Source organism: Bufo bufo, chromosome 3 (assembly GCF_905171765.1).
Source record: "Bufo bufo chromosome 3, aBufBuf1.1, whole genome shotgun sequence".
Taxonomy (NCBI): Eukaryota; Metazoa; Chordata; class Amphibia; order Anura; family Bufonidae; genus Bufo; species Bufo bufo.
The window spans coordinates 390664807-390726987 of record NC_053391.1 but is presented as its reverse complement, the minus strand read 5'-3'; the positions used below and the strand labels follow the sequence as shown (position 1 = coordinate 390726987).

General features: G+C 45.1%; 1 protein-coding gene across 1 annotated transcript; it reads right to left on the bottom strand.

Moving 5' to 3' along the window:
• Positions 1-5454: 5454 nt before the first annotated feature.
• Positions 5455-30921, bottom strand: VKORC1L1 (vitamin K epoxide reductase complex subunit 1 like 1). The gene is made up of 3 exons (XM_040424785.1): positions 30637-30921; positions 10340-10449; positions 5455-5904 (listed from the first exon to the last, which is right to left on the bottom strand). The coding sequence occupies exons 1-3, from the start codon at positions 30825-30827 to the stop codon at positions 5678-5680; spliced, it is 528 nt and encodes a 175-aa protein (XP_040280719.1). The 5' UTR covers positions 30828-30921; the 3' UTR covers positions 5455-5677.
• Positions 30922-62181: the final 31260 nt, after the last annotated feature.

The window sequence follows — 62181 nt, the reverse complement described above, 5'->3', positions numbered from 1 at the left end:
CCCGGAGCGGCATCGATCGTGTTTATCGGAGCACACAGCATCATAGGTTACAATGATGCTGTGCACATCAGGCCGCCCGCGGGACTATTGTCCTGCACTTATATGATCTTATGAGTGCGGGACAATAGTCCTGCGGGCGGCCCGACGTGCACAGCATCATTGTGATCTATGATGCGGTGTGCTCCTGTGCGCACAATCTGCCGCTCCGGGACATATGGAAGGGCATACGGTTGTGTGCAAGAGGACTAATGCTGGAGATATAGCCTCCTGGTTCAGCAGGTGAAGGGAAAACCCGCACCATGAAATACTGTATAATGAGAATGCAATGATTACACAATGGAATGTCATATAGCCCGGCCGCACAATATCAAGACAGTAGCTTGCTCATGTAAACAACCTCACAATAGTAAGTCTTCAACACGCTAGCCTATGATCAAGAACTTACCAAATTGGTACCTTGTATATTTAAATCACAGGTTTGCAGCAGTCCTATGGGAGGTGCAGCATTTGTTAGAACACTTCATAGCCGGGAGAGACAACCTTATAGGGGCTGACCAAGATTTTAATACTGATGGCCTATCCTCAGGATAGGTCATCAATATTTGATCAGTGGGGCTTTGACTCCAATCAGCGCCGTAGCCTCTTCCTAGGCCACTGATGTCATTTTATTGGTCACACGGCCTAGGCGCAACTCAGTTCCATTCAAGTGAAGAGCTAAAGAAAAGCTAAAGTGCAACTAACTTATTTCTTTAATACCTAAACGTTTTACAAAGTTTAGATTTTTTTTTTTCCTGGAATGACACAAACTTCAGTGCAATTAAGGAAAATTAAAACTGGAAAAAAAAAGGTTAAAAAGTGGAACATAAAAAGAAAAACTGAATAAAAACAAAAATGCAATGGCATTTTACAAATACATTGACGAAAAAAAAGTGGCAGCTCGTACGACAGTGTGCTTTAAGTCAACATAACATGTGCCCATAGAGAATTGCTACCCAATGGGGGCTTGTATGCCGTTAGGGGAAACAGAGATAAAAGTCTGGGCCATCATAAAGTCATTTCTCATCACTGATGGCAAGTTCTGGGCACAGGAAGCAGCTATGAAGACAACTTCAGAGAGAAAAACATGCAATGGATTGACTAGTATTATTATTGTACTTTGGGCATTTTTTTTTAATGAAATACAAGGAGAGACTGGGATAAATTCCATGGTAATTTGGTTGCTCACCAAGGAAATTAAATGCAGTTCTTATAAAATGCAAAAAGCAGAAGGCACTTTACCCTTCACTCTGACATCATTGGAAGTCTTGCAAAGCTTACGCCTTATGATTAACAAAAGACAAGTCCATGGTAGACATGCTGAAGAAACAACAAATCATGTACTTAGAGACCATGTTCATCCAGTCCTAGCACAAAGGTCCAGCCATTTACAGTTCACTGTAGGTACATACGTCAACCAAGAAGTGATGTTTGATCCTGGCACACTGTACATGTCCAAAGATTGTTGCTAATGGGGCACAACCAAAGAGGGGAAAAAATTGGATGTACATTACATCTTATCCAAGTCATAATCCATCCAGACTAACCTTACAAAAGACCTAGATGCAATTTATGGACACAGTCATTAAATCCCCCGAACTATTCCGTATGAGAAGAGGGTCTCCAGACACCAGCTATTCATGCTCAATGTCGATAGTGTCATACAAAGGAAATGCAAGTCCTTGCTCTCATATGTTCCACATTAGAAACCTCCATTCATGCAGGTGCAAAGCTCTGGTGTGGTTACATCTTCCAGCCACATCATGCATGATCATTTAGGACACCGATAACAGGTGGAGAACACTAAACTGCCACTTTGTGGTTCTCATCCGGGGCTCAGCAGCTTCCATATAAAATCACAACCCTTCTAATGGGAGGCAACCGGACTTGGCAGTGTTGAGCAGACTACTGTATAGCAGGAGTAGATTGGCTCTTGGCCCTTATTCTACAACTACAGATGAAGGGTGATCTCTAAATCATCTGTTTCGTAAACCAATTTGTGAGAATATTGTAGAAAACCATGCTTGGAAATTAGTAGCTTGAGTTTTTTATTTTTGAGGGGGACGTATAGGTCCCTTAGCTACTGATCAGAGCCACCCCATTTATTGTCTAGAGCAGGGATGCCAACCTGCAGCTCTCCAGCTTTTGCAAAACTACAACTCCCAGCATGCCCAGACTGTCTACAACTATCAGCCTACAGAAGGGCATGGTGGGAAATGTCGTTTTACAACAGCTGGAGAGCCGCAGGTTGGCCAGCCCTGGTCTAGAGGGACTGTACCCATTTCACAATGAGAACACATGGTAGCAGGTTCTCTTTTTAAAGCAAACCTCATACAGATCCCAATAGTTAAGGGGGAAACAGCGTAAGAAACTTAGATTCTGTTATATAATACTGAATATAGTGAATGTGGAATATAAACTGCATTGTTCTATATCATTATACTACACGGCAGCACCGGCTGCGTGACATAAGATCAGAAGTTTAAGCTGCTATATGGCAACCAATGATGACACCAGGTGGCTCAGAGCCAAAATTCCAAACCTGCTGAATCTCAGCACAACCACATCTATCAACATTTGGGATTTTAGCAGCACAACAGTGCATTCTTAAAGGGGCCGTCCAGCTTTCTGCCAGATCCCCACCACCATGCCAGACCTGAAGAGGGAAGCATACTTGCCTGCTCCCTGGATTTAAGCTCTATTAGGGCTCATGCACACAACCGTTGTTTTGCGGTCCGTTTTTCACGGATCCGTTGTTCCGTATCTGAGTTTTGTTTTTTTCTCCGATATAAGTCCTCTTCCGTTATTGCACAAAACATATCCGTATGCGATCCGTTTTTTGCGGATCAGAAACGGAAACCGTAACTTATCAACAAACACATGAGCAATATGGGCTGGGCATAGCATTTCTACAGTATGGATCCGCAAAATACAGATGACATACGGATGGGTTCCGTATTTTTTGCAGACCCATTGACTTGAATGGGGCCTCGGACCGTGATCTGCGGACAATAATAGGACATGCACTACTTTTTTGCAGAATGGAAATACGGAAACGGAATGCACACGGAGTACTTTCCGTTGTTTTTGTGGACCCATTGAAATGAATAGTTCCGTATACGGTCCGCAAAAAAAAAACGGAACGGAAGCGGAAAGAAAAAACGTTTGTGTGCATGAGCCCTTAGTCCCCTGCTGCCACTGGCAAGCTTCCTGACCCAGTGAGATGACACATGGGGGACACATCACCACTGCGGCTGTACACGACCTAAGCTGGAGCACGTCAATGGAAGTAGGAGACAGAACCCAGTGCCAGGGAGCTTGAACGTAAGATTCCCTTTGCAGGTCTTGCAGAAAGCCCCCTAAGGCAGGACAAGCCCTTTAATGTCACACTGGCGTTTTTTGGCTTTCCGTTTGCGAGATCCGTTCAGGGCTATCACAAGCGGTCCAAAACGGATCAGTTTTGCCCTAATGCATTCTGAATGCATCAGTTTGCCTCCGATCAGTCTCCATTCCGCTCTGGAGGCGGACACCAAACGCTGCCTGCAGTGTTTTGCTGTCCGCTTGACGAAACTGAGGCAAACGGATCCGTCCTGGCACAAAATGTAAGTCAATGGGGACGGATCAGTTTTATTTGACACAATCTGGCATAATAGAAAACGGATCCGTCTCCCATTGACTTTCAATGGAGTTCATGACGATCTGTCTTGGCTATGTTACAGATAATACAAACGGATCAGTTCATGACGGATGCATGCGGTTGTATTATTGTAATGAATCCGTTTTTGCAGATCCATGACGGATCCGCTCAAAACGCGAGCGTGAAAGTAGCCTAAGGCAACAGTCTTTTTGTACCTTTACTGATTTTTAACTGTTGAGTGACAGCTGCAGTTCACAGGATTGCATATAACTCAATGTATTCCTTTGGACTGCATCTTATGCTCAGACATCAGGCCACCACAAGATGACTAACATTTGATGAGTCATCTGTCAAGCCCAAGAAGCACATATTTCTTCTGCAGTAGATTAGGATACTGCGCTAAGGAACACGTCATTTATTCAAGGGGCAGGCGGAGCTCTGGTCGATGAATAACCTGAGCCCACGACTGTAAAAGTAACACCATCTAGACCAGTAGTCTGACACGTCGTGGTTCTCTAACTCCTCCAGCATGCCCTGACAACCTGTGGCAGAAGGCAATCACGGATCTATACAATTTCCCCCAAAGATAACCATATCTTTCCAGGTATCAAATCCCTGTATATTCCACTGCACCAAAATATAGCGATTCATTCTCTTAGTTAGACGACCAAGATCATAACCCTTCCAAGTCATGATGGAATGTTAAATGCTAAGCTCAACGTGAGATCCATTCTTACTACAAAAACGGTCTCATCAGGCACAATAACAAGATTTACGTATACCGGTTATGGTATTTGACAGGCAGCACTTAAACCAGGTGAAAAAAAAAATCCTCAGTGTATTACACTACACTGCAGTCAGAGGATACCCATGATGGGTGAAAGGTCCTATACAAAAGATCCACACGTATGACAGTATTCATGAGCTGCATAGTAATCTTATTGAGGGCAGGCAGTCCAAAGTCTTACCGCCGTGTGGTAAAATGGAGCAAGAAGACCAGACATGATCTGCATTTGGCAGGGGTGATTACGTGTCAGTAGTGCTGCAACCGTTTGGAGGTACCAGTAATGGAGAGCAGTCACATGGGACAGTATATTATGGAGGTGTCATAAGCAGCTTTATACTGGTGCATTGGAGAGATGCTGGATCAGTAGGAGGTCTACATGTAAGTGCCCAGCACAAGCACTTTTCTTGGTCCTGGATTCTGTGGAACAATACATGACTATTCAACACCCACCATGTACTCTCATCGGTAACACTAACTCTCAAAGCTATGAAGGTCGACCTACTCACACATTACCCAACCTCATGAAACCTTGCACTGTGCTTGCCGGACCAGAAGTCCACAGCCGTTTCTAAAGTCGTTCTTGACTGAAGCTAGTGCAAAATGCTGCTTTCAATGTCCCCTTTCAATTGGCTTTCGCACATAGCAAAATCCTTCAAGGTGCTGGTAGCAAGCAGGACGTGGTTTTAGTTCTACTCAATGTGCATAGAAATGCCTGGTCGTCGGATTTGGCTCCTAATATTGTTCTTTGAAAATGCATGAAATACCAGCGAAGAGCCACAGATGGCAACATAAAATACCAATGGTAGCAACAAAATACACATCGTAAACCAATCAGCCACAATAAAAAGAAATTACCCGCATTGAAGGATTGACACACATACATATACAAAGAGAGGGAGGCACAAAGGAGGGAAAAATATCGCCAAGAACAGAGAATGTGCCATTAAACGAAACACCTTGGTAAGTACAGTTAAAGCTTGCCACTTTTTTTTTTTCCTTTTTTTCTGTTTTATTCATTATCGCTCCTTCATCCAGCCATTTCAAATGGGAGGCTCCATTGCAAACATACAAATATCCAGGGCCCTTTCGGTCAAAAGTAAAAAAAACATTGGTTAAGATTGTTCTTGGAAACAGTCTGTCCCCCAACCAATTGTACTGCAAAATAAACTTTAAGGAAGCAGTGTCCTTCAGACGTGAGCCAAAGTTCGGGAGGCCTCTCATTCTTGTTTATCCTGCAGTTGCTGTTTCCAGGCCTCGTTCAAGTAAACTAATCGTTTGTAATTGATGATAAGGAGAATGAAGTTCAGCAAATAGGTGGTGACGCAGATAACACAGAAGTCCTTTAGTACAAAGTACAGTATGTATGCTAGGTAGAGGGAGCCTACTACCGACACTATAGACGAGCTCATTAACACTAGTGCTGCTACCGCACTCACTGTCATACCTGCAAAATAGAAAGGCAAAAGTCAGCTAGGCCAGAGGCACATAGGACTGCAACAAGGTTTTAGAGAACTTAAAGGGGTTCTCCGGGAATTAAGAAAATGAAAATACTTAAATATTACTTTATTATAAATATATTCCCAAATACCTTACATTAGTTATGGCTCGTTTTCTCTAGGGAGCAATGATTAAGAGAAACAAAATGGCCGCTGTCCTATTAGTACACACAAAGCCTGTCCTAATCACACAGCAGGACAAGTTACTTTACAACACTGTGGTAAAGAGCTACCTCATCCTCCTCTCCTTCTTGTCAGGGATTATGATCCTGAATACAGATGAGAAGATCTTCAGCTGAATCTCTGTAGGAATGGAGTTCATGAGGAGACATGAAGGACAGGACAGACTGTGGTAATGGAGACTGCATACAAGTGCTGCTGCTGCTCATTAGCCACATCTGCTCATGAACTCCATACCCACAGAGATTCAGCTGATGACCGTATTAAATTGTATTCAGGATCATAATCCCTGACAAGTAGAGCAGAGAGGAGGATGAGGCAGCTCTATACCACAGTGTTGTGAAGTAACTTGTCCTGCTGTGTGATTAGGACAGGTTTTGTGGGTACTAATAGGACAGCGGCCATTTTGTTTTTCCTAATGATTGCTCCCCAGACAAAACGAGGCATTATAACTAATGTAAGGTATTTGGGAATATATTTATAATGAAGTAATATTTAAATATTTTCATTTTCTTAATTCCCGGAGAACCCCTTTAAGGGCATTTCAGCAGATATGTACCTATGAAACTGACCTGTTACATTTGCACTTGGCAGCTGAAGACATCTGTGTGGATCTCATCTTCATATGTGCCCGCATTGCTGAGAAAAATGATGATTTAATATATGCAAATGACCTCTTGGAGCATTGGGGGTGCTGCAGTTACACCTAGAGGCTCCACTCTCTCTGCATCTGCCACACCCTCCGCACTTTGACAGGGCCAGGAAGTGTAAATGTCATCACACCTGGCCCTGTCAAAGTGCAGAGGGTGCGACAGGTGCAGGGAAAGTGGAGCCTCTAGGTGTAACAGTAACTCCCCCATTGCTCCTAGAGGCTCATTTGCATATATTAAAACTTGCGTTGTGGGCACATATGAACATGGGACCAGTTTCATAGGTACAAATCTGCTGACAGATGCCCTTTAAACATATTAGGAGATTCCCAAGGCTATATTGTAAAATGTATGTCCTGAAGCTGATAGCAAGCATGACTGACCAAGTGGTGGCAAGATAGACTAAAAGCTCAAGAATGCATAGAATACCTCTCTGCCGTCCAGTGCATAGTCCTTGGGAAAGGGACAGGAAACAATTTGCTTGCTTCATATGGCCTCATGACTCCACAACCTTTAAATCGAAGGTTACACTTACACGTGCCGCCCTGTTAGCCACATTTATGGGGACTGGAAGAGTCTGTAGTGGGTTTCTGGTTAGTGGGGGTTTCTTATGTTCAAGCGGATGGGAGGACCCCAGTGGTTATGGGATAACCCCTTTAACTCCCCCTCTTAGCGACTACACTATGCATATTCAGTCTTGAATGACTTCAGACCAGGCTGTGTGGATCTCAAACATACCGTGGAAGCTGGAAAGGAGAGTGGGAAAATCCCACAAGAATATAAAGACTTAGGTTCCATGGTGTCACCCCACGTTTCACTGTACAGAACCATATCCTCCAATGTGAAGCAAGCAGGACTGTGTCTAGACTTGTGCAGAGGCGGATCCTGTGGCAGAAATCCGAGGTGGAGACCCTGATTTCTGCCATCGTTTGGCTGGCGGATCCAAATGCACATTAGCTCTATTAAAAGGTTAATTCACCGATGCTAAACGGTGGCTTTTCCAAGCGGAATTTGTGACAACAATGAACACGCTTTGGATGTATTATTTTACACTCAGCATGTAATCAGGGTACAATAGATCACCTTCACTTGCTTTACTAGTAGCTCCTAAACGTGTGAACGTGGCCGAAGCATATTAAAGGATACACGTGAGAGCTTTGAATGTCTGCAGGAAGACAAGCAGCCCACAATGAGGGCCAGGCTGGACGTACAAGTCACAGGCAGAACACAATACACAGTGTTCACATGCTGCGTGATTCAGGGTGGACATTTGCCATGGCCATGAAAATATGGATTTTTGGAAACAATACTTGCTTTCTGAGATTAACAGGGAAACACAGTCATACAACACTAAGACTTGTCCAAATATGCTACGCCCTCCTTATACCAGTGTTAAAGAGAAACTCTCATCATCCCCTAGCCCACATTATACCAGTGTTCTTCTGTTTGATCATACACTTTAGCTAGTGGTCGGCCGATAGATATTCCTTCTGTCCTTCCATCTCGATGCATGCACTCTTAATTCGGAGAGGGGAGTACAACACTGCCAAAAGAAAATGGTGACTGCTTATCTCACAGAACACCTAATACAATGTGGATGTTTGGAGGGTTTGGGTAATCTACAGGGTAGGGCAGCAGGGTGGCTCAGTGGTTAGCACTGGGGCTGGGTTTGAATCCGACCAAAGACAACATCTGCATGGAGTTTGTGTGTTCTCCCCGTGTTTGCGTTGATTCCTCCAGATAATCTGGTTTCCCCCCCACACTCCAAAGACATACTGATAGGAAACTTACATTGTGAGCCCCATTGGGGGCAGTTGAACGCTAATGTCTGTAAAAGCGCTGCAGAATATAGTAGCACTAGATAATTGAGTATAATAGATAATAAATAAATCTATAGGGTGTATTAGACACCCGATCACACAGACAGACGATTGTCGGGAGGGAAGAGTTTCCTCCCGGCAATCGCCTGCTCGCTAGCGGAGGAGACCACTGCTATTACATGCAGAGATCTCCTCTGTAACATGGGGCCCCTATGCTCTACCTTGGTTTGTCGGCGGCAGATTGTAAATTAGACAATGGCAAATCCTGATCTTTCTTCTGGATTGCCTGATGAATGAGTGTTTGCTTGTTCATGACACAATCGGCAGCAGTATTAGACTGCCAGATGATCGCTAATGAGCGTTACTACGAATGCAGAAAATCTGCCCACTTGATATACCCTTAATGTGTATGCTTGCTTTTTGTCTGCCGGCAGTAAACCTGGTAACTACATGTACCATGATGCCTTGCCAGATCTATCAAACTATAGCTGTATGGAATACTCCTAAGGGCTCATGCACATGAACATATTTTCTTTGCGTGTCCGTTGCTTTCTTTTTTTGCGGACCATATACCAAACTATTCATTCCAATTGGTCCACACAAAAAATTAAAAAAACGGAAGTTACTCCATGTGCATTCCGTTTCCGTATGTCCTATTATTGTCCGTATTACGGACAAGGATAGGACTGTTCTGTCAGGCGCCAGCTGTTCCGTTCCACAAAATACGGAATGCACACAGACATCATCCATATTTTTTGAAGATCCGTTTTTTGCGGACCGCAAAATACATATGGTCCTGTGCATGAGCTCTACATGTAAGCACAGAACATGCGGCAGAAGGCAGGTGAAGTGCGGTGAACAAACGCCAGACCACAGCAGGGAGGGGCGGAGACGGCTGCCCGGGGGAGATTTCGCAGAATGCACAGGGTTATGCAGTTGTCACCCAAAGCATTTTTAGACGGTTGCTATGCAACTGCCCAGGGACATTCTGCCTTATATGACTTAGACGAAAGACTGTAGTGACATCAAGATGACCTTAGAGAAGGTACAAATTCCATGAGCTGAAGTCCAGTCCTTCTCAGAAGAGAGGATTTTGCTTTTGTTCTATTGCAATGGTTGTCCAGGATTATAAAAACACAGCTGCTTTTTTTTTTTCTTCAAAAAACCTCACCACGCCTGTCCATGGGTTAGTCTCTGGTCTTGCACCTGGGCACCGCTGAGCTGCAATACCTCACACAACCTGTGGACCGGTGCTGTTTTTGGAAGACAGCTGCCATCTTTATCTAAAACTGAACAACCTCTTCACACAAATTGCTGGTTCAATATGACTTAAAAAGGTGGCAGCGGGATCAGAATCTATTATTTCTATTTTACCCCATAGTCACATAAGACAGAGCAGTATTTCACCAAGTGAGTTATGTCTGGTAGGCTGCATTCACATCAGGTTTTTGTCAGGCGTTTAATGTGCACAATAAAAAAAACATACATTAACTGATGCCATCTGTCAACATAGGGATCCATGGTAAAAAAATCTACCGAACTCTGCAAGATAGAATAGCGTGGTTTTTTTGTATCCTCCCCCCCATGTATACATTAAACTGATGTCAAAAATGTGACGTGAACCCAGCCTTCTCTACCCCCCTGGGCAGGACCCCACGTAATTTTGTTGAGCAGTTCCTTGCCCCACCAGCTACCTCATGGTTAAGACAAGGTCTTATGATAAATGTACTCACCGAGCAGCATCTGTAGTAGATAAAATATAAGACCAAAGACACTGTTTGGTTGATTCATTACACTATCTTTTCCAAATATGGACCCAAAAAGTCCAAATCCTCGACCCCATCTGCAGGACAGAAAACAAAGATAAGATGAAAAGCCCTAATACCCTGTCACATAGCTGAAAGATACTTAGAGGGGTTGTCCTACTTCAGTAAATGACATGTATCATGTAGAAAAAGGTCATACAAGGCACTTGCAAATGTATTGCGATTGTCCGTATTGCTTCCTTTCCTGGCTGGATTCATTTTTCCATCCCATTATACACTGCTCGTATCCAGGGGTTATGACCACCCTGCAATCCATCATCGGTGGCTGTGCTTGTACACTATAGGAAAAAGCACTGGCATCTCTGGTGGCTGAGACTATGCATGGGCACATATGAGCAGCCGCAGCGGTCGTAACCCATGGATCCAAACAGTGTATAATGTGATGGAAAAACTAATCCAGCCAGCAAAGGAAGCAATATGGATAATAACAATACATTAATAAGTGGCTTGTATTAACTTTCTCTACATCAGAGATGCCCACCCTGCGGCCCTCCAGCTGTTGCAAAACTTTAACTCCCAGAGTGTCTACATGATAAATGCCATTTCCTGAAGTGAGACAACCCCTTTAATACAGCAAGGCTCCTGCCTGCTGCACCCCCCTAAACTCTTCTCACGTCACATTAAAATTGGTTTCTATTCCTATTTCCAGTGCTGGGGACCAGCAGCTATCTACCATCATAAGGGCAGGAGTTCAGCAGATAGGCAGAGGTAGCAATATTGCCTCCCACTTCCTGCACTAAAGTGATTAGTCAATCGTATTCACACACAGATAGCATGACAAATTATTAGGGAATTCCCTTAGAATTATAATTTGGCAGAGCTTAACCCTAAGGGCTCTTTCACATGAGCGGATGCCGTGCGGATGATCCGCTGCGTGAAAGAGTCCCAAGCCCTATTCCGGACAGCAGAAACACGGAGCCGTAACATGATTGATAACGCTCCGTGCCCCTCTGTGATCTTTTTACTACAAAATCACACAGAGATAAAGTTAGCACCGTGATTTTGTAGCAAAAAGGTCACAGAGAGGCACGGAGCGTTATCAATCATGTTACTGCTCCGTGTCTCTGCTGTCCGGAGCGGGGCTTGGGACTCTTTCACGCAGCGGATTACCCGCACGGCATCCACTCGTGTGAAAGAGCACTAAAGCTCCTTTTACACAGGCCGATTATCAGGCAAATTATAGGGGATGAAGGTTTGCATAAGCCGCCGAAAATAGCAGAGCACTGGCTCAGCTTTTTCCATCGAGCCCATAAAAGTGAATGGGAGCGGCGGCCGGTCATGCGCAGTGCACTCCCATTCACTTCTATGAGGAGAGCCCTTGGTGGTGGCCAGATCAGAGTCCTCCAGCCACCACTTTGCGGGGCGCCATTCCGGATATAGGTGTGGGTCGCAGCGGTGGGACCTGCACCTATTAGACAATGGGGGCACATCCTAGCAATAGGTCAGATGAGACAACCCCTTTAAGGGCAACTATCAGCAGATTTGTACCTATGAAACTGTCTGACCTGGTGCATATGCAAATGAGCCTCTAGGAGCAACAGGGGTGTTGCCGTTACTCCTAGCGGCACAGCTCTCTCTGCAACTGCCGCTCCCTCTTTGATTGACAGGACCAAGAAGGCACAATGACGTTTTCACTACTTGGCAAAGTGGAGAGGGCGCAGCAGTTGTAGAGAGAGCAGAGCCTCTAGGTGTAACAACAACGCCCCTATTGCTCTTAGAGGCTCATTTGCATATATTAAAACATCATTTTTCTCAGCAATGTGGACACATATGAACATGGGACCAACACAGATGCCTTCAGCTGCCAAGTGCACATGTAACAGGTCAGTTTCACAAATCTGCTGACAGATGTCCATTATGAGCGGGATTGCTCTTTATTCTAATAGAAACCCCCGGTGATGGCTAGAACATAAAAGATTGCCGCACCCAACCTTTTTGGTGACTGATGGGATGACAGAGCAATGATCCCCAACTACTGAAATCCTCCTATGTGTCTCACTGACTTGTCCAATGTTTTCTGGAAACAAGGTTAGTTACCTGTAGATACAAGCCGCAGGTTCTTCAGGTTTAATAGTCCCCAATTCCTATGCTTTCAGCTTGCAGAGTCACTTGTACAGCCCCACTTGTTTACATTTAGCGCGCACACCGGCAAAGCTCCCAAGTACACATTAAATGTGGCCATTGAGGGCCACTGTCCTTTTAGTTATGGAATTGCACAGTAGACTGCACTATTCCATCCTGCAGAGTCCAGTAAAAAATGTACACCTCAAATGTATTTATTTTTTCATTGGTGGCTTCTGGGTGATGAATGTCACCGGCCTCCAGGCATGTACCTCCCTGTGTAACTGTCCATACATCACTGATGGGCCCAGGTCATGCAGAGAGGACATGGGCCTGGAGCAGGTACAGCATCGAGCTCTAGTGGGCAGCACCTTCCAGAGATTACAGCTTCCTGCCTGTGAGGTCAATGCCCGCCAGACTGCCCTCTACATAGATTGACTTCACCGACTCTCTATTGATGCAAATAGAACCAACAGAACTACTACCCTTGTCCAGGTCACGGGCAGGCAAAGCCACAGCAAAAGCAGCAACATAGATCTCAGCCTCCTATTTACTGTCCATGTGAACTGAAACCATTACAAAAATCCCAGATTTGCAAATCTTGCGAAAACCAAAAATTAAACTGAGGCCAAAAGCACAGAACAATGAACTTAGACACAATAAGTCAAACCCTCCTCCATGTGAATATGACTCAGCAGAGGGAAGGGAGGCCTGAACAATTCCAGAACGGCGTCTAGCTCACACATTCACATAACACTTCCATAAGGGATGAAGAACAGCAGTGAAGCAAAGAACCATAATGTACTATTCCCTAGGAACATAATAAAAGAAAAAGGGACAGACATTAAAGGGGTTCTCTGGGCTTTTACTATTGATGACCTATCCTCAGGAGAGGTCATCAGTATCCGATCGGTGGGGGTCCGACATGTGCCACCTACCCTGATCAGCTGTATGAAGGGTAGGTGCGCAGTGTGCACGTGCAGTCTCGCTTCCTGCTGCTATGTGTATGAAAAACTTTAACCATTAACTATAATGGGGACTGGAAGAGATCCCACTGCAAGCCGGCAAATGTGCCGAGAATCGGCCGGACATATACCACAGTCAGCTTGACCACGTCATCACGCCACCAGAAACCAGGCGCAGGAGGTCGCAATAACATTCGCAATCTCCTGTAATATAATGCAGGCAACTGGGGCATCAGGCTGGAAGAGGCCAACATCACAGACAGCCGGAGGGAGGCGAGTATTTTGTTCTCACTACTGGGGGCACTAAATGTAAAGAGCGGGGGCCTAAGCGGGATTAATGATTGTGTTTTGTTCCGTGCGCGATTCATCTACCCTGCATGAAACGGTCCCTAGTATAAGGTTGGGAGTACGTGGTTCATGTGATCTAACTATGCCTACAAAGTACAGAATGTCAACTTGGATGTCACATACCTGGGCACAGAGGTCGCAATAACGCCTGTACAAGCGTCATTGACGCCTGTTCAGGCCATATGGTGCAGGTACTGGAACTTGGTACCAATACGCCTTAGACTTTTCCCCCACATTCATCAGCGCAGGGCACGCCGTGTTCACTGTACACAAAAACCGTTTATATTAACGGATGCTTCAGACAGATGCCATACTGTGGCATCCGCCACTACAGAGTTCCATTGAAAAAAAATATATATATACTTTTTTTTGGCAGAACTCTGCAGGATGGGAAAGCGTAATGTACCACGTTTTGTTTGCTGAACTTTGCAGGATGGAAAAACATGTAGGCCTAAGGCCTCATGCACACGACCGTTGTGTGCATCCGTGGCCGTTGTTCCGTGATTTTCTGCGGACCCATTGACTTTCAATGGGTCCGTTGAAAACTCAGAAAATGCACCGTTGTTCATCCACGGCCGTGATCCGTGTTCCCTGTCCGTCAAAAAAATATGACCGGTCCTATTTTTTTGACGGACAACGGTTCACAGACCCATTCAAGTCAATGGGTTCGTGAAAGAACACGGATGCACACAAGATTGGCATCCGCGTCCGTGATCCATGGCCGTAGGTTACTTTCATACAGACGGATCCGAAGATCCGTCTGCATAAAAGCTTTTTCAGAGCTGAGTTTTCACTTCGTGAAAACTCATATCCGACAGTATATTCTAACACAGAGGCGTTCCCATAGTGATGGGGACGCTTCTAGTTAGAATATACTACGAACTGTGTACATGACTGCCCCCTGCTGCCTGGCAGCACCCGATCTCTTACAGGGGGCTGTGATCCGCACAATTAACCCCTCAGGTGCTGCACCTAAAGGGTTAATTGTGCATATCATAGCCCCCTATAAGAGATCAGGGACTGCCAGGCAGCAGGGGGCAGACCCCCCTCCCTCCCCAGTTTTAATTTCATTGGTGACCAGTGCGGCCCCCCCTCCCTCCCTCTATTGTATTATTTTCATTTGTGGCACAGTGTGCGGCCCCCCCTCCCTCTATTGTATTATTTTCATTGGTGGCACAGTGTGCGCCCCCCCCCCCCCCTCCCTCTATTGCAGGGCTCGACAAATCCCAGGCGCCAGGTCGCCATGGCGACCAGGAATTTGGTCCTGGCGCTTGGGTATTTGTCAGCCCGTTTTCAAAGATGCGCTCTCGGCGCGCACCATGGTTTCCTGAGCCGGCACAGTGGAGAAGGAGGAGTCCCTCCCTCCCCACTGTGCGCGGCTGCCGCTGACCATCAATGAGAACAGAGGAGGAGGGGAGGGACTGTGGCCACTGCGCCACCAATGAATGTGCCGGCCATATCCTGGCCCCTATGACTGCACGCTGTGATCCGCGCGATTAACCCCTCAGTGGTTAATCGCGCGGATCACAGCGTCCTGTCAGAGGTCGAGTCTCGGGAATGTTTGTCTGCATTGGTGGCAGTGGGCACTTCCGATCGGAGTCCCAGCAGTGTAATGCTGGTATGTTAGTGAGCAGCATTATACTCATGTGCACCGTGGCCGCCGGGCGCTCCTTTTTCTGTCTGTGCGGCTCATTGCTAATGCTTATAACATTAGCAATGCGCCGCACAGACCTATGAGAAGAAGGAGCGCCCGGCGGCCACAGCGCACTCAAGTATAATGCTGCTCACTAACATACCATCGCAGCCAGGACTTCAGTAGCGTCCTGGCTGCCATGGTAACCGATCGGATGGCCACCAATGATGGGGGGGGGGGGGGGGGGGAGGGGGACCCTGTGGCCACTGCCACCAATGATTAATACTGGGGAGGGAGGGGGTGGGTTTGTTACCGGAGGGGCTGATAAGAGGGAAAAGCCTGGAGGGGCTGATAAGAGGGAAGAGGCTGGAGGGGCTGATAAGAGGGAAGAGGCTGGAGGGGCTGATAAGAGGGAAGAGGCTGGAGGGGCTGATAAGAGGGAAGAGGGAAGAGGCTGGAGGGGCTGATAAGAGGGAAGAGGCTGATAAGAGGGAAGAGGCTGGAGGGGCTGATAAGAGGGAAGAGGCTGGAGGGGCTGATAAGAGGGAAGAGGCTGGAGGGGCTGATAAGAGGGAAGAGGCTGGAGGGGCTGATAAGAGGGAAGAGGCTGGAGGGGCTGATAAGAGGGAAGAGGCTGGAGGGGCTGATAAGAGGGAAGAGGCTGGAGGGGCTGATAAGAGGGAAGAGGCTGGAGGGGCTGATAAGAGGGAAGAGGCTGGAGGGGCTGATAAGAGGGAAGAGGCTGGAGGGGCTGATAAGAGGGAGAGGCTGGAGGGGCTGATAAGAGGGAAGAGGCTGGAGGGGCTGATAAGAGGGAAGAGGCTGGAGGGGCTGATAAGAGGGAGAGGCTGGAGGGGCTGAAAGAGGGAGAGGCTGGAGGGGCTGATAAGAGGGAGAGGGGGGGCTGATCAGAGGCTGGGGGGCACAGGATAGGCTGGCTGCCATGGTCAGCTCCCTGATGTTGTGTGCACAAAGCACAGGGCAGCAGGGAGAGTGTAAAGTCCTATTCACCCTAATAGAGCTCTATTAGGGTGAATATGACAAGGGTTCTACCCCTTAAGGAGGCTAATAGTTATTAAATAAAAAGTAAAAAAAAAAAAAAAAAGTTTAACCCCTTAAGGACTCGGCCCTATTTCACCTTAAGGACTTGGCCATTTTTTGCAAATCTGACCAGTGTCACTTTAAGTGCTCATAACTTTAAAACGCATTGACATATCCAGGCCGTTCTGAGATTGTTTTTTCGTCACATATTGTACTTCATGACACTGCTAAAATTGGGTCAAAAAAGTTAATTTTTTTGCATAAAAAAATACCATATTTACCAAAAATTTAGAAAAATTAGCAAATTTCAAACTTTCAGTTTCTCTACTTCAGTAATACATAGTAATACCCCCAAAAATTGTGATTACTTTACATTCCCCATATGTCTACTTCATGTTTGTAGCATTTTGGGAATGATATTTTATTTTTTGGGGATGTTATAAGGCTTAGAAGTTTAGAAGCAAATCTTGAAATTTTTCAGAAATTTACAAAAACCCAATTTTTAGGGACCACTACAGGTCTGAAGTCACTTTGCGAGGCTTACATAATAGAAACCGCCCAAAAATGACCCCATTCTATAAACTACACCCCTCAAGGTATTCAAAACTGATTTTACAAACTTCGTTAACACTTTAGGTGTTGCACAAGAGTTATTGGCAAATGGGGATGAAATTTGCGAATTTCTTTTTTTTGCCTAATTTTCCATTTTAACCCATTTTTTCCACTAACAAAGCAAGGGTTAACAGCCAAACAAGACTGTATCTTTATTGCCCTGACTCTGCCGTTTACAGAAACACCCCATATGTGACCGTAAACTACTGTACGGGCACACAGCGGGGCGCAGAGTGAAAGGTGCGCCGTATGGTTTTTGGAAGCCAGATTTTGCTGGACTGTTTTTTTGACACCATGTCCCATTTGAAGCCCCCTGATGCACCCCTAGAGTAGAAACTCCATAAAAGTGACCCCATCTAAGAAACTACACCCCTCAAGGTATTCAAAACAGATTTTACAAACTTTGTTAACCCTTTAGGTGTTGCACAAGATTTAATGGAAAATAGAGATACAATTTCAAAATTTCACTTTTTTGGCAGATTTTCCATTTTAATATTTTTTTTCCAGTTACAAAGCAAGGGTTAACAGCCAAACAAAACTCATTATTTATGGCCCTGATTCTGTAGTTTACAGAAACACCCCATATGTGGTCGTAAACCGCTGTACGGGCACACGGCAGGGCGCAGAAGGAAAGGAATGCCATACGGTTTTTGGAAGGCAGATTTTGCTGGACTGGTTTTTTTGACACCATGTCCCATTTGAAGCCCCCCTGATGCACCCCTAGAGTAGAAACTCCAAAAAAGTGACCGCATTTTAGAAACTACGGGATAGGTTGGCAGTTTTGTTGGTACTAGTTTAGGGTACATATGATTTTTGGTTGCTCTATATTACACTTTTTTGTGCGGCACGGTAACAAGAAATAGATTTTTTGGCACGTTTTATTTTTTTGTTATTTACAACATTCATCTGACAGGTTAGATCATGTGGTAATTTTATAGAGCAGGTTGTCACGGACGCGGCGATACCTAATATGTATACAATTTTTTTTATTTATGTAAGTTTTACACAATGATTTCATTTTTAAAACAAAAAAAATGTTTTAGTGTCTCCATAGTCTAAGAGCCATAGTTTTTTTAGTTTTTGGGCGATTATCTTAAGTAGGGTCTCATTTTTTGCGGGATGAGATGACGGTTTGAGTGGCACTATTTTGGGGTGCATATGACTTTTTGATCACTTGCTATTACACTTTTTGTGACGTAAGATGACAAAAAATAGCTTTTTTTACACCGTTTTTATTTTTATTTTTTTACGGTGGTCACCTGAGGGGTTAGGTCATGTGATATTTTTATAGAGCCGGTCGATACGGACGCGGCAATACCTAATATGTATACTTTTTATTTATTTATTTATTTAAGTTTTACACAATGATTTCATTTTTGAAAGCAAAAGAATCATGTTTTAGTGTTTCCATAGTCTAAGAGCCATAGTTTTTTCAGTTTTTGGGCGATTATCTTGGGTAGGGTATGATTTTTGCGGGATGAGATGACGGTTTGATTGGTACTATTTTGGCGTACATGCGACTTTTTTGATCACTTTTATTACCTTTTTTGGGAAGTAAGGTGGGCAAAATTTCAATTTCCTAATAGTTTTTATTTTTTTATTTTTATGGCGTTCACCGTGCGGGGAAAGTAACATGACCGTTTTATAGATCAGGTCGTTACGGACGCGGCGATACCAAACATGTGTAGGGAATTTTATTTTTTTCATTTTTAATCAGTGATAAATGTGTTTTTGGATTTTTACTTTTTTTTCACTTTTTTTCACTTTTTTTTTGACCCAGACCCACTTGGTTCTTGAAGATCCAGTGGGTCTGATGTCTGTATAATACAGTACAGAACAATATATATTGTACAGTACTGTATTTTACTTACACTTTGTCTGAACAGATCTCTGCCTTTAGCACAGATCTGTTCAGCACCATGGACAGCAGGATGCCTGAGAGGCGTCCTGTTGCCATGGGAACCTTCCCCGTCTGCTCAGAACTTCGCAGACGGGGAAGGGTAAGGAGGGGATCTCTCGGGGGGCTGTCTGGGGGCTCTCTCCCTCTCCATCGGGGGGCTGCAAAGGCACAGCAGCCCCCCGATGGGAGAGGGAGGGAGCTCCCTCTTACTGTTAACTTTTTCCATACAGCGGTCTGTACGGACCGCTGTATGGAAAGGGTTAAACGGCTGACATCGCATCATCGATGTCAGCCGTTTATACCAGGGTGCCAGCAATGTGCTGGCACCCTGGTATACCCACTAGAGACCAACGATTATACAAGGGGAGGCGGGCGGGGGATCGCGATCCCGCCTGCCGCACCGCCCGCCTCCCGCACCGCCCCCACCGCCCACAACTCCCCCCCTGCACCACCCGCCGGCAAAAAATCATGCAGGGGTGCAGGGGGGGGTGTAAAATATATATTTTAGGGACACTAAAGCTTCTGATCCCCGCGGTCAGGGCCCGCGGGGATCAGAAACTGCACAAAGCGCAGCAAACCGCAGGTCTGAATTGACCTGCGGTTTTCTGCGATCGCCGATGCGGGGGGGGTCAAATGACCCCCCCCTGCATTGTTACGGGATGCCGGCTGAATGATTTCAGCCGAAATCCCGTTCCGATTAACCCCTCGGGCGCCGGAATACAGATTTCAAGTTATGACGTACCGGTACGTCATGGGTCCTTAAGGACTCGGGATCCATGCCGTACCGATACGTCCTAAGTCCTTAAGGGGTTAAACACCTCCCCCCTAAATATAGAAAACAATATATCGCACATGCTTAAAATTATATCGCAATATAGATTTTATGACGCGGCTCCGCCGGGCTCCTAACTTTTTTAGCTGGCTCCTAGATTCCAAGGAAATTTGTCAAGCCCTGCTCTATTGTATTATTTTCATTGGTGGCACAGGGTGCGGCCTCCCCTCTTCCCCCCCCCCCCCCCGATCATTGGTGGCAGCGGAGAGTTCTGATCGGAGTCCCAGTTTAATCGCTGGGGCTCCGATCGGTAACCATGGCAACCGGGACGCTACTGCAGTCCTGGTTGCCATGGTTACTTGGCAATATTAGAAGCATCATACTTACCTGCTGCGCTGTCTGTGACCGGCCGGGAGCTCCTCCTACTGGTAAGTTACAGATCATTAAGCAATGCGCCGCACAGACCTGTCACTTACCAGTAGGAGGAGCTCCCGGCCGGTCACAGACAGCGCAGCAGGTAAGTATGATGCTTCTAATATTGCCAAGTAACCATAGCAACCAGGACTGCAGTAGCGTCCTGGTTGCCATGGTTACCGATCGGAGCCCCAGCGATTAAAGGGATACTGTCACCAGGTTTCACCCCTGTCAGCTAAACATATGCTGATGTTCAGGGCCTCATCAGGATTCCTAATGTGGGCTTCTAAATGTGATCCGTAGCCTTATTTTGCTAAAAAACAGGTTTTACTAACCTGTCACTCAAAGAAATAAGGTGCCCAAGGGGATGTCAAGGGATGCAAGGTGCCGGCCGCACCCACCGCCGTTCGTGCCCAGCGCCGCCTTTCCAGACTTCTGCACCGCCTCCTAATCCTCTGTGCCGCCTCTCGCTCTCTCTCCCTCTCTCCCTCCCTCCCTCCCCCTCCTCCTGCTGCTGTAAGATATCGCGCGTGCGCACAGGGCTCCGAGAGGCTGGCGCCAGAGTGCAGGTCATACCTGGGTTGAGCAAGTGCCGGCGCATGCGCACTTCGCTTTAAGAAGCCAAATCGAAAAGTCTGCACGGGCGCATCAGGCAGAGCCCTGTGCGCACGCGCGAGATCTTACAGCAGGAGGAGGGGGAGAGAGACCGAGAGGCGGCACAGAGGATTAGGAGGCTTTGCAGAAGTCTGGAAAGGCGGCGCTGGGCACGAACGGCGGTGGATGCGGCCGGCACCTTGCATCCCTTGACATCCCCTTAGGCACCTTATTTCTTTGAGTGACAGGTTAGTAAAACCTGTTTCTTAGCAAAATAAGGCTATGGATCAGCCCCTGATCTCTTACAGGGGACTATGATACGCACAATTAACCCCCTCAGGTGCGGCACCTGAGGGGTTAATTGTGCGGATCACAACCCCCTGTAAGAGATCGGGTGCTGCCAGGCAGCAGGGGGCAGTCATGTACACAGTTCTTAGTATATTCTAACTTGAAGCGTCCCCATCACCATGGGAACGCCTCTGTGTTAGAATATACTGTCGGATCTGAGTTTCACGATCTAACTCATATCCGACAGTATATTCTAACATAGAGGCGTTCCCATGGTGATGGGGACGCTTCAAGTTAAAATATACCATCGGATTGGAGAAAACTCTGATCCGATGGTATAATAGGGACTCCTGACTTTACATTGAAAGTCAATGGAGGACGGATCCATTTGCAATTGCACAATATTGTGTCAACGTCAAACGGATCCGTCCACATTGACTTGCATTGTAAGTCAGGACTAGGGATCGACCGATATTGATTTTTTAGGGCAGATACCGATAATTTGTGAATTTTCAGGCCGATAGCCGATAATTTATACCGATATTCTGGGAATTTTCATTTTTGAGAAAATAAAAATTTCCTACACAAATCTGCTGAAAATTAATATGTTTATTGTTAACGTGTATTTATTTATTTTTTTGTAAATCTTTTTCATTTATACTTAATATTTTTGTGTGTTTTTTTTGTTTTACTAACTTTCAGCCTCCTTAGGGACTAGAACCCTTGTCCTATTCACCCTGATAGATCTCTATCAGGGTGAATAGGATCTCACACTGTCCCTGCTGCTCTGTGCTTTGTGCACACAGCAGCATGGAGCTGAACATGGCAGCCAGGGCTTCAATAGAGTCCTGGCTGCCATAGTAACCGATCGGAGCCCCAGGCTTACACTGCTGGGGCTCCGATCGGAGGAGCAGGGGAGAGGGGATCCTGTGGCCACTGCCACCAATGAGTAAAACTGGGTGGGGGGGCGCACCAATGTTTATACTATTGGGATGGGGGTGGGGGGCGCACTGCGCCACCAATGATTAATACTGGGGGGCTTGGGGGGGCGCACTGCGCCACCAATGAAGATAAGTCTCTCATTCATATACAGGAGGCGGGAGCTGGCTGCAGAATCACATAGCCGGCTCCCGACCTCTATGAGCGGTAGCTGTGATCCGCGGCACCTAAGGGGTTAACTACCGCAGATCACAGCTACCGTTCATAGAGGTCGGGAGCCGGCTATGTGATTCTGCAGCCAGCTCCCGCTTCCTGTATATGAATTAATGAAAGACTCATCTTCATTGGTGGCGCAGTGGCCACAGCCCCTCCCCTCCTCTTGTCTTCTCTCCTGTCATTGGCCGCAGCGGCAGCACAGGGGGAGGGAGACACTGCTTCCTTCTCCCCTGTGCTGCGGAGGGAACACAGAGAGCGCTCAGAGCAGCACGTTCTGTGTTCCCAATACATTATCGGTATATCGGCAAAATAGATGCCGATAACGTTCAAAATCCTGAATATCGGCCGATAATATTGGTAAAACCGATAATCGGTCGATCCCTAGTCAGGACGGATCCGTTTGGGTCCGCACGGCCAGGCGGACACTAAAACGACTTTTTTCATGTCCGTGGATCCTCCAAAAATTAAGGAAGACCCACGGACCCCGTTTTTGTGGACCTTAAAAAAAACGGTCGTGTGCATGAGGCCTAACTGACAGGGAAGAAGCTGAGCAGACTCCGCCGACTATGATGGGATCCGTTCAGTTTCCGTTCCGGATCTGTCTTTTTACCAGACAAAAAAGTCCTGCATATAATGCTTTTTTGTCCGGTCTTTCAACAGAATCTGCAACAGAGCCTCCAACCAACAGCAACTTTCATACTACTCCTCGGGTAAAAATACTCCTCAAAAATGGTCAGAGGAGTATTTTTACTCTTCTGGAAAAAACGTAGTGCGACTTCTGCCTGGGAAGGTTCAAGTCCTGGGTCTCACTGCACATGTGGTACATGCACATTAGCAGAGAGCACTTGAGCTGGCCCATGTACACGACACAAGAGTAAGGCCCCTATGGCCTCATGCACACGACAGTTGTTTTTTGCGTCCGCTAAAAAAAAACTTATGCGGCATCCATTTTTTTTTGGAGGATCCTTTTTTTCCCCACAGATCCCTTGTAATAAATGCCTATCCTTGTCCGCAAATGTGAAAAAAGTAGGACATGCACTATTTTTTTTGCTGAAGGGAAACACGGACAACAGACGCGGAACACAAACGGATGAACTATCAACATTATTTTTTTGCTGACCCATTGAAATGAATGGGTCCCCATCCTATCCGCAAAAAAAAACAGAATGGAGGCCGAGAAAAACAACTGTCGTGTGCATGAGGCCTTTCAGCAAGTGTCACACTCCGGACCTGCAGTGTCAGTAAGCGGCAGCTCCTGTCTTGAGCTGGGGTCGCATAGCATTATTTTGATTTATGATGCTATGTAAGGCTACTTTCACACTAGCGTTTTAGTTTTCCGGTATTGAGATCCGTCATAGGGTCTCAAAACTGGAAAAAAAAAAACGCTTCAGTTTTGTCCCCATTCATTGTCAATGGGGGACAAAACTGAACAGAACGTAATGCTCCAAAATGCATTTAGTTGCGCTCCCATACCGGAGAGCAAACTGCAACATGATGTATTTTGCTTTCCGTCCTGGCATGCAGAACAAGACGGATCCGTCATGACCCACAGTGCAAGTCAATGGGGACAGATCTGTTTTCTCTGATAATAGAAAACGGATCTGTCCCCCATTGACTTTCAATGGAGTTCATGACTGATCCGTCTTGGATATGTTAAAGATAATACAACCGGATCTGTTCATAATGGATGCAGATGGTTGTATTATCGGAAGCGTTTTTTCTGAACCATGACGGATCCAGCAAAAAATAAATAAATTATAATATATATATATATATATATATATATATAAAAAAACAAAAAAGTTCAGTGGCAGCACCGTCAGAGGAAAAGCTATGGGTGCAGCTGGCCCAATGTGGATAAAGCCAATCCAAATAGATAAAATTGCAAAAAAGGGCAGCACTCCAGAAAGTAAAAGAAGAAAAAACTTTAATTACCCATATGTGGGACAGGCGACGTTTCGGCTCAATGTGTGAGAAAGGCTCACACATTGAGCCGAAACGTCGCCTGTCCCACATATGGGTAATTAAAGTTTTTTCTTCTTTTACTTTCTGGAGTGCTGCCCTTTTTTGCAATTATATATATATATATATATATATATATATATATATATATATATATATATATATATATATATATATATATATATATATATATATATATATATATATATATATATACATACACACACACACACACACACACACACTGCTCAAAAAAATAAAGGGAACACTTAAACAACACAATGTAACTCCAAGTCAATCACACTTCTGTGAAATCAAACTGTCCACTTAGGAAGCAACACTGAGTGACAATCAATTTCACATGCTGTTGTGCAAATGGGATAGACAACAGGTGGAAATTATAGGCAATTAGCAAGACACCCCCAATAAAGGAGTGGTTCTGCAGGTGGTGACCTGACCACTTCTCAGTTCCTATGCTTCCTGGCTGATGTTTTGGTCACTTTTGAATGCTGGCGGTGCTTTTACTCTAGTGGTAGCATGAGACGGAGTCTACAACCCACAAAAGTGGCTCAGGTAGTGCAGCTTATCCAGGATGGCACATCAATGCGAGCTGTGGCAAGAAGGTTTGCTGTGTCTGTCAGCGTAGTGTCCAGAGCATGGAGGCGCTACCAGGAGACAGGCCAGTACATCAGGAGACGTGGAGGAGGCCGTAGGAGGGCAACAACCCAGCAGCAGGACCGCTACCTCCGCCTTTGTGCAAGGAGGAACAGGAGGAGCACTGCCAGAGCCCTGCAAAATGATCTCCAGCAGGCCACAAATGTGCATGTGTCTGCTCAAACGGTCAGAAACAGACTCCATGAGGGTGATATGAGGGCCCGACGTCCACAGGTGGGGGTTGTGCTTACAGCCCAACACCGTGCAGGACGTTTGGCATTCGCCAGAGAACACCAAGATTGGCAAATTTGTCACTGGCGCCCTGTGCTCTTCACAGATGAAAGCAGGTTCCCACTGAGCACATGTGACAGACGTGACAGAGTCTGGAGACGTCGTGGAGAACGTTCTGCTGCCTGCAACATCCTCCAGCATGACCGGTTTGGCATTAGGTCAGTAATGGTGTGGGGTGGCATTTCTTTGGAGGGCCGCACAGCCCTCCATGTGGTAGCCTGACTGCCATTAGGTACCGAGATGAGATCCTCAGACCCCTTGTGAGACCATATGCTGGTGCGGTTGGCCCTGGGTTCCTCCTAATGCAAGACAATGCTAGACCTCATGTGGCTGGAGTGTGTCAGCAGTTCCTGCAAGACGAAGGCATTGATGCTATGGACTGGCCCGCCCGTTCCCCAGACCTGAATCCAATTGAGCACATCTGGGACATCACGTCTCGCTCTATCCACCAACGTCACGTTGCACCACAGACTGTCCAGGAGTTGGCAGATGCTTTAGTCCAGGTCTGGGAGGAGATCCCTTAGGAGACCGTCTGCCACCTCATCAGGAGCATGCACAGGCGTTGTAGGGAGGTCATACAGGCACGTGGAGGCCACACACACTACTGAGCCCCATTTTGACTTGTTTTAAGGACATTACATCAAAGTTGGATCAGCCTGTAGTGTGTTTTTCCACTTTAATTTTGAGGGTGACTCCAAATCCAGACCTCCATGGGTTAAAAAATTTGATTTCCATTTTTTTTTTTGTGTGATTTTGTTGTCAGCACATTCAACTATGTAAAGAACAAAGTATTTCAGAAGAATATTTAATTAACTGAGATCTAGGATGTGTTATTTTTGTGTTCCCTTTATTTTTTGAGCAGTGTAATATATATATATATATATATATATATATATATATATATATATATACACACATACATACATATATATATATATATATATACACACACACACACACCTCTATCAAAACATGCAAAAAAAATTCATTAAGTTTATTTTATATCCAGTAACATAATATTTTAACAAGTTTGGGAAATTCCTGCAAAACCCATTTAAGGCTCACGCACTTGACCACGTTAGCTACATAATAAAACATCACAAGAAAACATCGGTACAGATGAATGGAGCTGGTTCTCAGTTGCAGAAATTTCTGCAAAAAATCTGCCAGGCGTGAATATACCCAAAAGGGTCCACTTCGCACAATGCTATACATCAGGCATGCTCAACCTGCGGCCCTCCAGCTGTTGCAAAACTACAACTCCCAGCATTCCCGAACAGCCTACAGCTATCAGCCTACAGCAGGGCGGCAGGTTGAGCATGCCTGCGATACATGAAAGCAAACCTTGGCTATGATTGCCAATGAGAAACACCAGAAAAGGAGTTGTGATCGGTTGCTATGGGCAGGCGAGTGTAAAACATGAGGCCAAATAAGTCTGTTCAGCAGCCACAAAATTTTACATTTTTCAGAATTCAAAATTTCTTGTTTCTGCCATGTAAGGCCTCATGCACACAGCCGTTGTTTTGGTCCGCATCAGAGTTGCAGTTTTGGCGGCTTGGATGCGGACCCATTCACTTCAATGGGGCCGCAAAAGATGCGGACAGCACTCCGTGTGCTGTCCGCATCTGTTGCTCCGTTCTGTGGTACGCAAAAAATAAAAAATAGAACCTGTCCTATTCTTGTCCGCACTTTGCAGACAAGAATAGGCAGTTATATTAAAGGCTGTCCGTGCTGTTACGCAAATTGGGGAATGCACACGGACGCCATCCGTGCTTTGCAGACCGCAAAACACACAACAAATTCCTCCTCAATGTAAAAGTGAAGGGGGCACCAAAAGACTTCTAGTCTCAAACATTTATCACCTGCCTGTATTTGGTAGGAAACCCCCTTTACAGGTCCTGCTGTGGATGTGTGATCTCCTGGAGAACTGTCAGTAGACTAAGGCCTCTTTCACACGGGCGTTGCGGGAACACGCGCGATTTTTCAGCGCGAGTGCAAACAATGCGTTTTGCACTCGCGTGAGAAAAATCGCGCATGTTTGGTACCCAAACCCGAACTTCTTCACAGAAGTTCGGGCTTGGGATCGGGGTTGTGTAGATTGTATTATTTTTCCTTATAGGCCTCATGCACACGACCGTTGTTGTGCTCCGTGTCCGTTGTTCCGTTTCCCGTGATTTTCTGCGGACCCATTGACTTTCAATGGGTCCGTTGAAAACTCGGAAAATGCACCGTTTGTCATCCGCGTCCGTGATCCGTGTTTCCAGTCCGTCAAAAAAATATGACCTGTCCTATTTTTTTCACGGACAACGGTTCGTGGACCCATTCAAGTCAATGGGTCCGTGAAAAAACACGGAGGCACACAAGATTGTCATCCGCATCCGTGATCCGTGTTTTTTTCCTATCATTTTCAAGGCAAACTTGACTTATATTTTTTTTTCACTTTTCATGTCTGGTGATCCTCCAAAAATCAAGGATGACAACGGAAACGGATCACGGAACAACGGAACCCCGTTTTGCGGACCGTGAAAAAATACTATCGTTTGCATGAGGCCTAACTTGGTTATAAGGGAAAATAATAGCATTCTGAATACAGAATGCATAGTAAAATAGCGCTGGAGGGGTTAAAAAAAAAAATATATATAATAATTTAACTCACCTTAATCCACTTGCTGCCGGCTTCTCGTCTATCTCCTTCTTTGCTGAACAGGACCTGTGGTGAGCATTCATTGCAGCAACAGGACCTGTGGTGACGTCACTCCGGTCCTCACCTGATCCATCACCTGGTGATGGATCAGGTGAGGACCGGAGTGACGTTACCACAGGTCCTGTTGCTGCAATGAATGCTCACCACAGGTCCTGTTCAGCAAAGAAGGAGATAGACGAGAAGCCGGCAGCAAGTGGATTAAGGTGAGTTAAATTATTATATATATATTTTTTTTTAACCCCTCCAGCGCTATTTTACTATGCATTCTGTATTCAGAAAATAATAATGATCGGGTGCCCATCCCGATAGTCTCCTAGCAACCGTGCGTGAAAATCGCACTGCATCCGCACTTGCTTGCGATTTTCACGCAACCCCATTCACTTCTATGGGGCATGCGTTGCGTGAAAAATGCACAAAATAGAGCTTGCTGCGATTTTCACGCAACGCACAAGTGATGCGTGAAAATCACCGCTCATGTGAACAGCCCCATAGAAATGAATGGGTCAGGATTCAGTGCGGGTGCAATGTGTTCAACTCAAGCATCGCATCCGCGCGGAATACTCGCCTGTGTGAAAGGGGCCTAAGGGTTCACTCACACGTCGCGTAATGCGTGCAGAAAAACTGCAGCGTATTACAGTACCAGCAAAGTTTAGGAAATTACACAAATGGGGTTGTTTCGATACCAAAATTTTGATTAGATTTCGATACCATAAAAAAGAATTGCGATATTCAATACCATTCAAAAAAAATAAAAAAACACACCAAAAAAGCCGCGTGCATTCCGCATTTTATGGAACGTCCGGCCCATAATAGAACAGTCCGATCCTATTTTTGGGGGGGACAAGGTGACTAAAAAAAATAGAGAATCGTGTAGTTATTTTTTTTATATTTTAATAGTTTGGACTTTTTGGACGTGGCGATATAAAATATATAAACAATAAATAAACATATGTAAAATTAGGAAAGGGGGTGATTTATACTTATATTTGTGGGTTTTTTTTACACTTTTTATTTCATAACTATTTCCCCCCTCAAGGGCTAGAACCTGGGATCTTTTAATCCCTTGTCCTATTCACCCTGATAGAGCTCTATCAGGGTGAATAGGACCTCACACTGTCCCTGCTGCCCTGTGCATAGTACACACAGCAGCAGGGAGCTGACTATGGCAGCCAGGGCTTCAGTAGAGTCCTGGTTGCCATGGTAACCGATCGGAGCCCCAGGATTACACTGCTGGGGCTCCGATTAGAAGCTGCACCACCATTGATTTAATACTGGGGTGGGGGTTGGGGGGCCGCACTGCGCCACCAATGAAGAGAAGTAACCCATTAATTCAAATAGAGGCGGCGGGTGCTGGCAGCAGAATCACATACCCGGCACCCGACCTCTATGACAAGGAGCTGCAATTTACAGCAGTTAACCCCTCAGGTGCCGCACAGGAAAATTTTTGTATTAGGGCTCATGCACACAAACGTATTTTCTTTCTATGTCCATTCAGGTTTTTTTTGCGGACCGTATGCGGAACGATTCATTTCAGTGGGTCCACAAAAAAAAAGTAAGTTAATCCGTGTGCGTTCCGTGTCCGTATTTCCGTTCCGCAAAAAAAAAAAAAAAATAGAACATGTCCGTAATGCCGACAATAATAGGACAAGGATAGAACTGTTCTATTAGGGGCCAGATGTTCCGTTCCACAAAATACGGAATGCACACTAATGTATTGTAATTGTCCATATTGCTTCCCGGATTAATTTTTCCATCACATTATACACTTCTTGTTTCCATGGTTATGACCACCCTGTAATCCATCAGTGGTGGTCGTGCCTTCTCTGGTGGCCGGGACCGTGGGAGCGGAGATAGGCTGGAGCTTTTTCCTATAGTGTGCAAGCACGACCACCGCTGCTGGATTGAAGGGTGGTCGTAACCATGGAAACAAGTGTATAATGTGATATAAATAAATCCAGCCAGGAAAGGAAGCAATATGGATAATAACAATACACTGAAACAGACATACGGTCGTGTGAACGAGCCGAGCCCTAAGGCTACATGCACACGAACGGATTTTGTTTCCGTGTCCATTCCATTTTTATTGCGGATAGGATGCAGACCTATTTATTTCAATGGGTCCGCAAAACATGCGGACAGCACACCGTGTGCTCTCCGCATCAGTATGTCCGTTCCGTAGCCCCGCAAAAAAAATATAGAATACGTCCGATTCTTGTCCATTTTGCAGACAAGGCTAGGCATTGTTACAACGGATCCGCAAAAAAAAACTGATGCCATACGGACATCATTCGTTTTTTTTGGGCAGATCTGCAATTTTCGGACCACAAAACATGTGTGCATATAGCCTAAAACACATGGTGATAACTGTTCCTTGAGATTTTCTTGTATTGTGATTACACACTGAAGCACAAAGGGTTAAACACTTCTAAGATCACACAGGCTCCATGCCAAGTCACATCATATTGCCAGCCTCCCAGCTATAGGTGGCATACCTATGGACACTTGCCAGTAACTCACACCTATGGCTATTGCAGAGGGATGGTGGCCACACTTCCTCCTTTCAGGTATTCCTCACCTACGGGGGTGTGGCAGCGGGTGGCATTCTGCCAAGGCTTAGCCATGCTGGCTGGATCTGCACACCCCGGGGGCAGAGGTCACCCAGCTGCTCCAGCACTGACAGCTCCACTGACGTGGCCCTCTCCATTCAGCTGACAGCCCAGGGCATCCTCCCGGTGCCACTCTGGTACCCTGGAGACTTCCAGCCCTCACATCCCCATGTCCTGCCACCCTGTCCACACTGTGCCAGGTACCTGGATGAGAGGACGGTGGAGCAGCGCACCCACTCGTTAAGGTCGCACATGGCCTGGTAGCCGGGGTCCCGCTCCTTTTCTCTCTCCACGTGGAAAGCATAGAGGGATATAACGACACCGAGAACGCACACGGCATACCGGGCCCCGCTCTCCCACCGCGGCACAGACACTCTCAGCACGGGCGCCGCCATCTTAACCCCGGCCTGCTCTAATCTCTCGCGGGAGCGAGACACAAGCAAAGCGCGCTCCGGCTGCAGCAGTGACGTCCGCACCGGTTAGTGGCATGAGGGGCGGGGCCACGACCCTGTGCTGAGGCGTGGCCTGCTTACTGTAATCCTCCAATGGGCAGAGGCGAAATAGGTGACGTCACGGAGAGGCAGTTCCACTATTGTTGTGACGAGTCTCCCCAAGAAGCTTACGTCTAGTGGGAAAGCTGACTGTACAGCAGGCACCTTGCTGCCCCCTAGTGGACGTGTATAGTTAGACCTGATTCCTGTCTTTCCTCCGTATCTCACTCCATTATGTTATGGGCCTGAGTGAACTGTGATAGTATACAGTGACCACCCTGAGCAGACGTGTAGGTTCAACCAAATCCTGGTGTAGAGCCCACTGGGGTACATTTAGCATACCTCCCAACTTTCTGGACGGTGAAACAGGGACGCTTATGGTTTATTGTTTGAAAGTCAATTTTTCCTGCATATTTATACACTTTAATATGTTTCTTAGCGCAACAATTATCTGAATATAGAAATTTCTAAAATCAAATTGCATCAAATAAGGAAGTAATATGTAGTGGGGTGGGGGTGGGGCGTCTAATATACAGTGGGGCAAAAAAGTATTTAGTCAGCCACCAATTGTGCAAGTTCTCCCAGATGAGAGAGGCCTGTCATTTTCATCATAGGTATACCTCAACTATAGTCAGAATGAGAAGAAAAAATCCAGGAAATCACATTGTCTGATTTTTAAAGAATTTATTTGCAAATAAGTATTTTGTCTAGAACAAAAGTTCATCTCAATACTTTGTTATATACCCTTTGTTGGCAATGACAGAGGTCAAACGTTTTCTGTAAGTCTTCACAAGGTTTTCACACACTGTTATTGGTATTTTGGCCCATTCCTCCATGCAGATCTCCTCTAGAGCAGTGATGTTTTGGGGCTGTCACTGGGCAACACAGACTTTCAACTCCCTCCAAAGGTTTTCTATGGGGTTAAGATCTGGAGACTGGCTAAGCCAATCCAGGACCTTGAAATGCTTCTTACGACCAAGGAACGTTTAATCTTCAATGCCCTTGCTGATGGAAGAAGGTTTTCACTCAAAATCTCACCATACATGGCCCCATTCATTCTTTCCTTTACACGGATCAGTCGTCTTTGTCCCTTTGCAGAAAAACAGCCCCAAAGCATGATGTTTCCACCCCCATGCTTCACAGTAGGTATGGTGTTCTTTGGATGCATCTCAGCATTCTTTCTCTTCCAAACACGACGAGTTGAGTTTTTACTAAAAAGTTCTACTTTTGTCTCATCTGGCCATATGACATTCTCCCAATCCTTTTTTGGATCATCCAAATGCTCTCTAGCAAACTTCACTTGACATTTACTGGCTTATACAGGGGGACACGTCTGGCACTGCAGGATTTGAGTCCCTGGCGGCATAGTATGTTACTGATGGTAGCCTTTGTTACTTTGGTCCCAGATCTCTGCAGGTCATTCACTAGGTCCCCCGTGTGGTTCTGGGATTTTTGCTCACTGTTCATGTGATCATTTTGACCCCACGGGTGAGATCTTGCGTGGAGCCCCAGATCAAGGGATATTATCAGTGGTTTTGTATGTCTTCCATTTTCTAATAATTGCTCCCACAGTTGATTTCTTCACACCAAGCTGCTTGCCTATTGCTGATTAAGTCGTCTCAGCCTAGTGCAGGTCTACAATTTTGCTTCTGGTGTCCTTCGACAGCTCTTTGGTCTTGGCCATAGTGGAGTTTGGAGTTTGACTGTTTGAGGTTGTGGACAGGTGTCTTTTATACTGATAACAAGTTCAAACAGGTGCCATTAATACAGGTAACGTGTAGAGGACAGAGGAGCCTCTTAAAGAAGAAGTTACAGGTCTGCTTGTTTATAGGTGAACAAATACTTATTTTACTGAGGAATTTACCAATTAATTCATTAGAAATCCTACAATGTGATGTCCTGTATTCTTCCCCCCATTCTGTCTCTCATAGTTGAGGTGTACCTATGATGAAAATTACAGGCCGCTCTCATCTTTTTAAGTGGGAGAACTTGCACAATTGGTGGCTGACTAAATACTTTTTTGCTCCACTGTACAGATAGAAACCAGACAATTTCTGGATCAATATTGTAAATGTAACAATGCAAATCTATACCTCAGATCAAAATGAGGGACATTTAAGGAGCAAAGAGGGACAGAGGGACTTGAGTAAAAAAAATAGTGTGTTTTTTATGCGATTTATTACAGTAAAGGACTGATTTTCATTTACAACATGCTGGATTCTTTTTCTACCTTCACATTGCTTAGAATTGAAAGCACCTGGACTGAACACCATTAAAGTCAATAATACTCGGTAAATGAATTTTCAGGGAGATTAGGGTGTGCAGTGTGTGTAGAGTTCCCAGAAAATTGTTGGCGGCTACTGGGTCTGCGATCCACATGCGGCTACCCCACGGTTGGTGCCCGTGCATTGCTGACCGCAATTTGCGGTCCGCAGCACGGGCACGGCCAGCACACGTTCGTGTGCAAGAGGCCTTAGGATTGGGTGGAGTAGACACAAGTATTACATGAGCTGTCTGGTGTTGCCCTCCTCAGTGAGGACATGTATTAGTTGGGCTCACACGACCGTATGTATTTTGCAGTCTGCAAAAAACAGGGATCCACAAAAAAAAAAATGGATGACGTCTATGTGATGACCGTGTTACATCCCTATTTTTGCGGATCCATTGTAACAATGCCTGTCCTTATCCGCAAAACAGAAAAGAATAGAACATGTTCTAGTGTTTTGCAGAACAGACTTGTGGACATACAGCAGGGCTCGACAAATCCCAGGCGCCAGGTCGCCATGGCGACCAGGAATTTGGTCCTGGCGCTTGGGTATTTGTCAGCCCGTTTTCAAAGATGCGCTCTCGGCGCGCACCGTGGTTTCCTGAGCCGGCACAGTGGAGAAGGAGAGGAGTCCCTCCCTCCCCACTGTGCGCGGCTGCCGCTGGCCACTAAGAACAGAGTAGGAGGAGGAGGGGAGGGACTGTGGCCACTGCGCCACCAATGAATGTGCCGGCCATATCCCGGCCCCTATGACTGCAGGGGTTATTCGCGCGGATCACAGCGTCCTGTCAGAGGTCGGGTGCCGGGAATGTAATTCAATCTCGACTCTCTGCATTGGTGGCAGTGGGCAGTTCCGATCGGAGTCCCAGCAGTGTAATGCTGGGGCTCCGATCGGTTACCATGGCAGCCAGGAGTCACGCTACTGAAGTCCTAGCTGCCATGGTATGTTAGTAAGCAGCATTATACTCACGTGCGCCGTGGCCACCGGGCGCTCCTTCTGTCTGTGCGGCTCATTGCTAATGCTTATAGCATTAGCAATGCGCCGCACAGACCTATGAGAAGAAGGAGCTCCCGGCGGCCACGGCGCACGTGAGTATAATGCTGCTTACTAACATACCATGGCAGCCAGGACTTCAGTAGCGTGACTCCTGGCTGCCATGGTAACCGATCGGAGCCCCAGCATTACACTGCTGGGACTCCGATCGGAACTGCCCACTGCCACCAATGATGGGGGAGGAGGAGGGGGACCCTGTGGCCACTGCCACCAATGATTAATACTGGGGAGGGGGGGTGGGTTTGTTACCAGAGGGGGCTGATCAGAGGCTGGAGGGGCTGATCAGAGGCTGGAGGGGCTTATCAGAGGCTGGAGGGGCTTATCAGAGGCTGGGGGGCTGATCAGAGGCTGGGGGGGCTGATCAGAGGCTGGGGGGGGCTGATCAGAGGCTGGAGGGGCTGATCAGAGGCTGGAGGGGCTGATCAGAGGCTGGAGGGGCTGATCAGAGGCTGGAGGGGCTGATCAGAGGCTGGGGGGGGCTGATCAGAGGCTGGGGGGGGGGCTGATCAGAGGCTGGCTGCCATGGTAATCTCCCTGCTGTTGTGTGCACAAAGCACAGGGCAGCAGGGAGAGTGTAAAGTCCTATTCACCCTAATAGAGCTCTATTAGGGTGAATATTAAGGAGGCTAATAGTTATTAAATAAAGTAAAAAAAATAAAAATAAAGTTTAAACACCACCCCCCCCCCCCCAATATAGAAAACAATATATTGCGATATACATGCTTAAAATTATATCGCAATATAGATTTTATGACGCGGCTCCGCCTGGCTCCTAACTTTTTTAGCTGGCTCCTAGATTCCAAGGAAATTTGTCAAGCCCTGACATACAGAATGCACACAGAGTCATTTTCGTTTTTTTGTGGCCCTATTGAAATGAATGGTTCCGCATACGGGCTGCCAAAAAATCCAGAACGGACACGGACAAAAATACGTTTGTGTGGTGATTATTAGTTTCAGTATGTGTACGGCACTGTATTAGGGCACTATTTGTGTAGCTTGGTTTCTAGGGCGTTATTTATCTGTGTGGCACTATTTAAATATTTTTAGAAGTATGAATGGGTATGGATGTCTGTAGTCTAGAAGTCTCACTAAAGCAGGTGCAAAGTTTGGAAAATTAATAGGATATTAACATTTCATACAAAAAAAATTATTTGGCGCCCCCATTAAAATATGGTATAAATTGCAACATTATAATTTTATTTGGTGTACTGGATCCCATACTACAGCTGTTAATTAAGCAACCTGTTTGAGGAAGTCCAAAATGGGAGCCTTATTTCTCAAAATTGTCTATTAGATACACTGCCCTCTTTGCTCATAGCAACCAATCCCAGATCAGCTTCCTTTTTTAAAGAGGTTTTCCATGATTATGGTTTTCAGACCCATTGATGGTGTTTAATTTTTTTTAATCTTCATTTTGTGGAAAGAGGGTGATTTAAACTTTTTTTAATATTTTTTTTATTTGTTAAAACTTTTTTTTATACTTATTTTTTAAATCACCCTAGGTGACTATATCATGCAATCATTGGATTGTAATTTGTAATAGAATTTTATGCATTACAATATACAATGCAGTGATCCCACCTGCAGGACTACATTGGAATATACCTAAAAAAGGCATTAGAGCCTCAGCAGGGCCTGGCCTTTCACAGCTGTACTGTTAAAAAAAAATTAAAAAATGTATCCAGTATGGTGAATGGAGTAACGGAAAAAAATCCAAACTGATGTTTTTTCATCACTTCTCCCCAGAAATTTTTTTTAAAAAAGTGATTAAAAAAACATACACACCCTAAAATGATATCACTAAAAAGCACAGATGGTTCCACAAAAAAATAATCCCTCACATAGCTCTGTAGATGTAACTATAAAATAGTTATGGGATTCAGAATATGACAATAAGTTTTTATTTTAATATTAAAAACACAAAAAAACTATACATATGTGGTACTGCTATAATCGTACTGACCTACAATGAAGCTTCAGGTCAGTTTTACCACATAGTGAACGCCGTAAAAACAAAACCTATAAAACTATGGTGGAATTGTGTTGTTTTTTTCCAATTCCACCCCATTTGAAATTTTTCTCAAGCTTCCCACTACATACAGTGGCATCCACCAACATAGAGTGCCATTGTAAAAAAGAACATATCTGTTAAAGGGGTTTTCCAGGATTTTGATAAAGTATCTGACCATCCAGCATCAGTAGTCCGACACCTGGGACTCCCGTTGATCAGCTGTCAGAAGTAAATGGGGCTGAGCTGCGATACCAAGCACAGCCACTATACAATGTATGGCGCTGTGCTTGGTAAGCTGCAAAAAGGGCTGCAGCGCTCACAGGAGCACCGGTGCCTTCTCAAACAGCTGATCACGAGGGTCCCAGGTGTCGGACCCCCACCAATCAGGTACTGATGACCTATCCTATGGACACATTATCAGTAGTAAAATCCCATCCCGGAAAACCACTTTAATGTATTTGTTTTCTTTTACCAGAGTATGCAGGATGGAAAAGAGTAGTGTACTACACTTTTGCATTATTTTTCCCCCAACGTGTATGTTAAACTTAGGGCAAAAACGTGATGTGAACTGTTAAAGGGGATATTAATTATTGATATTTATGCAAATCTCAATAATTAATATTCATAAATAGGCGAGAGTCGTCTAGTGATGACTCCGCCTATTTATACCTAAATAAACATAAAACACTACTGATTGCCTTACACTAATCACTAATCTAGCTGCATGCGCCTTACTATCACTATACTACGGCGGCGACTACTAAAAACACCATACACTGCATTATGAACAATAAGGAATATTTATTACACAATACAATTATACACGTCTAGCAATACGCTAATATCTATACATATTCATGGATCAATGGATATGAATATATATACATATAGACGTACACACCGCAGTATAGAAACGGTACTACAATAAGCACAATACAAGCCTAACTACACTACACAACACAATCCCACATTCCACCCCACACACTATCTATACAATACAATAATACATTCGCATACACACAAATATCAGTAACAACCCCACCCGTCTGTACTCACTGTCCCTACAGGGTAACAAGAGGGTTAATTACACAATATTGTTTGCAGAGCAGAGGCATGCTCCACAGAGGATTGTTTGCAGAGCAGAAGCATGCTCTACAGAGGAACCAAGGCAGGGGACCAGGGTAACCACCAGGGGTTAATCAGGGTTTACCAGCAGGGCCACCAGGGTTCAGGGGTCTATGGGGGGTGATAACAGGGTAAACCAGGGGAGAGCAGGCACACAGGGAACCAGGGGATGTATAGGGTTCCAGGGGTAACCAGGGGAGAGTAGGGGAACAGGGCACTGAAGGGGTTAACAGGGGACTGGGGAGCAGAGTTGCAGAGCAGGGGACTGTGACCTGGGGCAGCAGGGCAGGGGTTAAGGGCAGCAGCAATGCTGCTGGGATTGCCATTGGGGGACTGCTGGGCACTGAAGGGGTTAATGGCAGGGGGGGCAGTGAGATATTTCAGGGCAGCAAGGGTTAAGGAGGAGGCAGGACAGGGAAAGTGATACTTAGACTGTATAACTTCTGCTCCGTCCTTCTGCTCTCCTCCTCAGGGCTGTTCTGGGCTCAACTACTCAGCCTAGTCTCCTCCACTTCTCTTCAGAGCGCTGCCAGCCTTTCGGGTATGTGCAGGAGCGCAGCTCCTTCGCTGGCTGCGCTCTCTCCTCTTAGTGGGGGGGGGGGGGGATCTTCACTCCGGCATGCAGGGGGTCCACTTCTGAGCGCAGAGCACAGCGCTCTGCTGCGGCAGGCAGGCAGGGGTTCTCTATCCCAGCGCCGGGTGCGCTCACCTTCAGGGGGGGGGGGACCCAACTGTCAGAGCGCAGTGCTGCTGGGGTATTTAAACCCTGCAGCACTCGCGCCCGTTTTACCGCCCTGCGCCAGCCCGCTCTCCCAGGCAGGGGGATCCTTTGATCCTCCCGCCTGTGGAGATATCGCACATCTCTGGCGCTGTAATTACAGCGCCTGAGGTGAGCGGCAGACAGGGGCATGGGAACTCTGTTCCCATGTCCCTGTTAGGCATACCATCTCCAGCGCTGCCGGAGATGGTGACAAAGGGCAGAGGATCTTTTTGATCCTCTGTCCTTTGTAGAGGCCGACGCTGGACATAATTGTCCAACTGTCTGTCTCCTCCACCCACCCAGCAGGCGCATATGAGCGGGATTCCGGCCATATATGTCCATAGATGCTTGGGGCACATCTATAAGCATATATGAACGGACATTATTCACATAGGGGCAGGAATAAGCCCTCCTATATAACTGTATAGGGGCACATATATATATGATAAGGGGGCATATATTAAGGGGGATTATCTAAGGGGCCACATTCATATATAAGGGGGCACAGATAAGGGGGCAGAAGCCCCTACAATATAAGAGGGCACAAGCCCCTACAATATAAGGGGGCACATATTTCCCACAGGGGCCACCATGAGCCCCTGGGGATCACCATGGGCAGACGTGCGCAGATGCTGGGCACATCTGCGCACATCGTCCCATGATATTATGGCTAATGTATGCACATATATACCATACATGCCCGCACGTGTTTGCAGGCATGCATGGATATATATGCATATGTCTCAACCGTTCCTCAACAATCCCCCTGTTGTCGGACTATATAATACGACAATATAATGGGGGAACGGGTTGAGATATATTTGCCCCCCTTCAACCCCATCTTTGGTGGAAGTTCAGGAAGAACTGTAGTGCACACTGATCTTTAGGTACTTAGACATCCGTCTTCCTCCGACCTGCCCTTCACCATAACCTACTCCTCCGTCCACAGGATACACCGTCTTCTTCTTGACCTCTTTAGGATACCACACACCCACAGTCTCTTTAACAGTCTTTTCGTGTCGGCAAACACCCACTTTGGAGTGACCACACCCCCACAGTCTCTAGGTAATTGCCGATCTTCAGGTGTCGTCGTCCCCCCCAAATCTGGAGCGGGTTCACTCTTTGCAGTCTTTAACTGGCCTTTCTTTAACAGACTTTTAGTGTCGGCCACCCCCCACTTTGGAGTGACCACACCCCCACAGTCTCGGTAGTTCTGCCGATCTTCAGGTATGGCCCGCCTCCAAGGAATCTGGAGCGGGTTCACCCTCACAACCTCAGTCCCAACTTTCTTCAATCACCACTTTCGTCCAACATCTGTTTCCATCTTGATGGGTGCGGTTCTCCCATGGACAGATTAATAGGTCTTTACAAGGCAGGTCAGAAGCGGCGATGTCACAGTACCTAAATTCTACTGCGGAGAACACCTCCGCCACACTACACATCCAGCCCTTCCCTTAAGAACTTCACCGTTCCAGGGTTCAAGGTGGCAAATGAATGATGTCTGTCCCTATCGTGACCTAACCTTATCCCCATTCACACAAAATACATGTCACATCCCTCCCAACACCACCAAATTCCATTAAATGTGTGCACCCATAGAGACTCATGCAACCTGGCATATCTCTACACCTCCAAAGACACAGGTAGGTCGCAGACCCCTGTGTCAATGGGAAACGACTATAGGATGCAAATGTGTACAGCCAAATTATAACTCACCGCAATGCGTTGGGCGAGTTTCCCTGGGTATAGGCTGTCACACATTTGTACCTAGAGTGTCTATGGGTACACAATCAACCAACAAACATAATCAATATATATACAATACAATGTGCTATGGGGTTTCAGGGTAGTACATGTTATACGTCCCGAACCCTCATAGGAAACAAAGTGTGTCCATAGATATATTTGGCTACAGGAACAATGTTTGAGTTATGTCCTGAGCCTCCTCCTCTGGATAGTTCTGTAAAGTTCTGTCTGGTTCTGGTGTATTTGGTCAATAAGTCCCTTGACCCTCCGACGATGACCAGAACCAGAAGAAGTTTCACTGGGTGAAACAAGTGATAAGTTCTTCCACCCGAACGTCTCCCAAGTCTTCCTCCAGAGCCTTAAATAATGCTCCCGCTGGATTGTGGCACAGTCTTCTCTAGAACACCTCTAGGCAGAGGTCGCTTAGTTGCCAAAATCCAGTGGGATCCTCTGGAGCTTCACAACAGTGTCAGGGGGAATAGCTGGTCTCTTCTGTGGCGTCTCCTGGGTTTTTCTTCCGCTCCATATAAAATCACACCTATGGCAGAAGAAAATACCAGGCGCTCCCAGGGGAATTTCTCCCCTAACAGTGCAATTAAATGTGAAAATTCCCAGCACCAATACCTTTGACCCATGGGTAGAGAAAGGTATTGGGCTGCCCTTTATCTCACAGGACCCCTCGTTATCCCAACACTGGTGTCTGAACACCCTACCTTCAGAGGATAGCGTCCTCTGCTGCACATCCCTCTGCACCAACAGATAAGGATGGCCGCCCTACTAGGTTAGGATAACTGGAGTTCTGTGGACAAAGCACCATCTTGTTATTGATGGCACCGCATCCCTGTCCACTCATGTGTACCCAGGCCGATTTCCTCCTGTGATCCCATCTTGTGGAGGCCTGCAGAACCAATGGCATAGGCATGCCCTGGCTCCCCAGGACCCCACAACACAAGAACACAGTCCACATTCTGCTGCCAAACACTCTGCGTCCAATCCCTATCAGAGCTGTGCTACCTGACCGGACTAGAATTAAGTGCGCAGCACAACATTACACCAATGTTGTCTGTCCGCCCCAGTCCCCAGCGCAACACAGCCCTACCGAAAACCTTGAGCACAACAGCGCTATCTGTATCGATCCGAGACCCTGGCTGCCCAGAATAAAATTACATCATCCTTTGTGTAGGATTTCCCGTGTGAAATTATCTGCTCGCAAGCCTATACGTTCTCGATCCACAGTATAACACTGTTCCACTGCAAGGGGACACAGAATGAAACAGACAGCAGATGGGACTTACACCACTACATAAATCAGCATGGTGGAACACACTCGTAGACAAGGACTACCACCATCAACATCAAGAAAAACTTACAAACAGATAACAAAAACACACAACATGGACATACACAGGGAACCAACGGTGTAACAAATAGTACAGGGGTGTCAAATGTTGCCTAGCCTAGCTTGGCCATTCTGACCCCTCAGCAGCTGGTGATGCTGCCAAGAGGTAACCCCGTTATGGCCAGGCTGACTAGACCCCACTGCACAATTTGTTACCTGGCTGATACTGTTGGACACATTGCAATTACCTGCACAAGGGCAATTCCTTGCAATGTGTCCTTTGTTCCCACACCTGAAACACGTGACTTGGTTTCCTGTCCTGTGTGTTATGTTCCTATCTGTTTCGCAGTGTCTCGCTATGTGACCTAGGCCACCACATGCAAAACATCTGATGCTTGCTCTGCATGGCCCAGGTCCATCTACACTGCAGCCGTGCTCCCTTCTCCTGAATTGTTCCATCCTCAGGGACGCACTCTTCACCACAGTTCTTTTTCCCAAAGTCAGGGAAAAATCTCTGTTAGTCTGGACCGGCTTGACCTGATGATCAGACCGGTCACAGACTACTCTCCCCCCTTGTGGCCCTGCACAGGGCAACATTTTGGGAGATTCCGACCCTGCCTTTACGGAAAAAGAAAGGGCCGGCACCAACTTGGTAATAACCTGTTGCATGCCAGACATTAGCTGGGACCTTACAGCAACCTGAGCCTTCAATTTGGCTACCGTCACGTCAGTAGAGGCAGTCCGCTCCTTGAAGGCCTTGAGCTCAGTATAAGACTGAGTCAACTTAGCCTCAATTTCCTCCTTCTGCCTCTGCAGCTCTACTAACTGTGACTCTATCCTAGCCACCTGCGCTTCTCGGTCAACAGTAGACTGCACATTCTCCGCCAGCTGTGCCCGCAATGCCGAAACCTGGTCCGAATTACTGGTACAGCACTGGCAGTGAATGGCCGGAGGAATTGTCTCCGTTGACCGAGACACCAGCGCCACTTCCTTTGGCTTACAGGTGCTAGCCTCAAACGTATGAACGAGTTTGGCGAGCATCCGAAGCCGTTTGGTGGACTTATTCAACACTGTCCGTTTATTAACACATAGCTTGTCGTAACTACAAGCCTGTGCTAACAAATCGGACCACAGCATTTCTGCTGACTTGTAAGTGGTGGGGAGGATGGGGTTAAATGTGCTGTGTTTAGCTAACTGGTGTAGTGTGGAGAAGTTCATACTCACGTTTGGATGAGAGGCCATCTTCCTTGGTGTTGTCCTTTGTTGTCCCTTGTATGCTGCGTGGAGGAGGTCCTGTAGTATCAGGAACGTCTTCTCCCGCTCAGCCGGACTTCTCTGTTCAGCTCCAACGGCGATGGTCCTCTCTTCAGTGACGTATGCGACGACTTCTCTCCAGTGTTCAGTGGGCGTGCAAGGCAATCAGAAAATCGTTAATACACAAATCAGAAAGATTTAAATTCTCTGCTGTAGAGATTGCTCTGTGTTTGGTTCTGATTGAACAAACCGCTTTACCTGTACGAACTATCAGGCAATGGACGCTCAGAATCCACTGACCGCGTCCCTCCTGTCTGACTAGTTCACAGCGTAAACGATTTTTTTTTCCACCAAAATCAAACACAGAAAACAAATTCCTAGCAGTGGGCCTGGCTCGCCAATGTTAAAGGGGATATTAATTATTGATATTTATGCAAATCTCAATAATTAATATTCATAAATAGGCGAGAGTCGTCTAGTGATGACTCCGCCTATTTATACCTAAATAAACATAAAACACTACTGATTGCCTTACACTAATCACTAATCTAGCTGCATGCGCCTTACTATCACTATACTACGGCGGCGACTACTAAAAACACCATACACTGCATTATGAACAATAAGGAATATTTATTACACAATACAATTATACACGTCTAGCAATACGCTAATATCTATACATATTCATGGATCAATGGATATGAATATATATACATATAGACGTACACACCGCAGTACAGAAACAGTACTACCATAAACACAATACAAGCCTAACTACACTACACAACACAATCCCACATTCCACCCCACACACTATCTATACAATACAATAATACATTCGCATACACACAAATATCAGTAACAACCCCACCCGTCTGTACTCACTGTCCCTACAGGGTAACAAGAGGGTTAATTACACAATATTGTTTGCAGAGCAGAGGCATGCTCCACAGAGGATTGTTTGCAGAGCAGAAGCATGCTCTACAGAGGAACCAAGGCAGGGGACCAGGGTAACCACCAGGGGTTAACCAGGGTTTACCAGCAGGGCCACCAGGGTTCAGGGGTCTATGGGGGGTGATAACAGGGTAAACCAGGGGAGAGCAGGCACACAGGGAACCAGGGGATGTATAGGGTTCCAGGGGTAACCAGGGGAGAGTAGGGGAACAGGGCACTGAAGGGGTTAACAGGGGACTGGGGAGCAGAGTTGCAGAGCAGGGGACTGTGACCTGGGGCAGCAGGGCAGGGGTTAAGGGCAGCAGCAATGCTGCTGGGATTGCCATTGGGGGACTGCTGGGCACTGAAAGGGTTAATGGCAGGGGGGGCAGTGAGATATTTCAGGGCAGCAAGGGTTAAGGAGGAGGCAGGACAGGGAAAGTGATACTTAGACTGTATAACTTCTGCTCCGCCCTTCTGCTCTCCTCCTCAGGGCTGTTCTGGGCTCAACTACTCAGCCTAGTCTCCTCCACTTCTCTTCAGAGCGCTGCCAGCCTTTCTGGCTGCGCTCTCTCCTCTTAGTGGGGGGGGGGGGGGGTCTTCACTCCGGCATGCAGGGGGTCCACTTCTGAGCGCAGAGCACAGCGCTCTGCTGCGGCAGGCAGGCAGGGGTTCTCTATCCCAGCGCCGGGTGCGCTCACCTTCAGGGGGGGGGGACCCAACTGTCAGAGCGCAGTGCTGCTGGGGTATTTAAACCCTGCAGCACTCGCGCCCATTTTACCGCCCTGCGCCAGCCCGCTCTCCCAGGCAGGGGGATCCTTTGATCCTCCCGCCTGTGGAGATATCGCACATCTCTGGCGCTGTAATTACAGCGCCTGAGGTGAGCGGCAGACAGGGGCATGGGAACTCTGTTCCCATGTCCCTGTTAGGCATACCATCTCCAGCGCTGCCGGAGATGGTGACAAAGGGCAGAGGATCTTTTTGATCCTCTGTCCTTTGTAGAGGCCGACGCTGGACATAATTGTCCAACTGTCTGTCTCCTCCACCCACCCAGCAGGCGCATATGAGCGGGATTCCGGCCATATATGTCCATAGATGCTTGGGGAACATCTATAAGCATATATGAACGGACATTATTCACATAGGGGCAGGAATAAGCCCTCCTATATAACTGTATAGGGGCACATATATATATATGATAAGGGGGCATATATTAAGGGGGATTATCTAAGGGGCCACATTCATATATAAGGGGGCACAGATAAGGGGGCACAAGCCCCTACAATATAAGAGGGCACAAGCCCCTACAATATAAGGGGGCACATATTTCCCACAGGGGCCACCATGAGCCCCTGGGGATCACCATGGGCAGACGTGCGCAGATGCTGGGCACATCTGCGCACATCGTCCCATGATGCTATGGCTAATGTATGCACATATATACCATACATGCCCGCACGTGTTTGCAGGCATGCATGGATATATATGCATATGTCTCAACCGTTCCTCAACATGAACCCAGCCTAAGCTCTATCATTGTGCCACAATTCTAGTGTAAAATTCAATATATCAATAACTGGTATAGAGCCAGAGAAAAGTGTCCATCCCTGCAGCAGACTTATCATCCAGCCTGAGCCCCTGTGAAACCCCTGGGTCTGCTGTAGGGTGAAGGTCTGAGCCCCAATAAAATGGAAGGAAGGACACCACCAGTGGCGCTGCAGCTCTGCCAACCGTGTTGCATCCATGTTTCACGGATCATTAACAAGAGATTCTTTGAAAATTATTTTTCAGCTGTTGAGTGTTAGTGAAACATGGATGCAACACAGACACCAAAAAACGGACCCACGGATCTGTCACGGGAGAAAACACGGATTGAACACGGTCCGTGTTACCACTGATCCAAAACTGACATGCACGTCTGCATGAGGCATTAGGCAGGGTTCACATCACGTTTTTACCATCCGCTTAACGTATACAAAAAACGTATACGTTATACGGATGCCTCAGACTGATGCCATACAGTGACATCTGTTCACCATAGGGTTCCTTTGTAAAAAAAAAAAAAAAGTATACTTTTTTTTACCATTGCAAAAAGAAGGTATACCTTTTTTTTTTACTGGATTGTGCAGGATACAAGAACGTGCTGCGTTTTTGTATCCTTTTTTTTAAAAATGTATACATCAAGCGGAGGCATAAAACGTGATGTGAACCCACCCTTAGTGCCTCCCCACACAGTAAGAATGTCCTCTTAGTGCCCCCTAACAATAAAGATGCCCCTTGTTTAGTATGATATCCCTTGAGTGCCTCATAAAGTAGGATGTCCTCTAAGTGCCCCCTCACAGCTGGGTGTCTCCATACAGACACAGTCTGATGCCTCCTGACGCGGTATGATGCCTCTAAGTAAGATGATTCCTTAAAGGGAATCTGTCACTAGCATATTAGCAAAACATTTTTTTAACAAATCCATGTGTAATAAAGTACCTTATTTCCATATGTCTTGTTCTTTTTATTCTGTGTCTTGTCATTTCTTACAAAAACGCTTTTTATGATATTCAAATGAAGCTGTAAGGAGCCCAGAGGGGCGTTATTCTTTGTCCACGGTGCCCAGGAACGCCCCTCTGAAGCGCCGTGCCCGCCTAAATAATATAATATAAAAAGATGTGGGAGCTATTTATATCATATTTGTTTGAGGGTTTTATTTGTGTGTGTGTGTGGGGGGGGGTGTATAGGATCATATGGCCATATATTATATTGATATGTAACTAGTGTAGGACAATAAATATACGTTGGTGTATAGTGGTAGTTATTAAAAACATTTTTTCCATCTCTACCTATACAGACTCAAATCTTCTGGTTGACGTCGAGACAGGGGACAGCCCCTTCAGCTTCCAACTGGCTGAGGAAACAGCGAACACGTCACTGGGATCGGCGCATGCCCAGTGACGCTGTTGAAGCTGTTGCCCTCAGTCGTCTTATCATCGCGCAGGCAATCGCCGGCTCTGCGCCTGCGCGGGATTAGGAGGATCGGGGGTGTTTGCCGCAGAGCGCGGCGCTGGGGGGGGGGGGAGCACTTAGCCTCGCCTCTGGGAGGCGATTTAGGCGATCTTGGAGGAGTTCTTAGTTTTCAAATTTAGGCGGGCACGGCACTTTAGAGGGGCGTTCCTGGGCACCGTGGACAAAGAATAACGCCCCTCTGGGCTCCTTACAGCTTCATTTGAATATCATAAAAAGCGTTTTTTTGAAGAAATGACAAGACACAGAATAAAAAGAACAAGACATATGGAAATAAGGTACTTTATTACACATGGATTCATTAAAAAAAAATTGCTAATATGCTAGTGACAGATTCCCTTTAAGTGCCCCAAACAGAATAAGTACCCTTGAGTGCCCCCCCTCAAAGAGTGATGCCTCCTTAAGTGGCTTCCACACAGAATGATACCGCTGTTAGTGTCCCCCACGCAGTATGATGCCCTCTAAGTGCTCACCACACAGTATGATGCCAGCTTAATTGGCCACTCACACAGAGTGATGCCTCCTTAGGCGGTCCCCACACACAGTTTTCCTCCTCATAGAGTTATGTGGAGGACACAGATACAGATGAAAAGTGCTGGGGTTCAGACAACTAACAACCGCAGTCCAGATTCAGACCGTGGATAAGTAAATCTGCCCAAATGGGTGTTTATCGGGCACATACATTTTTAAATTAGATGTTTGTCTAAAGGCCACATTCTGTAACCCCTTACCTACTATGTGCCTTTCATACAGCTGTCTTCATGTGTCACTGAAGGGTTTATGTCCCACTTGCACACCAGTACCTCTGTAGCTTCACCCCTGAGGGTTGACAAAATGTACCGTATTTGTTTTTCCCACACTGCCGCTTTAAAGGGGTTGTCCAGTGGTATTAATGATTTATACATGGCTCACACAAGCCATACTCCCCCTCACTGATCCTCTGCATAAGGGCAAAGATGTGGTACCAGAACCAAGCTCAGTACAATGCTGAATATAGTAGTAGAAGCATGTTCTGGTCATAGATGTAGTAGAAGAAGTTTCCTGCATAGACATGACAACAGCCCCCAGCTTTTTCAGATAACACACATTTAAGGGGGTTATTCAAGACTAACAGACCTCCCAGAGTGGCCCACCCGCAGTGGTGATCATACTTACCTGGTCTCCTGGTTCAGCCTCCTTTGCTGGTTTGATTCATTTTTCCATCACATTATACACTGCTCATTTCCAGGAGTTACGACCACCCTGCAATCTATCAGTGGTGGTCGTGCTTGTACACTCTAGGAAAAAGTCCCAGCCTCTCTGGTGGCTGTGACTGCAGGAGCGCACATAGGCCAGAGCTTTTTGTGTGCAAGCACGGCCACTGATGCTGGATTGCAGGGTGGTCATAACCATGGAAACGAGCAGTGTATAATGTGATGGAAAAAATTAATCCAGCCAGAAAAGGAGGCAATATGGATAATCACAATACATTAGTGGCTTGTATTAACTTTCTCTACATGATAAATGCCATTTAGTGAAGTGAAACAATCTATTTAAGATAAATCTATGCAGCTTCTACAATAAAGATGGCTATAAAAGTAATGTATTGAATATCCACACTACATTATTAGAATGTACTATCCCTTTAAATTCAATACAACATAATTCATCATTACATGTGCCGCAAGCGTCAACCAATAGAGTCGCAGGATTTGAATTCAAAGACAGAAAAAAAACGTCAGTTGGTGCCAGTCAGCGATTTCTCTACTAGAGATAAGACAGGCTCCTTACTTCTCATCAGGAGTGACAAAGGAAGACTTTTTTGGACTGCGACCCCGATCGGTATCTGCGGATTAAGAGGAGATACCATGAGGAAGAAGAAGAGAGTCGTAAGTGGGAGATTGTACCAGACTCTGCATAACTACATCACTTAATGGGGTTATCTGGGACCGGGATGAGATTTCTCCTGAGACACTTCCACACTTGAATGGAGCCGATATAAAATACAGGAACCTCCAATGGACAAAACGTCTCTTTTTATAGAGAGATTCAGACCCATTTTCCTACCCCCATAACCCTTTACAATGACAGTTACATCAGCAAATCCATAGTGGTCATTACAAACCATATCATTACACTGCGTGCAGAATTATTAGGCAAATAAGTATTTTGACCACATCATCCTCTTTATGCATGTTGTCTTACTCCAAGCTGTATAGGCTCGAAAGCCTACTACCAATTAAGCATATTAGGTGATGTGCATCTCTGTAATGAGAAGGGGTGTGGTCTAATGACATCAACACCCTATATTAGGTGTGCATAATTATTAGGAAACTTCCTTTCCTTTGGCAAAATGGGTCAAAAGAAGGACTTGACAGGCTCAGAAAAGTCAAAAATAGTGAGATATCTTGCAGAGGGATGCAGCACTCTTAAAATTGCAAAGCTTCTGAAGCGTGATCATCGAACAATCAAGCGTTTCATTCAAAATAGTCAACAGGGTCGCAAGAAGCGTGTGGAAAAACCAAGGCGCAAAATAACTGCCCATGAACTGAGAAAAGTCAAGCGTGCAGCTGCCAAGATGCCACTTGCCACCAGTTTGGCCATATTTCAGAGCTGCAACATCACTGGAGTGCCCAAAAGCACAAGGTGTGCAATACTCAGAGACATGGCCAAGGTAAGAAAGGCTGAAAGACGACCACCACTGAACAAGACACACAAGCTGAAACCTTCAAGACTGGGCCAAGAAATATCTAAGGTTTTATGGACTGATGAAATGAGAGTGAGTCTTGATGGGCCAGATGGATGGGCCCGTGGCTGGATTGGTAAAGGGCAGAGAGCTCCAGTCCGACTCAGACGCCAGCAAGGTGGAGGTTTGGGCTGGTATTGGTTTGGGCTGGTATCATCAAAGATGAGCTTGTGGGGCCTTTTCGGGTTGAGGATGGAGTCAAGCTCAACTCCCAGTCCTACTGCCAGTTTCTGGAAGACACCTTCTTCAAGCAGTGGTACAGGAAGAAGTCTGCATCCTTCAAGAAAAACATGATTTTCATGCAGGACAATGCTCCATCACACGCGTCCAAGTACTCCACAGCGTGGCTGGCAAGAAAGGGTATAAAAGAAGAAAATCTAATGACATGGCCTCCTTGTTCACCTGATCTGAACCCCATTGAGAACCTGTGGTCCATCATCAAATGTGAGATTTACAAGGAGGGAAAACAGTACACCTCTCTGAACAGTGTCTGGGAGGCTGTGGTTGCTGCTGCACGCAATGTTGATGGTGAACAGATCAAAACACTGAAAGAATCTATGGATGGCAGGCTTTTGAGTGTCCTTGCAAAGAAAGGTGGCTATATTGGTCACTGATTTGTTTTTGTTTTGTTTTTGAATGTCAGAAATGTATATTTGTGAATGTTGAGATGTTATATTGGTTTCACTGGTAAAAATAAATAATTGAAATGGGTATATATTTGTTTTTTGTTAAGTTGCCTAATAATTATGCACAGTAATAGTCACCTGCACACACAGATATCCCCCTAAAATAGCTAAAACTAAAAACAAACTAAAAACTACTTCCAAAAATATTCAGCTTTGATATTAATGAGTTTTTTGGGTTCATTGAGAACATGGTTGTTGTTCAATAATAAAATTAATCCTCAAAAATACAACTTGCCTAATAATTCTGCACTCCCTGTATAGTACATTGTACAGTGTAACACTAATATCAGATTCTCCCATGAGGAACATCATCCTATCAGGGCCAGCTTTACACAAAATGTGGCCCGGGGCAAAATTAAAAGTGAGGCCCCAAATTCTGAAGTATTGTACCCACCGTCACCTTCATTCAGTTCTGTAAATGAAAAGAAATATAATGAGAAATATCGTTTTAACTACATTAAACAGATGGAATGGAAAATGAATCAAACAATATTAGTATAATTGTGACTTCTGCCTCCTAAGGTTATTAGTCCCATACACACAATGCCGTCTTCTCATCTAATGATTAATAGGACCGGTCCTGTGCCCGGCTTAGCTCAGATTGGACCCTGTATAGGAAGTCTTTTTGGAGCCCTCCCCACATTCACTGTCATTATAGAGTATTCAATAAACTAAATTAGCAGTATTAAATTTAAACTCAAATCGGTTATTCTGCCCTGGAGCTAACAACCCCAGTGGTCATAAGATGTGCAACATTTAAAAGAGCCCCCACCCATTTGTCTGTAGTCCCATCATTCCAGCTCTGCTGTCCCATTCGCAGCCACAATAGCAGTGAAGTGCCTTTCAAACACATGTGAGGTCAGTGATTGGCTGAAGCAGTCACAGGACCAACCACTTACGGTCCAGCAGGGACCAGAAGCGACCAGCGGCGCTGGTATGGTGGGACTGCAGTCAGGTGGTTGTTTTTTTTGCTTTGTTTTTTAATAGGGCACAGATTTCAATTGCTAGGGCTGTCAGCTTTTGACAATAGTTAAGAGGGTTATCCCAGACTGAGCAATTGGGTAATCAATATCAGATCAGTGGGGGGTCTGACCCCCAACAACCCCAGTAGTCAGCTATTTGCAGAAGTTCTGGGGAGCAAGGGGAAGGTGGGATAAAGTGAGGAGTAAATGGATAGCTTCATTACCGTAACTAATTGGGAGAGCTGATCAGGCTGATGGACTCTCTGGGACCCCATGGGATGCAAACCCCTCACTCTTAATTCACCACCTTTACTGAGGCAGAGATGAAGACAGATTCAGCCCACTGAGTGATCAGGTTACAGTTTTTGTCCACTGAAATCTATGGAAAGTGGAGAAAAAGGGGAGCAACTGCAGAGTGAGAGACTGAGGTACAGACACACATACTGCTGCTGATCTACTGCTTCATGTCGGTGCCTTCATTAAGATGATGAGTTTTATCTCTGAGATTCTATATTGAGAAACCTTTGTATGAAATCATAGGCATATTGTGGTACAGTACGGTCCCATAGACTTCAATGGGTGCCATATTATGGCCTTTTGCAACTTGGAAGGCCTAATAGGGTGCCATCTATCTGCTTTATCACAGTTCAGCATCTGCCACCCAGGAAGAACCCAAGAAGACAAAGACAAACAATGGCATCTGTGGGGATTCGCTCTGGTAGGCAGTTTAGCGGACGCAGTACAGAGGCAAAAACAAAGTCTTTGACTTAAACAGTGCAGTGTTTATTCACACATAAACAAAAATGACAGTTTGTCGTCTTGGTGTTCATTCACACCATGGCAAGTCCACAGAACAAAAAGCATTGACCTTGTCAAAGGTTTTCTCAGCAGCAGTCCACAACAGGCTTTAGGGCCTGCTTCCCAGCAGGGCTGGGACAAGGCCATTTGGTGCCCAGGGCGAAGATGGCAAACTGCGCCCCCCCCCCCCGTTTTTAAGAAAAAAATTAGTTTGTTATTTGTATTACATTATTTTCTTACTTTTTACAGTCTGTGTGTGAGTAGCAGCTAGTGAAGGCAGGCTCCTCGTGGCTTGTTCTTCACGCGCCGACACAGCTCCCTGTAGGCTGCGCGAGTCCTCCCTCTCTCACCTCACACCTCGCCTCCGGCGTGAGCCGCGTGACGTCACACGGCGCACGCCGGTGGTATCAACCAAATGAATCCTCCATGGGGGGGGGGGGGGGGCGAGGAAACGCAGAGGAGGAAAGGGAGCCCGAGCCAGGAGCGCAGTCGGCACAAAATTCATAGGGGGAGAGAAGGAGCAGCGCTGACATGGCTGGTGTGGACGGTGTAGGCGGGTGCAGGAGCGCACTCAGCACAGCAAGCACAGCAAGTACAGCAAGTGGCGCTTGGCTAATGTGGTACAGTGAAGCTGTACACTGCTGGCACTTCACCTGCGCCCAGGGCCGCTGATAGAAATCATGGGGCCCCGTACAGCATACATGACGGGGCCCCCTTCAGCTCCACCCCCTGATCCCTCCTTCAGCCACACCCCTGGCCCCGCCCTTGGCCCCTCCCCAGACGCCGCCTTGAAACAACATGCAGATTTGTCTACAAGTGATATTTATGGCGCTGGGGGGTCGTCTGTGAATGGCGCTGTTATGGAGGGGATCTGTGAATGGCACTGTTATGGAGGGGATCTGTGAATGGCACTTTTATGGAGGGGATCTGTGGATGGCACTGTTATGGAGGGGATCTGTGGATGGCACTGTTATGGAGGGGATCTGTGGATGGCACTGTTATGGAGGGGATCTGTGGATGGCACTGTTATGGAGGGGATCTGTGGATGGCACTGTTATGGAGGGGATCTGTGGATCTGGCACTGTTATGGAGGGGATCTGTGGATGGCACTGTTATGGAGAGGATCTGTGGATCTGGCACTGTTATGGAGGGGATCTGTGGATGGCACTGTTATAGAGGGGGATCTGTGGATGACACATACCGACCTTACATTCAGCTCCTGCCTCCTCCCTCCACCCTCCAGTAACAAGTGCGGGCGGCAGCGCTCACTCACTGACGTCACGCGCCTGCGCCGCCTAGTGGGAGGAGAAGCGTGTGACGTCAGTGAGTGAGCGCCGCCCCCACACTGCCTGCTGTTACTGGAGATCGCCACTACGATATCAGCACATCAGCCTGATCCACCCCCTTTGATCTGCCGTTTCCAACTTGCGCTACCCCCGGAGCACCAGCCTGAGCGCTCGTTCGGCACAACAACACTGCAGCAGGAGGATCTCCCCGGCCTCCAGCGCACCAGCCGATTACAGCGCCGCCCAGAGAGGCTTCCCCCGTGATGTCACTGACTCAGTCCCCGCCCCTTTAACCTTTAGAAGCGCGCAGCAAAAAAATTAAAATGGCTCGGGAGTCGGCAGCCCGGGCCCCCCTGCCAGCCGGGCCCGGTACAACTGGGCCAGCTGTACTGGCCTATCAGCGGCCCTGCGCCCCCCTCCTGTCCGCAAATGGTAGCGCCCAGGGCACCCGCTCCTTCGGCCCCTGCCTTGTACCGGCCCTGCTTCCCAGCAATGCAGCTCTCAGCCCTTTAGTACGGCACACACCATGCACATCTCAAACCACAGATCCACTGTGAAATGGAGGATAATCCACTCAGCTGAGACTGCTGGCTGGGTTTTTATATCCAAGCCAAAACCCGGCCTGGAGCGTGGGGAGCAGCCACCCACTGCACTTTGGCTGCTCCCAGTAAGAGCCGGCCCGGATTGGCTCTACAGCCATACTTAATAACAAACAGTGTCAGTCAGCACTAACTGCCGCTGACACTTAAAATTACCAGCTCTTACCTCACCGAGGCCAGGAATCTCGGTGACACATACCTTCCATCAATGACGGACCCTTGTGCCTTCCTACACATCCTGCAGCCAGAAGAACTTTCTTTAGACTCCTTGGTAAAAGTCCACGACACTTTCAACCTGACACAGAGTATCATATTTTATCATATGAAATGACATATTCATGTTATAATTAACCCTTTACATGTATGACATATATACACAGGGACCATAGGGCACAGACTCATTAGCTAAGCCAACTCCATACACGGAGTTACACAGCTGACACCTACCTGCACCTAATCGATCCTGGACATGCCATGGACAATTGCTACTGTGCCATCCGAGCAGTTACAGAAGGAAGGGGCTTTCTGTCCCCTAATTGCCCCTGTGATGCAGATGTGGGCTGGTGACCACTTGTTTAGGCAGCCAGGTGCCTAGTGATGTCTCTCAGACTCGCTCCATTCACCACTATGACACTTCTGAAAATATATGAGCTGGCTAAGCTACATCCTTGTGAACCACATTGGAAATAGTGTCTAAAACCCTAATAAATGAGGTGTGAAGGAGGAGGTGCCTTCTGGCGCATTTACAATAGTAAATTTCCCCCATTGTTTTTTAGGAAAGCTGTTCATTCTACAGAACTGGTCCCTTTCCCTTCATTGATGCTTATTAGAATTTAGGATTTAACATCTTGATGTTTTATTATGATGAGGAAAGACTGTGTTGCCATAATTTGGGCCAGATTTATAAAATTTCGCACAATGTTTGATTTGAATTTGGTGCATCTTTAAATCTAACACATCTGTCTTGAGATGTTACTCCACTTTCTTTTCATGGCAGCCATGTCTAAGCCATGTTACGTCAATCACATACCAGCCTCCTCATGTCAGCACCATGTGGCCGTATCCTCAATCTTGTTTTACTTTGGTAGATATCAACTAGTATTGATTAGAATAGTTTAAAATAAAATGATCCATTTGTATTTTTGTAGAAGATGGATACATCAAGACTTTTCTAGCCAGGGACAGCTGCTGTAAGATCTCAGACAAGGTATTGAGGAAAAAGGCACAAAGGAGGAACCGGGGTCAGCAGACCCCTAAACATCTCTAGTAAGTGTAATGTTGCTGTGGCATAACAGAACAGATCGGGACACAATCCGTATTGTTCGTGTGAAAGGGGCCCTTAGGCTTACTCTTAGGCCCCTTTCACACGAACAATACGGATTGTGTCCCGATCTGTTCCGGAAAAAAATTATGGTTTTGCTCGCAAGTTCAGTCAGTTTTGTTTGCAATTGTGTTCTGTGGTTCCATTTCTTTTACGCGGATGCTATCAGTTTGGATTTTTACGCACGTGAAAAAAAAACTAAAGAATAGCAATCTACATCTCCTAGCAACTATCAGTGAAAAACGTATTGCATCCAGACTGTATCCGGATGCATTGCATTTTTCAGGGAACCCCTATTTACTTCTATAGGACCAGGGCTGTATGAAAAATGCAGAATATAGAACATGCTGCGATTTTCACGTAACGCAGAGATAATGTGTGAAAAACAACACTTATGTACACAGACCCATAGAAATCTTAGGGTCGGAATTCAGTGCGGGCGCAATGCGTTTAATTCACGTATTGCACTGTACGGAAAACTCGCATGTGTGAAAGGGGCACATCTGTCACTTGTATGGGACTATGTTACAGTTACAGTGCAGCGACCAGGAGCACCACTGTCAAAGACAAAGAGACCCTTCATTCTTAAGATTGAAGGCCAGGGGTTGAATCGACATAGGTTAGACTATTATGGCACATCCTAGAAATAGTAATAGCATGCCAAGATGGAAATACCTCTTTAATGAGAAGTCCCTATAGATTGGCTTCATAACACCGATATGTTTCTATCCTATAATAAACATGTTAATAAACTTTTCCTTCTACCATTTCTATTACTGACTTAGATATACTGCTGCCAAGATGAGGAACATGGCTGCCGGACCAGCAAGGTGAAGAACAACAAGAAGGATGAAGACCCGGAATATATCCTTTCTAGAAGCACACTCAAATAAACACAATCATTGCACGCACAATCACTACACACACAACACATACACAAATGCTACACAAACACACAATCAGTACAAATACACACACACACACACAAACACTACAATCACTACAAATACACACACAAACACTACAATCACTACAAATACACACAAACACTACAATCACTACAAATACACACACACAAACACTACAATCACTACAAATACACACACAAACACTACAATCACTACAAATACACACAAACACTACAATCACTACAAATACACACACACACAAACACTACAATCACTACAAATACACACACACAAACACTACAATCACTACAAATACACACACACAAACACTACAATCACTACAAATACACACACACAAACACTACAATCACTACAAACACACACACAAACACTACAATCACTACAAATACACACACAAACACTACAATCACTACAAATACACACACACAAACACTACAATCACTACAAATACACACACAAAAACACTACAATCACTACAAATACACACACACACACAAACACTACAATCACTACAAACACACACACAAACACTACAATCACTACAAACACACACACAAACACTACAATCACTACAAATACACACACACAAACACTACAATCACTACAAATACACACACACAAACACTACAATCACTACAAATACACACACACACACAAACACTACAATCACTACAAATACACACACACAAACACTACAATCACTACAAATACACACACACAAACACTACAATCACTACAAATACACACACAAACACTACAATCACTACAAATACACACAAACACTACAATCACTACAAATACACACACACACAAACACTACAATCACTACAAATACACACAAACACTACAATCACTACAAATACACACACACAAACACTACAATCACTACAAATACACACACAAACACTACAATCACTACAAATACACACAAACACTACAATCACTACAAATACACACACACACAAACACTACAATCACTACAAATACACACACACAAACACTACAATCACTACAATACACACACACAAACACTACAATCACTACAAATACACACACACACACACAAACACTACAATCACTACAAACACACACACAAACACTACAATCACTACAAATACACACACAAACACTACAATCACTACAAATACACACACACAAACACTACAATCACTACAAATACACACACAAAAACACTACAATCACTACAAATACACACACACACACAAACACTACAATCACTACAAACACACACACAAACACTACAATCACTACAAACACACACACAAACACTACAATCACTACAAATACACACACACAAACACTACAATCACTACAAATACACACACACAAACACTACAATCACTACAAATACACACACACACACAAACACTACAATCACTACAAATACACACACACAAACACTACAATCACTACAAATACACACACAAACACTACAATCACTACAAATACACACAAACACTACAATCACTACAAATACACACACACACAAACACTACAATCACTACAAATACACACAAACACTACAATCACTACAAATACACACACACAAACACTACAATCACTACAAATACACACACAAACACTACAATCACTACAAATACACACAAACACTACAATCACTACAAATACACACACACACAAACACTACAATCACTACAAATACACACACACAAACACTACAATCACTACAAATACACACACACAAACACTACAATCACTACAAATACACACACACACACACAAACACTACAATCACTACAAGCACACACACAAACACTACAATCACTACAAATACACACACAAACACTACAATCACTACAAATACACACACACAAACACTACAATCACTACAAATACACACACAAAAACACTACAATCACTACAAATACACACACACACACAAACACTACAATCACTACAAATACACACACACAAACACTACAATCACTACAAATACACACACACAAACACTACAATCACTACAAATACACACACAAACACTACAATCACTACAAATACACACAAACACTACAATCACTACAAATACACACACACACAAACACTACAATCACTACAAATACACACAAACACTACAATCACTACAAATACACACACACAAACACTACAATCACTACAAATACACACACAAACACTACAATCACTACAAATACACACAAACACTACAATCACTACAAATACACACACACACAAACACTACAATCACTACAAATACACACACACAAACACTACAATCACTACAAATACACACACACAAACACTACAATCACTACAAATACACACACACACACACAAACACTACAATCACTACAAATACACACACAAACACTACAATCACTACAAATACACACACACAAACACTACAATCACTACAAATACACACACAAAAACACTACAATCACTACAAATACACACACACACAAACACTACAATCACTACAAATACACACACACAAACACTACAATCACTACAAATACACACACACAAACACTACAATCACTACAAATACACACACAAACACTACAATCACTACAAATACACACACAAACACTACAATCACTACAAATACACACAAACACTACAATCACTACAAATACACACACACACAAACACTACAATCACTACAAATACACACAAACACTACAATCACTACAAATACACACACACAAACACTACAATCACTACAAATACACACACAAACACTACAATCACTACAAATACACACAAACACTACAATCACTACAAATACACACACACACACAAACACTACAATCACTACAAATACACACACACAAACACTACAATCACTACAAATACACACACACAAACACTACAATCACTACAAATACACACACACACACAAACACTACAATCACTACAAACACACACACAAACACTACAATCACTAAAAATACACACACAAACACTACAATCACTACAAATACACACACACAAACACTACAATCACTACAAATACACACACAAAAACACTACAATCACTACAAATACACACACACACACAAACACTACAATCACTACAAACACACACACAAACACTACAATCACTACAAACACACACACAAACACTACAATCACTACAAATACACACACACAAACACTACAATCACTACAAATACACACACACAAACACTACAATCACTACAAATACACACACAAACACTACAATCACTACAAATACACACAAACACTACAATCACTACAAATACACACACAAACACTACAATCACTACAAATACACACAAACACTACAATCACTACAAACACACACACAAACACTACAATCACTACAAATACACACACACAAACACTACAATCACTACAAATACACACACACAAACACTACAATCACTACAAATACACACACAAACACTACAATCACTACAAATACACACAAACACTACAATCACTACAAATACACACACACACAAACACTACAATCACTACAAATACACACACACAAACACTACAATCACTACAAATACACACACACAAACACTACAATCACTACAAATACACACACACACACAAACACTACAATCACTACAAACACACACACAAACACTACAATCACTAAAAATACACACACAAACACTACAATCACTACAAATACACACACACAAACACTACAATCACTACAAATACACACACAAAAACACTACAATCACTACAAATACACACACACACACAAACACTACAATCACTACAAACACACACACAAACACTACAATCACTACAAACACACACACAAACACTACAATCACTACAAATACACACACACAAACACTACAATCACTACAAATACACACACACAAACACTACAATCACTACAAATACACACACACACACAAACACTACAATCACTACAAATACACACACACAAACACTACAATCACTACAAATACACACACACAAACACTACAATCACTACAAATACACACACACACAAACACTACAATCACTACAAATACACACACACAAACACTACAATCACTACAAATACACACACACAAACACTACAATCACTACAAATACACACACAAACACTACAATCACTACAAATACACACAAACACTACAATCACTACAAATACACACACACACAAACACTACAATCACTACAAATACACACAAACACTACAATCACTACAAATACACACACACAAACACTACAATCACTACAAATACACACACAAACACTACAATCACTACAAATACACACAAACACTACAATCACTACAAATACACACACACACAAACACTACAATCACTACAAATACACACACACAAACACTACAATCACTACAAATACACACACACAAACACTACAATCACTACAAATACACACACACACACAAACACTACAATCACTACAAACACACACACAAACACTACAATCACTAAAAATACACACACAAACACTACAATCACTACAAATACACACACACAAACACTACAATCACTACAAATACACACACAAAAACACTACAATCACTACAAATACACACACACACACAAACACTACAATCACTACAAACACACACACAAACACTACAATCACTACAAACACACACACAAACACTACAATCACTACAAATACACACACACAAACACTACAATCACTACAAATACACACACACAAACACTACAATCACTACAAATACACACACAAACACTACAATCACTACAAATACACACAAACACTACAATCACTACAAATACACACACAAACACTACAATCACTACAAATACACACAAACACTACAATCACTACAAACACACACACAAACACTACAATCACTACAAATACACACACACAAACACTACAATCACTACAAATACACACACACAAACACTACAATCACTACAAATACACACACAAACACTACAATCACTACAAATACACACAAACACTACAATCACTACAAATACACACACACACAAACACTACAATCACTACAAATACACACACACAAACACTACAATCACTACAAATACACACACACAAACACTACAATCACTACAAATACACACACACACACAAACACTACAATCACTACAAACACACACACAAACACTACAATCACTAAAAATACACACACAAACACTACAATCACTACAAATACACACACACAAACACTACAATCACTACAAATACACACACAAAAACACTACAATCACTACAAATACACACACACACACAAACACTACAATCACTACAAACACACACACAAACACTACAATCACTACAAACACACACACAAACACTACAATCACTACAAATACACACACACAAACACTACAATCACTACAAATACACACACACAAACACTACAATCACTACAAATACACACACACACACAAACACTACAATCACTACAAATACACACACACAAACACTACAATCACTACAAATACACACACACAAACACTACAATCACTACAAATACACACACAAACACTACAATCACTACAAATACACACAAACACTACAATCACTACAAATACACACACACACAAACACTACAATCACTACAAATACACACACACAAACACTACAATCACTACAAATACACACACACAAACACTACAATCACTACAAATACACACACACACACAAACACTACAATCACTACAAACACACACACAAACACTACAATCACTACAAATACACACACAAACACTACAATCACTACAAATACACACACACAAACACTACAATCACTACAAATACACACACACAAACACTACAATCACTACAAATACACACACACACACACAAACACTACAATCACTACAAACACACACACAAACACTACAATCACTACAAACACACACACAAACACTACAATCACTACAAATACACACACACAAACACTACAATCACTACAAATACACACACACAAACACTACAATCACTACAAATACACACACACACAAACACTACAATCACTACAAATACACACACACAAACACTACAATCACTACAAATACACACACACAAACACTACAATCACTACAAATACACACACACAAACACTACAATCACTACAAATACACACACACACAAACACTACAATCACTACAAATACACACACACACACACACACACACTACAATCACTACAAATACACACACAAACACTACAATCACTACAAATACACACACACAAACACTACAATCACTACAAATACACACACACAAACACTACAATCACTACAAATACACACACACAAACACTACAATCACTACAAACACGTACACAAACACTACAATCACTACAATCACACACAAACACTACAATCACGACAAATACACACACACACAAACACTACAATCACTACAAATACACACACACAAACACTACAATCACTACAAATACACACACACACA

Excerpts from the sequence above, each read along its gene's own strand:
- VKORC1L1 (XM_040424785.1), bottom strand. The coding sequence starts at position 30,827 with ATGGCGGCGCCCGTGCTGAGAGTGTCTGTGCCGCGGTGGGAGAGCGGG. Across the intron at positions 10,450-30,636 it reads TCCACCGTCCTCTCATCCAG|ATGGGGTCGAGGATTTGGAC; the intron begins GTACCTGGCACA and ends TCTGTCCTGCAG. Across the intron at positions 5,905-10,339 it reads TCTACTACAGATGCTGCTCG|GTATGACAGTGAGTGCGGTA; the intron begins GTGAGTACATTT and ends TCTATTTTGCAG.